The sequence below is a fragment of the Camarhynchus parvulus genome, chromosome 4 (genome assembly GCF_901933205.1).
Source record: "Camarhynchus parvulus chromosome 4, STF_HiC, whole genome shotgun sequence".
Classification (NCBI taxonomy): Eukaryota; Metazoa; Chordata; class Aves; order Passeriformes; family Thraupidae; genus Camarhynchus; species Camarhynchus parvulus.
Genome location: NC_044574.1, coordinates 63,539,764 through 63,601,238, shown reverse-complemented (window position 1 = coordinate 63,601,238; position 61,475 = coordinate 63,539,764). Strand labels below are relative to the sequence as shown.

Genomic DNA, 61,475 nt, shown 5'->3' with positions numbered 1-61,475 from the left:
CTCAGTGCAGGGAAGACGACCATCCTTGGTCTGAATTGCTCCTCCACTCAGCTTTCCCTGGCCCTTGGTTTCAGTGCTGATCACTGTCCTGCTCCTGGAATTTGCCCTTGGCTGACTGTTGTGCTTTCTTCATCCATGTCACTCGGAGAGACAAAAAAAAAGGGTATTTTGCCTTTGAGCTCTAGGAACTGGTGGACTGGACGAACTGGAAAGAAATATGATATGAAAGTAGATAAATCAAAGACGGAGGCCAAAAAGCTATTATTATTTGTAGCAAGGATCTTTCCCCTTTTCTTATTACTTGTTACTACTTGACTGTTTTTATAAGAGCTTATAGAGATGGGTATTATACAAGAAGCTTAGACTTCTTAATTTTAAGTTGCATCATTTCTCTGTAATGAATGCAATATTTTGTAAATGTAGGTTTCCTATTTCCCCCACTCCCCTAAGCAGATTTTACCCAGCTAGATAAGTACAATTTTGTGTTCTGTTCTGAATTTGTTGATAACAGTGAATTTTCCTTTGGACATTCATACCATCTTCAGAGGTTTCTCCAAAGAAAGCTTTTCTCATGTTTTTGTAGGCTGATGCATTGGCACAACTATTGAATCCCCAAGGCAAATGATTTGAATACATTTTCGTTGTTATCTTAAAGAAAGCAAACTCTGGAGATGTTTCTCCAGCGCATTAGCAAGTGCTGGCACAAGAAATAAAAAGTAAGCAGGAAGCAAAGGCAGTAAAACAAGCAGCTGCATAAAGCAGCAATATTCACTCACAGCAAGAGTAAGCAGTATTTTTCATTTCTGAAAACATCTCATGCTGCTCCTGTGCTACTGGACCGTGTTAGAGCTCAGTGTCAAGCTGCAATGGCTGCTAACCAACCTGGAAAAGGACAACTTTGTGAACATGAAAGTCACTTCCACACAGCACTACATTTTCTTATCAGAGTTTATTGTTGCACTTCAAATACCATGCCACTATCAGAATAATATCTATTTTTTATTTAAAAAAAAACTCTGAGAAAAATGTTTCCAGCAATTTTCATTCAATGTGAATGACAAGAGTATTACATCTATAAACATTGAAATATCTATTTAATTTCTTCCTGAGGAAGTTTCACATTTTTAAGCAATGAAAAAGGGTATTCTGTACAAGATAGTCTGCAAATCATCTAAACTCATTCTTTCTGCACAAGTAGAACTGGGAAAATGTCACAGTATTCTCAGGAATGTTAGCTCAAATAATTAGGTGATTTCTTATCAGGCTCTGTGTTTACACCCCCAAATGGTCAATATCTGCTCAGAACCACACATTGTTTTTTAATGGCACTGATGCCCACATAAAGCAAATTTCAGAGTCATGTTTATGAAAACGAAGATGAAACTCACAAAATCAAGCAGTTGTTGAAGAAATGGCTTGTGCAGTTACCTATGGGGGAACAGGAACCACGACTCTGTTACCAGCCACAAGGAAACATCTGACTTAGACTAGCAAACAGATTTGTTGTAACAAACCTGCTTTTTAAAGAGTATTAATACTGATGGTGTACTTCTGGAAATCAAACACTGATTGCAGGTAAGCTGTGAACAGAAGAGGTTACACTTTGACAGGTAACTGGTGTGGTGTGACCTGGTTACTCCCCTGTGCTCAGGTGCATCCCCTGACACACACCCAGCTGCTGGCTGCATGCTGTGCTCAGCCTCAGCCTCCTCCTCCACCAAGCTGGCTGCATGTTACCAGTGCTTTTTAAAGGCTCCTGTTAAATGTAAGAACACATTTCAATAGAACAGTCCTGGAATAAAACCCCCCATGGCTTCATACCATCCTTTTACAAACAGCTAATAATCCACCCAAGGCCGAGGCCATGCATGTGGAGGATTTATTGTGCCAGTAGCTCATGGTGACCACAGATGGGCTGTAAAATTCCCCAGGGGACAATGTGACCAATGTCACCACTCTGTCCTTGACTGCCCACTCATTCTCAATCTATCAGGGCCTTGCTTTCCCAGGGCAAGAAGACAGAGAGGGAATTCTTTAAAACAAATAATGAACTAGGAATGATGCTGAAGGCCATTCCTTCTGCATGTAGGAGGCACTCAGTCTGTGTTCTCACCCTGAAAACATCAGGCCCTTGACAGTGCCTAAGGTTTTTTCCCATTTTACTCTATTTTATAACACTGTTTCACTGAAGAATGTGGAGAACTGAGGCAGCAATGCACAACAGGAGCTTTGTGCAATCCCTGCATTTCTAAAACATTTGAGTGATGTTACAGCAGGTTGTCTCAAGAGTAAAATCAATCATGACAGGATGAAAACCCCAGGTATTTTCTCCAGTTATTCAACTGAACTGTAACAAATCTATGTGGATGCTTGCAGGAGGCATGAGCAGTCCGTAGCATGCAGAGCTTTTGCTTTTACAGATGTTCAGAATCCAGAGTGTTTCTTTTACCAAATAAGAAGTACTTTAAGACAAATCAGCTTTTGAGACAAATCCATATGACTGAATATTTAAAGTGAAATGAAATTCTCATTCTAATAAATAATAGAAATGTTCATCTTAAAAAATGTCTACTCTAGTAGTTCCTCATCCTTAATCATGCATATTCCCTTAGCAAAAATGTGCTGTGTAAAGAATATTGTTATATACAGCAAATCTGTCTAGGTTTTTTTCTTTACAAGCCTATCAAAACCACGTATTACATAGACAAAAATCAATAAATAATAAAGATTACCAGTTAGAGGTACAGTAAGGATCTCAACATCTGTTTTCTATTTAGGGAATAACAGACTGGTTTCCATTCCATTACCTTGAATGTTAAATTGCATGATTACATAAATGTCGTAAAACAGCACTGAGACATAGGAAGTTTTTCCACCATCTGATGCATGTTTTTAAATATTCACCCTGAAACAAATGATGAAGACATTACAGAGCTCCTGTATAAAGCCTTGCATTTAGTACTGTGGTTCTTTTTGTTTTCGCTAACTCTTCATGCCTTTAGAAACGCTCAGAGCCCAAGTTCTGTGAGGAGCATTAAGGCCACACTTAGCTGAAGTTCCCAATGATCTTTCTCAACTGCTAAGCACTATTGATTAGACTTGATCTCACATCTAAACTGACGCATTGAGAGATGTATCGTTGAGAACTGTCACAAATATCTGCCTGCAAGGGCGGATATTTGTGTTTTCCCATGATTTGAGTGTAATTTTCTACCATGATTACACATGGTAGAAAATTGGTGTTTATTTTTGACCCCTCTAAAGCTTATTCCTAATATTTAATACCAAACGTGTTTAATGTATCCGGGAACAGAACTGGTATTTTCATCTGGAAATCTGGTCATTTTTGCAGCTGATGTCATCTGAAGGTTGCAGAAAGATGCTACAATTTTTATGAGGTTGAGGGGGGAAAAGCATAGGTTAAATTTACAAATAAATTAAGGAAAAAATAGTGATGCAAATTAAGGTAATTAAAGTAAGGATCTGACACTGCTTTTTAGGAGTTTTTAATTCATTTCAGTGACTCGGAGCAATGTAAGCCCAGAGTGCAATGCTTGGATCTGGCTGCTCACAGAACCAGGGGTGAAAGCCTCTTCCTTGCACTGCTCCAGTTTGGGTCACAACAGTTTAAGTGTAATACTGCAACTTGTGTGCTTCACATTCCAATCTCATTTCTGCTCAGATAATTCACATCTCAGTCACTACAAAATCAGACATTTGAACTACAAAGGCCTTTCCCACACTGTGAGGGTTTGTTGTTACCAGATATAATCACAGGCTCTGTTTTGGCTTCTTTGTGGTTTTCTTTCTACTCCTGTGGTGGATTGCAGATGTTGCTGGGTGCATTTGTTGCCATGCACAGCTAAATGATAGGTGATAACTGTACTGCTCCCCAGTGTTTGCACACACTTTGGGCATTAGCAAGCTGATTCCAAAGGCAGAAGTACTCTGGGCATTTTGTGCTACATTTCATCATCTTATCCTATGCAACACAATAATCAAATCCTAAGAAAAACTGCCAGTGGTCCAACAAAGGGCTACAAAACCTACATGAGACACAATACTTTAAAACTGATGTATAAAAATGTGACTATTTACTGTGAAATCGGACAGGTCATGTATCTCTGACGCTTATACCAGCTGTAAATAACTCCCACATATGTGCACACTAGTCCACAAGTCCACAGGCCCAGAAATGTTTATGAGAAAGATTTGGCCCACCAGAGCTCTAAGGAACACATGTATTTTTACAATCCACATGCCAGCATATGGAAATCATTTCTATCCTTTACACTTTTTTGAAGAGGTATATCTTACAAGACCTTCTGGTAGCCACTGGAAAGTTCAGGTATGACAGCTGAAGTGTAGAAGGAGATTTCAAAAAGCTCTTTTCCAATGCTATCTCACTTTCTGTAGTTCCTGTCTCAGCCACGATGGCAGGGGTTGTCCCAGTTTGTGGAGGAGTTTTGACAGTTCCACGTTGTGATCTCTGTAGTAGCTCGACAGAAAGGCCCTGCACTGAGGGGTACAAAAGTAGAGGTTTTATTTAATAAAACACTGTACTGCAGTTGATGTGAATTTGAGGTTTCAAAGTTGGTTTGACCTGTGTGAAAACTTTACTTCCTTTAAGCAATTTATGTTGTTTTGTGCTACCTACTGCATGCAAGGAGCTGAACTCTGAAAGGTAATTTCAAGGGAAACAAAGGTTGTTCAAAATGAACATCAAAGTCAAAGCAGAATTGAATTCTACTCTTCTTAGTTTTGTACATTTGGAATCATACTGAATATGATGGAGATACTAATATTACAGTGTGATTGAAATAACAGCTACTAAAATATCTTTTTATGTAGACTTGTATCAGTTAGCAACCCCCACTTTCAGAATCATTTAGAGTTGAAAAAGACAAGAGTTTGCACAAACACAGTCTTGTCTTACCTCTGACTAAAATCCTTTTCACCCCATGGTTTTGTATTTGTACGACTCTACTGATGTGAAGTTATTTATAATTTAAGTACTGTGAGGAGAACGTCCTTGGTACATTAATTCTTACTGCTGTTCAAACTGAAGGGTTTTATTCGCATTTTAGCCAGGCTAAATGAAATGGCAGTGCAAGACAGAATCAACATGGAAGTTAGAGCTAGAACAGGAGACTGAACTGCCCTTGGGTACAGACTGCAGCATTTGATCTGACGGAAATTTCCCCATTTGAGCATTTGTCTGGGGAAGGTAATTTTAAAATTCATAGAAACAGAACCTAACCCCTCTGAAAACTGGATTATAGGAGTGCCTCCATTACCTGTCACAGTCTAACTAGGCTCATAGACAAGGGACCACACAAATACACCTATCTGATGATAGAAACTTGCACTGTGGAACTTCTGCTGCTTAAGTCCATAAGGTAAAGGGGACAGGACTTCAGGAGCAGCAGATTTAGTTTTCTAATGGGTGCCAAGTTTTACAATTTGTGGGGGGGTTTCGTTGCTGTTGTTGTTTAATGACTTCATCTTCACATTTGAAATAAAGAACTGAACGTCTGTGCAGCCCACAGCCACCTAAAACATTTTCTTTGTAGGGAAAGGTGGCCAAATAACTAACTTCTACTTTATTTTGTCTTTTCTCCCTTCTCATGATTTTGCTTGTGTCATGTCCTGTATGTGCCAACTGAATTCCTGTACAATGCCAATGACCAGCATGCTTTACCTCAGAATCCATAGGAGGGTACTTTCTGCCTTTGCTCTTTCCAAGACACTTGGTTTTTCCTTCTTCCAAGAGCTGACACCAGAATCCTTTATGAGAATCGAACCTGAAACAAACATTGTGCAGTGCAAAATTTGTGCGTAATCAAATCTAGGAGTCAGAATCCAAAGGACTGGATGTTACATTCCTGACTGATATAACTGAATCTGTTTTTCAGCTAATGCCAAAAATAAATTATTCTATTTTCTTTCTGTTTCTGCAAATCAGCATTTCATGTTCCACTTATGGAAGTAAAACTCATTTTGATCCATTGGAAAATTCATATGCAATTCTCACAAAGCAGCACTTTGTCTGTCAGAGCTCTACTTCTGTTACAGCCAAGTGGCTCAGTGAATGATGCACAGAACATTTAACCCCAAACTGTGTTCTGAACAATTCACCCTACTGACAGCTCAAGGAACTATGAAGGGCTTTGTTCTGCAGTGAGCTGACTTACAGGCTAGCTGGTATTTTAGGAATGTAGGAACAAGTGAAAATGATGAACTGATTAACTCACGTTAGGGCTTCAGAGTAATTATAATGAGGAGAGACTCCCAGAAACTTCTGTACTTCATCCATTACAGTAGATGGGTCAGTTCTCAGCTGCTGTCCATCAATAATCAGCAACTACAACAGAGAAAATAAATGGAGGTTTAAATTGAAATTCATTATTTCAGGCTTGCAACTGAAACTTCCACCTCTGTAAAACTCCATCATATGAAGGATACTGCCCCAGGGAACAATAATGGGCCCATTCTTAATTGTCATCATCATTAATGATCTGGGAGCAGGGTAAATAGCATTTTAATTAAATTTGAAATTATATTGCATTGGCAGCTGTTGTGACAACAGAGAAATAGCAGTGAAGGATCTAGAAAGATAAGAAATACTGTCAGGAAAGTCACAGAGATTGGCCCAGCCAAGAAAAAATTATATTAATGGCTACTATTTTTCCAGATAAAACATAAGGCCATCAGGGCTGATTCTTCACTATCACTGTGGGACATAAAATCTGGCAAAAATCTGCATGGCAATGCATATTATTCAATATTCATGGGTTACTTGTGGAGAAAAGCTAATGAAAACATAATGAGGAGAATTTCATTCAAGAGTCAGGATATTACAGCATCGTGCAACTCATGAAGAGATATACAAGGCTGGCTGAAAAGAGAGTATGTAGGGAATAACAGCAGCTAGATGCATCAGAGCTTCCTTGGCACACTCTGGGGAAACAGAAGGTGCAGACTCCAGCCAACTTGTCTCAGCTACAAGAGCCCTGGATAAACAGAAGGTTGGGATTGCAGCCAACCTCCCTCTAACTGTTGGGTGGGGAGCAGTGCCAGACACGCTGCCAATGTCACAAAATTCCATTCCAGAAATAAATCCCCAAGAAGATAGCAATCATGTGATAGTGTCTGCCTGGTCTGCTGTTATCACATGACACTCAGGGCTTAGGATGTGCATCTTTTGAAGCTTGACCTTACACGGGGTCAGAAGGAGGGTAATGATTTGGAGAATATCCTGGAGATCAGCAGTCTGTAGGCAAGACTTTTACAAAGGTAAACTTTAAGGACAGCATATATATATACACACATACATATACATATACATATATATATATATATACAGAGAGAGAGAGAGACAGAGACAGTGAGAGTGAGAGAGAGGATGAGGATGACAAGAGTCTTGTTCACCTGGTAAGGTGGGAAGTAAGTGAGCCATCTCTCAATGTGGGTAGCATACCATCCAGGTGCCAGGCATCTCTTCTGCAGAGCTCTGAGCTCAGAGGGGGCTCGAGGGCCAGCTGTGATCACCTGATAGAAGCTGAATTTCAGAGCTGCGGGGTCTTCGTGGGATCGCTGATGCTGTAAAAGAAGTGACATTGCTGGAACTTTACAGATCACAAAAGCTGGGGAAACAAGGCAAAACTGGCCGCTCTTACTGACAAAAATTTCTTAGCCTATCCTGTATTTTGAGCATTAACTATATAACTGCGTCTATATACTAATTTCTGTATGTGCTGATTGCATTAATTAACTAAGTAATCATTTTTACATGCTTGCATCACAGATAACTTGAAGAAGTGGTTACTGGTGTTTTAACCCTTAAAATATGACACATAACCCATGGGTGATCACAGATGCTCACTGACTATAGGGATATATCCTGAGAGGATTCAGGGTGGAAACCTGGCCTGGAGCCTGCCCATGTTCTCCCAAGTGCACACCTGGTACCAGGAGTAGGCGCGGTCCGACGGGTCAATGAGGATGGTGATGATTTTGGCCTTGGGGATGAGGGAAGCAGCTCTCTTGGGAGCTTCCTCAGAATGGAAATAGTTGGCACTCTTCTCAAAGAGGAAGTCAGTGGTGACATTAGAAGGAGTTGGAAAGAAATCCATGTACCTGGGAAAGCAACATCATCCTCAGAATTACTTAAAAATCACACAAAGGCTGATAAATCTGTTAAGCATACTTTATTCTATACTCAATTAAAATAAAAGCCTAAGTGCAAAAAAAAAGAAAGCAAACCAAAGCTTACATTGTATCTTTGACCATATTTTACTTGGTACTAGCCTCCTTCTCACTAAATGTAACTAGACATTACAGTTTTTTTTTCAACTGGATAAAAATCGTTACAGTATTTATGTATTTAAAATTCACGAGTTCTCACTTTTCAGTCAGAACAAACTGCTGAAATCTAAAGTAGGAATTGAGTTTTCCAAATTTGGCCTTTTGCTGACATCAACTGAACTGCAATACTGTAAGAAAAAGCTACTTAGTATCAATCAGATGCTTTCACTGAGAAGAGGCTGTTTATATGGGAAGGTGCACTGAAACAATCCCCCACAGCTTCATCAAGTAAAAGATTTCTGGGCAGTGACAGAATTCACTTATTTTTATGTGAGTCATATTTTGGGGGAAATTTGGGTTGTAGTTGTTTTAGGGTTTTTTGTGAGCTTTCCTCATCTGTTATGAAGCTGTAGTTAAATTCCTGCAATTGCCTTGTCATCCAAGGACTTCTCTATCCCTGGCCCTCAGATCACTTCTTGTTATTGCTGGGGAAAACAATAAATTGGAAATTTTGGCCATCTTGACTTTTCAGTTAACCTGTACGGAGAAAATAAATGTTATTTAAACAGCCTCTTCTGAAGACTATGCTTAAAGACCGAGATTTCCTCCAGTGCTTAGACTTTGCTCTGTTCATACAAATGAGCCACTTCCAATACAAATGATGGGCTCTTGTTGGCTCTGAAATTGTAACCACTGAAGTCAGTGGACTTTTATTTCCCAGAAGTGTTAGGGCTGATTTGATGAGAATGATGAAGCTGAGAAGGCTTTAGGGAAACTTGCCCAAGAAACCTGTAACAAAGCTTACATAAAGAAATGCAGGACTGTTTAGACTTCTTAGAAGTCTAGACATAGAAATTTAGACTTCTTAGAACTCCTTAGAAGTTTTTTAAGAACTTCTTAGAAGTTTAGACTTCTGCATTTCAACGACAGCAAGAAGTTGTTATCTGTCAGTTCTTATCTTACTATTCTGTCATGTCTGTTGGAAGCCTACAATTTACACCTACACAGCTTTCAAAAGGGCAATACTGAGCTTCTGAGGGCTAAAAGAATCCTCTTCTGCTTCTGTAGTTGGCCCTGCTCTAAATCCATCCTTGGACAAAGACTAGGAGGCAGCTCAGGGACAAAGCTCTATCTCCACAACCGTAAACAAAATTGAACTGATTGCTATTTGCGATTCTTGCAGGAATACCAGCCAATTAATGGACTAATGAGGAGAGCCCTTGTATCTAATTACAAAGAAGCTCATTACAAGCTATCATTGAAGCACACTATCAGACTAGGTGGTCTGAGAGATCTGCCAGGCAGTCAGAATGCAAATCTAACAATTAGGCAACTACACCAAGAGGGAGTTCTGAGGATCTGAGACTTAACTGTGGGAACCTGGCAGGGGTGGTGGGGCACAGAGGGGGTGCTGTGGTGAGAACCTGTCCAAGGGATGTGCCTGGTTTAGACAGGCTGACCACTGTGGGCTTTACACACAGAGCCAGATTAAGATGAAGGTAATCTGAACATGTATGTGGCAGCCAAATTGTACCTGCACCTTAGGGAAGCAGATAAGGCAGGAGGAAAGAGAGAAGCAGCACAGTAGTTTTCCAGCAACATGAAAACATGGATTTTGTGGAAGAACAGGCTTGCTGTACTTGGGCTGCTCCATCAGCATGGAGCTGCTCTGCCTCGCCTGCACGTCCTCCTCACTGGCTGCCAATGCCTCAGCAGCCATTTCCCAGTGCCACTCACTCATTCATTCATCCAGCACCTCTCCACTGGCACAAGAGCTGACTCAGCACCCTTCCCAGTGAGAATGTGCCACAGCAATTACACCTCTGGGAACACGAGTGGTGTGCAAACAAACTGCATCTGATGTGTCTGCACTGAGAGCACAGAACAGCCTTCACCCTGCTCATTTTATGGATGAATACAGAGTCAAAGGCAATAAAAGTATTCTCCCTTAAACTGGGGGCAAAATAAAGAAACAGGACAAGAAATCAATAATCCTTCACTGGTGCTCCCCAGCTGCTACAGCATGTCAGCAGCTTTCATGCTGCAGTGCTCTACAGTGCAGCACCTGGGGAAAACAGAGGAATCAGGAATGACCTTCAGGTGCACCTGTGCCTGGTGACTCCCAGGGAGCCACAGTGAACGAGGCAGCAGGGACACAGGCTCTGTCTCAGCACCACTTACTGACCCACACAGACACATTCTCCAATTACCTGATCTTTTTTAAAGAACATTTTGAGAGGCTTTCCCTGCCCCCATTTTTTATTATTTACATTATTGCTACTGCTATATTCTATTTAAAGAAAGAAATGCCTCTTCCTGATTGTATCTTTGTTTTTCTCTTAAGAAATAAGATTTCCAGCAGGAACATAACTTTTGTGTCCATATATCCAACTACCAACCATTACTATCCCACTTTCAAAGGCATGTGTAACAAGAAATATGTTATTTTGTTACTGCTCTGCACATATTCATATCTAGATATTTACAAGAAAGCCTCACAAAAGTTAGTGCATTTAAGATATTCTGTAGTAAGATCATTATTCACTTGCATTTATTTCTCATTTCAGAAAGACACTGAAGGTTAATTCTTATCTCACTTTATATATGCACAGTTACCATTACCAACAGTAATGTCATTTTTCTATTGTTCACAATATATAAACTTTTATATTTATACTAATAACCCATCTTACCAATCAATCCCCCTGTGGTAGTTATTTCTATTAAAGAACTGTACCTCCTCAAAGGTTTTTGGGCTGGGGGAGTTACTAATGATGGAAGGATGCATGATCAGGAACAAATACAAGGCTGTAGTACCTGCAAATAGGATAAAAGTCCAAGATTTAAAATTAAAAAACACACACGTATTTTTTGGCCTGCAGATGGGACTAAATCAGCTTTATTCCATTTCACTTCACTGAGGGGATGTCGATTTATGTCACCTAAGATCCTGCACTTTCTGAGCTTTTAGAATTAGGACATTTAAAGAACTGTAACTAGTCAATAAAGACAACTGAAGTACCAGTGTTGAAATTTATTTTTCCAAATTAAAATAGTTGTGTTTTAAAAAATAATTATTTATGTATATGAGACTGTCACAAAAATGATTTTAAAATGTTGCATTCAGTAGCTTTTGGGGATTGGTGAAGATGAAAGTAATTTTGCAATTTCCTGATTACAGAGAAGAAAAATAACCATTGAGTAACCATAGACTAGTCCAATCTTGTAATTAAAACTGCCCATTAGGAACTTCTTGACTTGAAAAAAATGCCAAGAAATAAAAATATTCTATAAACAAGACACACACAAGAACTTGCAATTCAGAATCCAACCCATTTGAAAGATGTCTCTGTCCTGTCCTTTTCCCTCTTCCACTTTGACAAGAGCTTGTCTGTCTTGTTCACCTCTTTATCAAAGTTTACTCATTTTGGCATAAATGACACACACAAAAAAACTGTCACACACCTGAACTCTGCATTTTCAATGTGTACTGACTGCTGTTCTAATTTACATGATTTAAGCTATATTTGCATGGTATCCAAAAATAAAAAAATGCTCTTGGATGATCAAGATCTCTACACAGCAGCCTGAGTCAGCAGTGGTTAATTGTTTGATGCATTTGAACTTACAGCCTATCTTGTTGTAATAAAAGAAAATCTCACCAGTTTTCTGGGGTCCCACAACCAAGAATTTTGGTAACCGGTCACAGGTTTTTTCCTTAGACCAGATATCTTTGTGCCGTTTGTCATCACAGGGGTTCTAAAACAGAGAAGAAAACTCAGAATTTCATTGGTAATCACATCTGAAAAGGTTCATATATAAATTACCTATTTTTCACCCATGTACAAATATTCTTAACAGAAATTATTATTTTTCCTTATGACTGAGAACCAATGCATTCCAGAACTATTCCAGCAATTCTGAATGCTATTTCCAATGTAACCAGGTCAGAACCTGATTTGCTTAAGAGTCTGGAATTTTTTTTAAGGAGAAACATGTTGAAGAAATATATCCTACACATATATAGTTGCCCCATTCCTGTAACAGCTACCACACTATATATGCTGCATTTTAAAACTAAAAGAGTAAGCTGACTATGATTTAAGGCTTTCTATTCACAAATACATATTCTGATCTTCCATTTCAAATCGGTACCTAATATTAATCTTTAATCTTTGCTGCTTCACAATTGAATGAGTTTAAATTTGTTCTGGAAGTGCTACTCACAAACAATTTTTGACACTGTTGTTTGGCAACACTGCACTGAGATGAAGAGAATTATCTTCATGTACCCCTCTAAGGCTTTAAGAATATATGTCTGTATTCAAAATCGCATCAATTATGGACAAAATGCACCACATACAGTACGTCTTAGTCACTGTAACTTAAAAATGTCTTTTTTATAATTACAATTCCAGGTAATTACAATTTTCCAAGTAATTTGGCTACAGGCTAATTTCCATTTTAAAAATTATTCTCAGTATTATGCAAAATCCTTGACATTTCCCCCTCTAGTTCAATGTTTTATTCAAAACCAGCATGAATTTCAAGATGCATATGTAAGTACAAATTTGCAATCTCAGACCCTAAGTTGGCAATTCAATATTCAACACTGGAAAACATTTTAGTAAGCAAGCTTAAATACATTTTTATGTTTGATTCAGTAAAGTTTGCTCCTTAGAGTATTTCCACCAAGCCACCTTAATAGGATTTTATTTGGGTTAATATTATCACTGTCAGGACTCAGGTATCTACAGCTTCTTGACAAATTTCTTCCTTGGGCAGTTCCCAACCTATTGTGAATAACTTCTGATTATCTCATCTATTTCCACTGGGCTAATTAGGGTATCTTAATGCTCTTTTCTCTTTTTGGATGCTCTCTTCTCCTTACACACTTGGAGAAAGACTCATTTCTTTAACTGCTAGAAGGTGCATATAAATCTGCCTGTCAAATGCTTTACTCGTGTTAGTTCCAAAAGGAGAAGAGAAATAACACAACATGCACTTGCCTGCCTTTCCCCACATTTTTGAAGGCAAGTAGTGTCACAAATAAAACAAATTAAAGGTAATTTTAATTGCACATCCTAATGCATATTAATTACATGGCCTTTAACAAGTGACAAGGGACCACAATCTCATCCTGAAGCTTCAGTTGCCCGTTTTATGGAACAAACTTAAAAATATACTGCTTTTCTCAACAAGAACCTGAAACAAAGAATTTTAAAAAAACCACCAAGACAATTTTTTCTGATCTCTCGCTCAGCCTTCACCTGCCAGAGAGGGTCCTTCTGCTCAGGGAATAGCTCAAAATACTTGTGAGCCAGCTGGACGGGGGGCAGGGTTTGCAGTTTCAGGTTTGTCCAGGTATGCACGAAGTTGGCCAGATTGACAAAGGTGTACAAGCCCAGGCGGTCGTTGCCGTAATTGGACAGGTGTGTCATGAAGATGCTGATCTGTGGAGACAAAATGAACAGCACACCTCGAGTCCTTGCATCGCTAGATGGCAGTGCAGCTCCAGGTAATGGAAATCTCATTTGCATTTTGCTCTTTGGGCAGCAAACCTCGGATCACACTCACACAGCCCTTAGTGCCCTGGCCCCTCCCTGAATCACATCCTTCTGCTCAGTCAACTCAATGCAAGCAGTGAGGAAATCGCTGGAACGGGTGCCATGAGCTCTGTGAGCTGCAGGATGTGCAGTGCTACCCTGGGCTTGGGCAACACTGACAGAACCTTTATGTGCACTTACTTCATAGCACACAGCAAAAACAGTGCCCACTGCTTTACTTTAAGGGGAATATAAATGCAATGTTAAAAAAATATATATTTCTGTATATACTATACTATAATATACTATACTATACCATACCATAATATAATATCTGTTTATAATATAATTTCTGTTTTCATGGAAGAGTAAAGAAGCCACAGACTAGAGAAGCAGCTGAGCTCTACTGCTGTGATTTTAATATGCAAAACAGACCAAAACAAAATCTGAAACCTGAGTACTTTCAAATAACTGCATGGAATATTCCCAAACAAAAAACACCAAAAGTTTGAAGGCTGCTGGTATGTTACTCTCGTAGTATCTTACTATGAAGGTGATACCCAGATACACCCTCCCATTGCAGCCCTTGCTCCAACTGCACTTCTGCACTCCCAATGGAAGCAGTGCTTCCATGAAGGTTTCTCACAGGAAGGGCATTTTTGGATACACCTAAACTCAGCTGGTGAACAGAGCAGGGATGCACAGACTGCAAGGATGGGCTCTCAAGGACTGAGGAAGGGCTGCAGACAGAACTGCCCATTTTCTACCGTGATCCCTTTCCAAGGAAGTTTTTCACTGATGCAACAGTCTGCTCTTACGCTGAAATCTGCAAATCCTCACCTCTCCACCAGTGATTTCTTTCTTTAAGTTCTTTTCCAAGTAGAACATCCTCAAGATGAACTTTCCAGACTAATTTCCATTTAAAAAATTAGAAACATGACTCTTTTTATAAATAAATCTGCTAATGCCATGAATGAGCAATTTCTATTTAAAGTAAAACCTGAAGTAAGCCGCTTCAAAAAAAAGAAAAAGCTTATCATGGTCATAATGCTGAAATTATTTCAGGAACTGAAGTTAATCTTTTGTAAAGGAATTCCAGTCCTCAGCTTAAAGAAAGAAAAAGAAAATAATGAAAAGCTGGTATTTACAGTAAAATCACAAGATACACAGTGCTAAATCACTAGGAGATGATCTTTCTTTGTGGGCAGGACTGAGATTGAAAACCCCTTCCCTTTAGGCACCAGATGTGTAACCTTTTCAAGTTTCCTTTTTCATCTCAGTTCTCAAAGCAGGAACAGAGCAGCCACAGGACCACGTTGTTCTCACTAAAGTCACAATCAGCAGGTTTCCATAAAAAGGTTAACCTGCTTTCCTGACAGCCCCTTTCTTTCCTACATGTGGGCTGAACTCTGACATTTTAATGTCAATTCACCTCCTGGCAACTTCTTACCTGCCAACAGCTACTTGCACTGCCATGAAAGAAAAAGCAATAGAAGTTGAAAAGATTGCTAGTTCAGGGAAAATATAATTATTCTTTCCCTGAAGAGAATATCACTGTAATTTCAAGAATGCCAGTACAGGCTCAGAAATTGACTGGATATCATCATAAATATCATCATAAATAATTTCCAGCATACAAAACTGTGTCAGTGAAAGGGAAAAATTACCTGAGACCTAAGCTCCCATTTTAGTTATATTTTTTAAGTCAAATACTTTATGGTTAATTATTTACAGCACAAAGATGATCAAATGCTGGTTGAAAACTTAAATGGCTGAATCTTGTAAAGAAATCCATACTTAGGCAAGCAGATACATGGCTTTACATTGTAGAAAAAGACTCTTCTAGATGGCATCATAAATATCACGGAGCAGCTGAGAGGGCTGGTGGATCACTCCCCACTTCCCTGTGCAGAAGGATGGGAACACACACCAATGCCCTTCCATCTGCAGGTGGTGCCATTTCACACCAGGACAAAACACAATGATTATTTTTTTCCCTTCCATACTGGGTTTATGATGCTGTAATTTGCTCTATCATACCATGTTCTGAGTCATTCAAACAAGTTCTAATTAACAAGAACCATTATTCTTTCTCTGCAACTAATAGCATGCTAAAGATTTACTCTCTTGCTTCTAAAGATGTACTCTCTTGGAACCAGCATCCTTTTAGGATTCTTTTAGGAGCTCTAAAAGGAATCCTTTGTGGCCATGTCCCAGGGCTAGACCTAGTAAATAACACTATTTATTCAAAAATCTTCCACCTCTGGGAAATGCTGTAAAATACAAACAGAACTTCATATATTTCTTTATTCCTTCTTCAATAGGGAAGCAGCTGTGAATATATTTACATTTACTCTAACAAGCATTTTAACCTCCCTTTCAGATAAAAAGAGCTGATTTGATTTTATTATTTCCAGCACTCTTCTCAAATAATTTCTTTCAGGCATCTCAGCATTTTCTTTATTTCAGTGCAGAAGGATCACCCTTTTTTAGCTGTTCCTCATAAACAAACCATCATCTTGGTTGCACTTCAATGCACACTCTCCACAGGATTTAATGTCCTTCACAAGGGAACTGAAATGGAATGCAGACAGTTTTTTAAATGATGCTATGGGACTAAATCTGGCCTCTGGGCAGCAGCTCCTTTGCTGCTCTCACACATTTTCACATCAGAGCTGCAAAGGTGCTCTCCTGTGCTCTGCCTTCTCCTTCCAGCTTCTCCTCTGGATTTTCTTCTTCCCCAGAGTGAAAGGGTCTAAGTTTCATTTGCTCTCCTTCCTGAGTCTTGATCTTATTTGGGATTCTGACTGGTACTGCAGAAATGTAGGGAAATGAGAACAAGTAGTCAGGAGAAAGAGCTTTTATCTTTTTGACCGCTCATTCCATACAGTTTATTTCCTTACTACAACATTTCCCAGTTAGAGGCAACAGCTTTTAGGTCAACAAACCGGAGCTGAGACTGAGAAGGAGCTGCTGCTATTAAATCATGTCTCAGGAAAAGATGAACCAGCATGATCTAATTTATGTATCAAGAGCAGAGAGATGCTTGATAAACAACTTACACAGAAGGAAACAACGCAACAAGTTACCCAACTTCTAGTGATGGATGTTAGCTGGCTGGGTATTTTAAAAAGTACTGATCGCTACAAAAATCAAGATTATTAGGATGCTGCACCTATTGAAAACATACAACAAGGACACTACTCAAAGCAAGCTTCTGGAGTCTTAGTAACAGCTGTTGTTTTCTGATAAAACAGAGGTGTCTGCCTCCCAAAGGAATGATATTGCCGTTCCCAAGAGTGACTAGCCCTTCCTAGGGCCCCTGGCTTCTTCAAGGAGTCTCTCTTAAGCTGCCAGGATCAGACCCCAGAGCAGAGAGAAGACTTTTTTCAGACATCAAGTGCAGCAGAAAGGCAAGTGGAGGGAAGTCTGAGACTCACAGGACATTGATGATCTCGAAGAGTTTAATTATTTTGGCATTTCAAATCTACAACTAGAAGAGCTGGTATTGAAAAAAAAAACCAGGTAATGAACACTTATTACATACTGGGCACTTATTTTTTTACTATATATAGATCTATTGCAGGCAATTCCAACTTGAATAAATTCCTACTAATAAACCAGTCATCAAGGTACGTTAGTCACAGGCACTATGTCACCCTCCCATCTGTGCAAGAACCTTACAAGGAGCATTGAGGCCTCCCAACCCAATGAAGTTATGCACAACCCTTCAAACTGAAGTTGAATTATGATTGACAATCAATTCTATGGTCTCAGCTAGGTACTCACAGCAGATGCATTACCAATTTGGAATATTGCTGCTATTTTAGCTACTGAGCACATGTTTACAGGCCACGAGAGTACAGCCAACTCTCACACCACCTATATTCCAATTAATTTGGCATTGTGCACATTGTTTGCAGTTCTGCTATTGTTTCCAAGTGACACCAAACAGTTTTGTTTCAGCTATTCAGAGTCAGTAACAGCAGGTTTTGCTCCATTAGACTGCCAAAGTGATGGAACAACAAATCAGAGCAGAGTCTACATTGAATAAGTATTTTTAATAGCTGAAAGACAGTCCTTTCAGACCTCGATGCTTGCAGAAAAGCTGTGTTCGATTCTACCACGGAGATTCCAGCTTGCAAGTCCCTTTTTAGCCCTGAGGTTGTCCTGCTGCTTTCACAGCTGCCATGGACCTGTCCACTCCATTTACACAGTGGTGTCTCCACCATAAATACAATGGAGCCAGGGAAGAGTTATGAGCTCAAAAAAAATCATGTATTTGATGTAGTTCTGAATTGTTGATCTGACAGGCAGGAACCTCAAGTTTATTTTCTGCTGCTGCTCATTGCCCTGCTGACTAATGGTACTACTGTTCAAAAGACTTGCTTCACTTTAAACCACTGGCACAAAGCTTTCCATTCAAGAATTTTAAGGATCACAGAAGAGTAAAGATTACTGATTGCCACAGTTTCAATGCATTTCCTGCCCACTGTTAGAAGGAATCAGCTCTAAAGAGACAGCTATTCTTGTCTGTTCCACAGTGCCTCCACAATGACTGTTCACTTAGGATTTTTTTGTTTTCCTTTCTTATTCCACCCACAAAATACCAGTCTCTGTCTGGCTTTTATAGGTGGGTTTTAAAGAATAGATAGGAAGGCAAAGAATACTTGTGTTCTGCAGTCAGCCAAAACGTTTGGCCAAACTGATTTCTCACCCTGCCCCAACTGATGGCAACTATTGCTGGAGTCACAGGCATGAGAGGAGGGCAGAGATGGAATTGATGCCTTTCTCACCCATGAAATGGGGTAAGCCTGTCAAACTGAACCAACTTTCCTGCTTCTCACACTCAGTACAGTTAAACATGAGGTTGTGCCAAGCAAGATAGACAGAAAGGGAAGATCTGAGTCTGAATGGCTTTGATTTTGATTTTCTTCTGTAGTGCCAGTTCAGGGTCACATTAAGACACAGCAAGTTCTGCTGATGCTCATACAAATCCTCTCATTTTCAGTGCTAAAGGAGATAATTCCTCCCTTGCTGCAAGTCAATTAGTTTAATAACAGCTCTACTCACTGCAACTGGGGAGAGGTAAAAATTAGAAGAAAATAATACTTAGAACTGAACGCACACAAAGATTACAATTATTTTAAGATCAGTCAAAGTGCCTAAAGCATTAACAGCCTTTCCTCTTCATCAGCACTGCTGTAACCACGTCAAGAGCACACAGCTGGCTACACATTAGTTTCATTGTTGGGCTGTCAACCATTTGAAGGCTTTCACCAAATTCCTCTCCACAGGGCATTTTCCCTTTCCTTTCCATCTGCAGACACACAGTACTTTGCAAGTAAGTGCACGTAAGTGCAATTACTGCATTACTGATTTGTTCGTTCTTAGGGGAAGAAAAGGTACAGAAAAATTTCATGAACTGTTGGTTACCCTTCAACATTCATCTCATCGGATAGAAAAGCTCCAGATCTGTATCCTCTGCAGTTCAAAGGATCTGAGAAGCAATGGTACAGCTGAGAGCAGTGTCTATACTGACCTCTTCATTAAACATAACTCAAAACCTAATGGCTCACTTCCTACAAGGGACAGATTTGGGAAACTGGTACAATTTTGTTCTAAGAAACACTGAACAGAAAATTGTTTTACTAATCCAAGAACTTCACGGCATATTGCAGAGAGAGATGAATCTGAAATCACTGAAGATTCTAACTAGTGTGTCAGGAAAAATACTTGCTAAAATGTTTTAAAGACAGTACAGTGGTATGAAAAGCAGTAACTATGTGAGACAATAAACTAAAGATGTGTCTGACTGGATAAAATACTCATCACTACACACTCCTACAATGCATGTTTTCTTTGCAGCTTTGCCCCAGAATTCCCTGGCTGAATCAGTGCAAGTCCCTCAACCTCCCTGTAAGTCAATTATTCAGCTGATAATGTGGCAGAAATAATGCCAGTACACCGATACTACAGGCTGCTGAAGCTTGCTTTTTCTTTTTCTGTGAAACATTTTGAGCAAGATCCTGATATAGCACAATCTTGCCCAAGGGCTGCTGCAGCCAGCAAGATCTTTAACAGGAGATAGACACAAAAGTATTACTTGAAGAGTGGGTAATAGTGTTCTCTTGGTGCTTGGGCTCTTTTTCAGCTTGGTAGCACTTCAGAATTTGGGATGGCTTACAGGAATAGTGGTCAAGATCAGGTCCCAGCCACCAGTACAGGGGTACCAATGCAAAGCACAGGAACACAACCTGCCAGCCATGAGATTTGCTACTGCACCAGTGCAACTGTTGGTTCCCAGTTCCACAAACAGCATCTGCAGAGCAGCATTTCCTGAGGCCTTCCATACCTGCAGAACGTCTGCTCCGGGAACAGGACCATCCCACTGGTTCTCATGGCAAAAACTGACAGCTGCACACACAGTCCTGTGGTTTTTGTGGTTTATCCTGCACATGGTGGTTGATCAAGCACACCATCAGGAGGCAGAGACTCTCTTACACCACTGCACAGCCAACGCACTGAGAAATTCTGGGCTTCATTCTTAGGGGTACTTACTTCAGAGTAGGGTACTCAGTTCCTGAAGTCTCAGCCTGGTAACTTACACTTCAAAAATGATATTCACTTCCAAATTAATTAGAACGAAGAAATTTGTTAAGATTAACATTTAATCCACACTCACATTTTCCAGGTTTGGAAACTAACTATTTATGTACTCATTATTGAGAACATTGTTTAGCTGACATTGTAATGATTCATGGGTGGTGTTTTCTCTTAGTTTTGTATCAGTGAAAAATAACATTTTGAAAATGCCTCATAATGGAATTTTTGCATCCTCTCAACAGCTGTGTGTTTCACATAAAGAAAACACAGCAATTTTAATGAAAACACAAGAAACCTTATGAAATCCAAAATGCTACTCCATAATCAGAGAGACTCCTAAAGCTACTTAGAGTTCATTTTAATGCCTAAATTTTTGCCCAACTTTGACTTGCAAACTATGACATAAATACACACAAAACCTAAACCCCACAAAGATACAAATCTCAGTCTTTAAACTGACTATGTGCCAGGCTAATGTTTAAAACCTCAGGAACTGTTTATAGACAGATATTTAGAAACCAGATGCATTGTCTTTTCAAAGGCATTCCTCAGAAGGAGTCTTGGGTAGATTTTAGCATAATATTAATTTACAGTTATATTTAGAAAACACTGCATTTATCTTCTGTTCTTTTAGCCTGTATTGTATTTGGGATATCATAATTTTCAGAAGTAAGTGATCACACAGTCTACATAGCAATGCATGAATCAAAGACCTAATTGTAATGTGTAAAAAGACATTACTGTACTCACATGCCAGGATGTCAGGCAGACACGATCAAGCCTCCATGATGAATACCAAAAGTCAGGGACGTTCCACTGCTTGTCTTTCCTTCCATTCTCTTCAGTCTTTTTATTTAAAAGGCTTATGCCTCAAGCACTCATATTAAATTTTTTCTATTTCCCTACATTGTAAAATAGTTTTTGGCTGTTGTGGCTGTATTTCAAGGTGGAATATATTTCGTCCTGACTCAAAATATCGTTCTGTGCCTTCCTCTAATTTGCTCACAGAGTAACTTCCAGTCAAACCCCACATATTGCCAAAGGATTGCTATGGTGCCAATACCCTCCTCACCCAGTGAATTTTCCAGGTCTCAGCTCTATTAACCTGGGGTTGGAAGCAGATGGTCTTGAAGGTCCCTTCCACCCTACACCATTCTATGACTGATTCTATGCTGTGCCTGGAATGACACACATCATCAAAGCCAGGACTGCAACACTGCCACCCTCCAGAAGGGAAACTACACATGTGCTAAGGAAGTCAAGTTTTTATTTCCCAATTCTGCTATGTGAACATGAAAAAGGGGAACAAAACACAGTAACTGTTCTCAAAGACCCAAAACTATAGCCTGAAAGAATCTGGGGCTTGCAAAATACACCTGCATATAAATTGCTGAAATAGCTTTCAGAAATGGTTTTCCTTTGGACTGCATTACATTGCAGAAGATTAAAAAAGGACACAAAATATTTAGGTTTATTCCAAAAAATATTTAGGTTATTCCAAAAGATTTGAGTAGAAATATGTTTTGTTCCCTTTGGCGTTCCCAGTGACTACATCTCCATAAAAAAGCAGAATTTTATTTATATGTTCGATTTGGATCCCAAATGAAAACCTCATCTAAAAGCTTGTCTAAGAGGTCAGTTTTGAGGCAGCTGATCTAATCCCACACCATTTTGAAGTATCACACTGCTCTCTTCTGTCAGTGCTCTGTAGTTTCAGCACCTCACTTCTTGTTTATCTTCCATTAAAGAGAAATCAAAGGTTAAGCATATATGGTTCATTTACTCAGATCTTTTCTTTCAACTGTGTGGTTCTTTTACTTGGATCTCTTCTTTGAAGCTGCTATGAGAGAGCAACTGAAATTTCTCAAAACTGATTGGAGCCCAAGCATTCCTTGCTTGCAGCCTTCTCACGTCAATAAGTGCTCCCAACACTTGGCATCGTGACTTTGGCACAGCAGAGAAATGAACTTTACCTGAGATACTCATAGCAGTTCTTCATACTTGAATTCTTTGAAATATTAAATCTCAGGGGTCTTATTTCATGCAAAAAGTAAAGAACAGGACAGGCTGGCACTGCTGCATTACTAACAAAACAGATGTCAAAAAAAGGTAGAGACTGCTTTGTACAATTAACAGAACATACATCTTAATTTAAATAATTGGAAAAGCAAAAGAACTCACTGTCAATAACCATTACTGCTGATCAGCCCTGGAACATTCAAAGACTTTTTCTTCAATTATTTTTTTCAAAAACATTTAAAAATTCCACTGTACTTACTGGATTGAGAACCACTGTGAAGAACAACTCTCCTCCTTGAATACTTTTGTCTAATTCCTTTGGACCTCCAGGATACTCTTTATAGAAAATGGTGTGGGTGAATAAGCCACAAGTTTGCCTAGGAAGCACCTGAATTTATGAAAAACACATGAAAAATTCAAGAGCTTATACTTTTAATGAGATTATAAAAGTCAGAGAAGTAACATAGATAATTGCTGGGTATATTTGGCCTCTCAACTTTGCTGGAAATCAAAACTGATATAGATGAATTATTATCACTAAAATCGTAGCATCCAAAAATTCATCATATTTTGTTTGAAATTGGAGACTGATCTCTATCACCAAATTACAATTCCAGAGCCTCATCCAACTCATTCTGTCCATAACACCTCATCCTAAATCCAAGTATTTGAAGTCTAGAGTTTTAAAATAATGTGAAAGATAATCTAAAATATTATCAGTCTATATCGTATCAATCAGTTCCACTTTTATCTGAATGATGGCTTTGTTGTAAATTCAAACTGTAATTGGAAAGGCAAATTGGGTTTACTTTGGCTTCAGAGAAAGAATCACCACCAATAATTCTACTCTGACACATGGGAAATTTGCCAGTAATGCTCACCTTAAGAGAAAGATTTACTTCTCATTCAACTGTGCTAGTTTTTAAGACCAGTTGAAATATGTAGTACAAGTAAAATTATTTTTAAAAACATTCCAAGAACCAATCTTTTGAATATGAAGAACTACTAAATGCAGTTATGTTTTTCATCAGAAACTCAAAATATTTTCTCCTGAATTCAGAAAACAATTTACTGGAGAGTATTTCAATTATATCTATTCCTTATGGAAATCAACAGCTGAGTATGGATGTTCATGTATAATGCTTAACTGGGATTGTTATGATAGATTAACTTTTTAAGCATACAAATGCCTTTTTTAACATTGGCTGTGGTTTTGTAGATACTCTTTATTTGTTGCAGTTCCATTTCTGAACATGTTTTTTCTTGTGACGTAGAGAATACTGTGATCATGAATTGTAAATTGTGTAGTCAGAAAAAGTATGGATTTTGTACATCTGCTATAGACTTGCCTAAGTTTTTAACAAACCTTTGGATTTCATAGAGGAAATATGAGAACAATTTTTCACAGAGGCAGGGAATGAAGCTGTACTGGATGGGAGGTGCCCTGACAAATCTTACACAACAATGCTCCTACTGAGTGTGTTCATTACTATTAGCCTGCAGATGTAAAATATTGATGCATTTGCCCTGGAGAACTGAGAGCTTGAGAGTCCTTGAACAGGTGGTTTTATATGACTGGTTTTGGAAATAGATTTTTGGCTGCAGTGTCCTTGTGTTAAATCTCATTATGTGTCTTCAAATGACGTGTTTTTACAAATATTTATGGAAGGGATTTTTGGAGATTCTGAGTCAATCTGTCTTCTCCAAATGCTTTCTGCTCCCTAAGCACATCCACAAACCCATTATTTCACACACAGTGATTGCTTTGAGGAGTACAAACTGTAGCTCAACCCTATACTGGTGTCAGTTTTGTTCCTAGATTTCTGGAGATCATTTTCATTTGCTTCACCCAAAAATAGATCAAAATGTTCAAATACTACTGCTTAGCTTAGGAAAGTGGTATCCATGGCAACCCAAGAACAAAACCAGAATTCTCTTCTAAGTGCTGTGCCAAGGCTCTCGACCTCCCCAAAGTGCCTGTTGCAGCCAGAGGTACAACAGGACCCCATTCACTGCTCTCCCACACACTCCAAAAGAAACTTACTTGGGAAGATGCCACCAAGTATTTTGGAAAGCTGTTTTGAAACACTTCTGAGGTAATACTGACGAGATGTGAACCCAAAATAGCCTCCATCCCAGTACCTGGATGGCTACAGCACAACCCTTCCATGTCAGTTTGGTACAAGCCCTTCCTTTGGCAAACGTGGCTGGCAGTGACAGTGCTGGGAGTTAGGAAATTCAGCAAAACAGTGGGATTTGAGAGCATTTTGGTAGCCTGGAGGTGGTGTGGGGGGTGTCTTCCTTCCCCACAGCTCCTGAGGCTCTGGGTTAAACCAGGCTGCAAAGCCCAGTCCGTATTTGTGTATGGCAGGAAGCCAAACAAGGACAACCACGCGCAGTTCACAGGGAAGACAAAAGTATGTACCCAGCCACATCCAGATTCTGAGGTGGCATAATCTGGCAATACTCTTTTGCAGTTAATGGTACCATGCAAATTTAAAACCTGATAGAAATATAACCCAGCATATTGTGTTAAATGATGCAAAACTGACTTTTTGCTTGAGCTCTCTGAACCAGCATTAACCACAGGACTAGAACAGTTAACAGCCTGTTAACTGCTGTCAGCAGGGTGCCACCTTCATCAGCAGAAACATCACCAGCAACAGACTGATTTTAATTAACAAGACACTGTGAAATATACCTTGCTACTTATGCATAGCAATGTGTGCTTCTTGCAGTGTGAACTCTCAGGATACCCTGCTTTTCCACTTAAAAGGAAATGGTTCATGAAACGGCAGAGTACAAAATGAACATCAGCAACACAACTCACCATGATGTTTTTGTGGATGAAGCCTCGTCTATATCTCGCAGGTTTCAGATGTGGGTATTCTTCTGTACTGGTTACTCTGATGTTCCAGACCTTTTTCCAGGCATCATAAAGTTGAACATGTACTGGATAGACTCCTGAGTGGTGTGGAGCCACTGCATAGCCCAAGTCAGTTGGAATACCATGTTCCTAAAACATTACAGAACAATGGCTGCACTCCAAAAATTTAAGCAACTTGATCTTCTGGCATTTCTCAAATGCCTGGTTTGTGAAAGACCAAGAACAGGTCTGAAATTCAAATAACAGTAATATCAAAATATGATGATCTGGAAGGAGATGGAGGGCAGCATGGTGAAGATGAAACACAGGATTTAAAGACAAAACCTTTTTAGAAAATATTTTTGTGAGTAGGCAGGGAAGAAGGATATAAATGCATTTTACATTGGTTTATTCAGTCTCCATGAAACAGAAAGCTGCACACTTTCAAGTTCTTGCAAGTAATTTGCTCACAAACTCTGATTTCAGAGAGATAATCACTGGCACATACTCAACACAACAACATAGCATTTGGCAGCTACAACTACAAAACCACAATTTCCACTACACGTCCCTTCACAATTACTTGGATGAGGAGGTGAACTTCAGAGTCACTGCATTTCCCCTCTAGTCTATTCAAAAGACAAATCCATTTTCAAAAACCAGCTTAACTATTTCAGCCTCATGTTAAAAATGGAAGACAGATAACCACTTGTAACAATCTACAGGCAGAGGCTGTACAGTAAACCCTTCTGTAGCACACTGCCTATTTTTGAAGACTGCTGGCATTTATTGTGTGTACATACCTTGCTGCCATTACATTCTCCTCACACCCAATGCATTTTCCTTCAGGTGACTTTTCAAAGGAACAGTATATAGCAGATATTCCTTGTAGTCTGATCAGAGGAATGCACAGTCCAGAAGATATCATTTTGCCATGATTTAGGAAGACTGCCCTTGTACTGCCTTTGAATTCTTAGAGTTTTTAATATGGCTTGAATTGATACAGTCATCTTCACCATATTTCCTAATCATACTGTGTGTGCAAAGCATTGGCTGATACCTGGACCTCTTCCTTTGAATAAACTAGGTACTAAGGAACATGAAAATCTCTAGAGAAATGGGTGCGTGATGTTAGTAAAACCATTTATTGTGCGTAACAGACACACCTGGCTCAATCACAGTGGAGAACCCTGAGTTCTCTATGTTTAAAGAATGCTTAAATTCTTGTTTGCCTTTAAGAGTTTATGGCACACATAAAGGGCACCATGTGTAATCTGCCAAGCAGAAATGAGTAACATCTGCCCTCCTGGTTGTACTGCACGAGAAGATAAAGAGTAGATACTCCATCAGCTACGCCGCTTTACACTATTTAATTCCATCACAGATAATCCAATTCTTCTTCCTTTTATCTTTCTTACTGCCCTTAAGCATGCATAAACATCAGAAAGGAAAATATTCACAGATCATGTTAGAAATTGCGTTCTCTAACATCCCACTGCATCTCCTTCATTTATCTATAAACAAAAGTCTGATTTTTAAGGCTTCTCCCCTCGAGTTTCACAATAGGCAGTAATAAGAACATAATCCAAATCTTTCACTCTAATAAGGGGCCTATCATCTTCAATGAATTAGTGTCTCCATTATTCCTCACTGACTGTTATTCCCCAGTTGAACATCTCCCACACAATACACACACTGAGTGAGTAATGCACCAGGCATCAGCAATTTTGGCCTCTTTCAAAAAAGGCTACTTCTCTCTGCTATTAATTTAAGTGCTCTGAGCAAATGAAACATAGTGAGCAGCTTCATGTCTGTATGTCTAAACATGAAAAAAAAAATTAACAGAAAATATCTGTAAGCATTAAGAGCATTGAAAGTAGGGAAGAAAATGGCAACTGCTGAAATTACATAAACCAGGGTTGAAAATGCATTATCCTTATAAAACTCTAACAATTACATCCTGCCCATTAATCCCAGAGGATGTCTTAGGTCATACAGAACTACAAGGACCCATTTGATTTCCAGTGGAGCTTGCACCAGTACACAGAATCACATTAAAAGGGCAATTCTGGACACATGATTTTTAAATTTTCAGGAATCTAACACCTACTGCAACACTTTCTTGGAAGGAAACATTAAAGCAGAGCTGTCCTGTACTCAGTACAACTACAATTTACAGCAAACTAGGTGAAGTCTTTCTTTGAAAGAAAGCATGTGTCTCACTTAAAAGCCAAGATTTCAAATACAAACTTTAATTGGCTGATAGTCAGGTCTATCCTTTTCTCCTACACTCACTGACGCACGACCATTAAATGCACTCTTTGTTGTTCTACTACTTCAAATCCCCCTGCTCCTTCCAGGAACAAAGCCACCACCTGCCAGCTAAAGAGCAACCAGTGGATTTCGAAAAGGAAGAAGTAAAATTAGGCTGTTGTAAGAGCAAAAGCAGTTCAGTAAACAAGTTATGTCCGCTGAGATACTTTGATACAATTAGGTCTTAACACCAGACCCCCTCTTCAGACAAATAACATGTTTTATGTATGGCAATTTTTGTTTATTGTATGAATTTAACTGTGATCTGTTTCTCCAATATCCTCAGACCTAAAATCTGTTTTGATTTTTTCTTATATTCTCACTGAAACATTTTGATTCAGAGCTTTGCTGTGAATAAATAATTAGTAAAGGCAATGCTTTTCAAAACAAGTTTACATAAAGTTGATGCAAAGGGAATATATAAGATGTCATTGGGTATCACTGCAGAATTGCATCTTTGAAAATGTGGTACACTTACCCAACCCTAACACCCAGTGGTTTCACAAAGTCATTTGATACCTTTCAAGGGAGCATTTATTCTTTTAGAAACTTGGGGGTTTTTTCCTAGTCTAAACAGAATAATGGTTTCTGAGTACCTAAATTAAATAAAAATGCAAAAATATAACTCACTAAGGCAAATTTTTTGTTGAGGATCATCTGCTCCACCAGTGAGGACTCATTGTGGAAGAGGTGTGGCTGCATGTGACTCCACATGTGAGGAAACCACCAGAACTCATCCACAGATCTCAGCAGCAGGTCATCACCCTCATCCTCCTCCTCAGTCCCTGCAGAGGGAATTAAAAAAAACAAAAAAAAAATCCCAACATTTCTGAAGTAAACTTTCTACTTTTATTATATTTTTACAAATGTTGGAAACAGTAAGAATGATGTTAACATAATAAACTGCAACCAGTTAAAATACTTCCTGCTGAGGCACAGCTGACAAAAGGGGACAGTCAGGACCACTTGGCTGGCCCACATACTATTTAATATTCTTTCTTTTATCTATCCTATTATCTATATAGTTTTAAAACAAAATTATTTTAAGGGATAATATATACTGATATATTTCTACAGTAGACATGAAACAATCACAAGGATGAACTGTGGTAGCCCAACAGATCCCTCAGTGAAATCAATCCAAAATTTTAAGTGATTGGTGGAATTTACCACTCAAAAGCAGACTGAAAGGAGCTAAATTTTAATAAAAGAGGGAGAAGCATTTAATCTGTTCCACATCAGCAACTAATGCAGGTGTGTTCTCTATGCTGTGACTCTATAATTCCTACTTGTCCTCACACTACACAGAACACCATCAAAATCAAAGTAATTTTAGTGTTTGATTCTTACCTGTGTGATAAAATTTTCCTGAAAATCCCAGGTTGAAAGTAAAATTTGTAATCTGGGCTCTCAAAAGATTCTGAGTATCAAGCAGGGCCTGAAAAAGAAGCAAACCAGCATATAAACATACCTGTAGAGAACACAACCTGGCACACAAACTTAATATAACAATATAAATATTTTTACAGTTGTGTGCCTTTTCAATTTGTTTTGCTATTTCAAAACAGCTCTTTATGCATGACAGAGAAGTACAGGTATTTTTATTAGCACATAAAGATTAAAGACCGCATGAAAACTCCATCATTTTCCTCATGAAGATAACCAGCTACTAAATGCTGGGTTACTCCCTGAATCATGAGAGAGGGAAACAAAGGCACACAGAGAGAAAAGACCTTCCAGCAGTCACTCAGTAAACCTGGGCCCGAGCCAGGAATTCATTTCAGATCTCTTGTGCCCCCAGCACTGCTCCATTCACAAGAGTGAAGAGCAACGGTCAGAGTTACAATTCTCTGCCTCAGCTCAAGTACATCCACAGCATTTCAGTCATGTTTCAAAATCATGGGCAAGGCAAAAAGAAAAATCTAGAGGGACAGCAAGAAGCTAAATCAACCCCATTCCACATCAAAAAACTGGATTGCAGATTCCCCCAAATTCTGACTCATTTCTCAGACAGTGAGCGTACTGACTGTCAGCATCTGTGTGCTTGCACTAAAGCAGTACAAACAGAAAAACAGCATGTAGGAAGAAGGTGGAAGCATTATTCATCAGGTACACCTTCACTCATTGGTTTCAATATGCTCTTCTTGATTTGTTACTCCTAAAATTCACATATCACATTCAGGAGTTCACTCCCAGACTCTTACACCCTGCTGTTCTCTCCTTCAGTCTTCCAGGTGGAACACAGAAACCCAGCTTTCCAAACTTTGCAAAGCAAAAACAAAACGGACGAGCAAAGGTCACAGAAAAGTTTTCCAAGTCAACATACAGTATAGGACAATGATTTTAATAAAGTGGTTAAAAACATTACTATTGTCAGAGAAGCATGATTGTGCTATGAATGGGGAATGTATTTAACTGCACAAAAAATATTAAAATGACTGGAGATTTTCAAAGGTTGAAAGGTCTAGTAGGCACTCTACTCTTGAAATGCAAAGACAACTTAGTGCCTGAAAAAAATATGATCCAGTAATTTTAATTATTTTCCCTGGACATTTTCATTATTTAAGTGATTAGCCTACAATTATATGCCAATGACAAAAAAAAATAGTAGAAAGTCCAATCCAGTAGAGGTATTAAGCATAGTACACTCAACTTACAATTCCTGAAAATATGACCCATTTTACAGATTGAGGCAATATCCACCTTACTAGAGCACACAAGCTCTTCTTCAGGTCTTTCCCAGGGCTCACCTGGGAAAGATCATCATCTTTCACTGCAAAGCCTGAAAACTGTCCTGTGAACAAGAGACATTCTAAAGGAATGAGCAAAATGAAGCACAGAATAGAGATAATTGAAATCAAGCTCCAGACTTATGAAGCAGAATATTAAGTGACAAATCTTGCAGTGCTGTAACAAGGGCTTTTGCACAGGCTGAGAGTGCAAAGATCTCCAAGGAGGCTTCTTATTCTAATGAAAGGCAGCACATCTGCATAGGACTTAGATGAAAACCAACCCTGGGCTGCTCAGAATCTATTCAATGAAATAACCTTATCTCTGCGTGGTTAAAAAGGTAGGAGGCAAGTAATGCAGCTATTCCCTTCCTGTGCTAAGGGCACACATTGTTGAGGGAAGGGATGCTGAGCACAGCCTGACAGCGAGGTGGCACGAAGGGCTGCTGACTTCTCTCCATCCACATTAAGAGCTGTGAGCATTTTTTGGAGCTGAAGGTTTTATGCTGTACCTTGGTAACACCTTCCCAGCTTGCCACCCTCAATCTGGTCTCCATCCAGCAGCATGGAAAAACCAGAATGACCAACAGGCTTTTAAAAGGGAGGAGGGAGAAAGGTGGCAGAAGGCCCAAGACATTTCTGCAATAATGCAACACAGAACTCACTTCTTCCCTGGGAATTAATTTTGCCAGTGTGGTTCCCACCTTCTTGCCTTGTGTTGGGAATGTATCAGCTAATTCCAAGGGTGTACCTGCTCTGCCTGCAAAGAGGGAGGCCACAGACAAGCTGTGAACCACTCTGAGTACAGACAAGCTGAGCTAACATTTGAATTGTCGTGCCTATGATTATTTTCTGGGCAACTTGACATTTTACTCATCTTTCAGATTCTAAAAACAAAATGTTAAAACTCATGAAAAATATATAGTAGCAGATGGCAGGGTGTATTACTGTGAGTTTCCATCAGAAAGACAGAAAGAGAGAAATGCAGAGGGACTAAAAGCCTGAAATTTCCTTTTTACATGCTGCTTTATAAGCTGAAGGTAAACTGCTGGTATTTTCTGGATATTTTATAAGTATTTATGAACAGCACCTCTAGGTATCTGTATGAGATGTTACATAAATACACCAGTACTGAAGATTGTATTTTAAAACTGTCTAGTCAAGTCTTCATATGTTTATAAATAATTATTTAGTACATGTTATATTTCTGCTGGTACTATAAGGAAAATAAAACATTGGCCGCATAATCCCTTTCATGTACACAGCTCCAATGGAGTACTTTCTTTTGAACTTTTCCTAAGCCCACAGACTAGTGCCAGAAATCAAATGTAAATGTTCAATACATGATCAAAGACCCCTTTCTTCACTAACAGTAAAAATCAACATCTCAGAAAAAGGCCCTGTTACAATTCAAGAGATAGATACAAGTTATCCTGACAGCAAAACATCAGACTTTCTCATCTCTCAAACAGGACAGAGGCATGGACAGATGACATGGGCTGTCAAAAGTTTTAATTCAAGTAAATCAGCTGAAAAGCCAAAGATAAAACTTCTATCTGCAAACCTGCTTCCCACTTGCATAGCCAGGATGCCATCCGGCCTCCTGCCCCCAAATACATCAATGTGATTTCACTTCAGAGTCTGCCACAGAAAAGCTGCAAGTGTCAGCCTGTCTTCAGCAAACAGACAGTTGTAATTTCTTCAGCATCAACACAAATATTCAGACTTAAATGCCTTGACTGATCAAAGGAATAAATCAAGATTGCCTTGTTGAACTCTGGCTCACCAAAGAGGAACGATGCCTTCTTTGTGCAGTCACACCAATATATTTATGACTATTTTCCTGCTGAAAAGCTGCTAAAGAACTCAGGCACTTGAAAAGAGAAAGAGTTCAATATGCTGGTAATTCTACTCGTAATCACGTACATTTCAACTAAATTGGCAAGCAGACAGGGAGAGCCTCACAGTGCTGCAGCATTAACATCTTACACTTCACATCAGTACAGGCTTTTATGTCAGCAACAAATGCAAGGGCAGCTTCATCATTTTCCAGAAAGCCTTTTTCCTCCTCCTTTTTTTGGGAAACGGATCTCATCTCTCAACGCTTGCTTGCTTAACTGTTTTACTGTCTGAAAATACTATCAAAGGAGCCATTAAATTAGGAACTATTTTGCATTTGAGTAAAATTTCTAATGTTGTGTTGGCTCTTCAATAAAGGCAAGGACCTTCTGAAAAGGAAGGACAAATTAATAGGAAGTGTAATGTGAAAGCACCTGAGTTAAGCAGAGCAAGCCCCTCTAGGGGAGCTCTTATTCAGAAGTAGCTTTAATTTTTCCATATTGAATTTCTTTTGTAACCCCTGCAAGAGAGGGAAGAACCTGAAATACAGCCATTTTCTGAGCGGAGCTCTTGGTGTAGAGAAGTTTAATGAGGTGTATGTAACTGATGCGATGTCCTTTTACTCTGCACTTTTTGGGACATCACTTTGCCTTTTCCTGCAGCTCTGGGAGTGCTGCAGCAGAAGCTGCTGCTCAGGTACTGGCACAGCACCTGCCTCCCTCAACCTCCCCCTCCTGCAGAACTTGGGCTGCTGGGAAGCAGCACGACAAGCAGCAACAGAAGACAGCCCCAGTGACGGTCCAGCCCAAGTGTCTGGGAATCAGGATTTTATTGGTCTGTTTTGCTTCCGAGGAAAAACGATTCCTTCATGATAAATTATGTATTTTGGCACATCATTAAAATGCAATGACTACTCTTTCTGGATTTCCAAGATTAGCAATTTGACACCCATTACCATAAACATTTAATCTATGTGGAAGAAAGAATAATTGCTTTGGGTATAGGGATGTACCTGAAAAAAACATTTTATCTATCCTTCAGACAAAAGGACAAGAAAGCTTCATTTGTCTTTGTGCACTCTCTTAGCAGAGCTGACACTACAGAAAGAGCAAGAGAAAAAACAAAACCTTTGGCTTTTTCTGCAAAGTGTTTTGCTGGCAGAGAACAGGCATCGCAATTTTCCCTCTAAGTGTCAATAAAGTATCAGCCTGCAGCCCAATTATGTGCCCCCTAAGGTACATCAGCATTGGTTTTTACTGTCCAATAGAAGAAAAAAATTAAGGAGCCACTACTTCACCTTAGGGTCCAAACTTATGTGTCCAGCGAAGGATCCTTAAAATATAAAGAGTCACTTTGGAAAATGTTGCTCAAATGCGTTCAATAAAAAGTTTTCTCATCAGGATACACTGTTTTAAATGTCACCAGGCCTTCCTTTAGAGTTGTTTTTTTTATCCCACACAATAATGATCTTGATGATAGTGCAATTATGTATTTTCAAGTAATTAGTCTCTTTCATCTACGAAAATCATTTGAACGACCAAGAGATTTAAGAAACATTTCTAACTTCCTTCACCAACTTCTCACTTCTTGGAGGCTGAGGTACCAGCTAATGAGAATTGAGCTAATTACTGCAAGGTAACTTGAAGGTTATAAATACTTGGCACCAATAGCATTTAATAAAGCCACTTAATTAGCATGCTGTTTTCAGGGTTCGGTCTGAACTTTGGCTTTATTAGCAGTTAATTACACTGTACTTAGATGAAAGAGGTTACCGTTACTAAACAGCTAAACGATCTCGTTATTTTGCAGTTAGTAGAAATAAAATCCTGCATTTCTTTTAATTAAAGGTCAAAAAAAAAACCCCAGCTGAGTTGAAACAGAACTAATAAAACATCCTACAGCTACCTATTTTCCTGCGGATTTTGGTCAGATAGTTTTCAATAGAAACCTTGCTAGCTGCATTTTTACCTAATACTTGACCTGCTTATGTAACACCAAGTATTAAGAGGCAAGTTCTCAGAGTATAAAAGAACTAAGAACAAAACCCAAGTGTCTCTAAAATGCATTTAGAATCTCTTGGTATTTTTAAGTTCTAGTGATGCAGCGATGGTCAGTACAGAGGCAATGTGAGGTCTGTGAGCCCCAGTGGAAGCACTCTGGTAGCTGAGCTGCAGTCACACACAGCCCCAGAGCTGCCTCAGCCCCGAGCACGACAGACCATCCCTCAGATGCTGTTCCAGGTCACTTCTGGGCCACTCTGCTCTGCCTGCTTAGTCTGCCTTGTCTCCATTGCACCCCACCGGCAGCAGATAAATTCTAAGGGTTGTTCATTGATTTGTGTTGACATTTGTCTGGCTCCCAGGAAATGTAAGGCATTACACCTCTGCACCCCTCATTAGCCAACCCACGCTTCTGCAGCTTCACATCCTGTCTGCAAGGGTGCACAGTGTTCTGTCACAGATAAAACACTGCCACGGCTGTTTCCGTCCAACTGGGCATGTATTTTATAGTCACCCAGCTCAGAAAGGACAGAGGTTGTGATCTGAGCTCCCAGCTCTACATTCATTATCAACAGCACATTTGCTCCTTATTTAATGCTCCCTCACAGGCCAGCTCCAGCTGTAGCTCCTGCTGCAGGCAGCAGGCCCAGCAGGCAGATCTGGCTGCAGGACAAGGAGGGCTGCAGCACATCCCAATCCCTGAGTGGGCCCTCTCACCCTGCCACTGGCAGTGAGTAGCTGGAAACACCTGCAAGGCTCAGCTCTGGAAGAAGATCAAGGCGTAATCTCTGAGCAGCAGAGAGCTCGGGGCTCAGCTGATGCACAAGCAGCTGCAGCTGGGGCACTGCACCAGCTCTGCTCTGACAAGTCTGTCAGTGGCCACCTCACTCTGCCCAAAGCGCCGACATCTTAGAGGTGCAGTTTCAGGCCTACCTACACACCATGGCTGGTGTACAAAAGGTGATGTTCTGTAAAATACAGTTTATCACAAATTTGATTCCAAAACTGCTATTCCCAAGGTGCAATAGCCTGCAGCTCCTTTCATGCTGCTGCCTAGGACCTGCTCTCCACGTCAGGTCTCCAAAGCACCCCTTTCCCTTTCCCTTCCCATCCTATCCAGATAAGAAAGGAACAGTAACCTCACTCCAACCCCCTGCCAAGGGCAGGGACACCTTCCACCATCCCAGGTTGCTCTAAGCCCCATCCAACCTGGCCTTGGACACTTAAGGGGTGGGGACACCACAGCTTCTCTTGACAACCTGTGCCAAGGCCTCACCACCCTCACTGTAAAAATCTCTCCTTCCTGATGTCTGATATAAATCTACTCTCTTTCAATTTAATTCCTGGACTAACAGAGGCAGACTGCGAAATAAAAAAAAACAAAATTCATTTCTTTAGGTAATGAAAGTAAAAATGTAGCGTCAGTGTTACATATATCAAATCCAAGAGAGTATGAATATGGCCTTCTGGAAAAACCTCAGCCTTACTTTTATCTTCAGTGCCAATATTCTCTGGACCTCAAAGCCTGAGCCTGGACAAACTAGGACTCACTTATCCCAAAAGGCCTACAGGCTGTGCTTCCTGCTCAGCACAGTATTACATAAAAAAGATTGCAAAGTCTGGTCTATATCATTATGTAAACAATCAGAGCTCAAGAGTGAGTGAAATTTACCTATTTTTCCAATGCACATAGAATTCAAAGCATCTAAATTTTGACACTTTTTTCCCACAGAGTAACAATGGCCACACTTAAAATATAAACCTGTCATATGACTACAGAAGAAGTCAACTCCACAAACCAAGGTACAACAAGCTGCTATTTAGGTACCTTGGAAGAAGTATTGGAGACTGCAAGCTATGTCTAAAATGCTGACACCAAGCAAAGAGAAACACCGTGGGGTTTGTTCACCTCTCAGCTGATACTTTCTCCCCCAGGTAAGACTAAAACACAGCATTTGTGTTAATGCTGAGTTCTACATACTAGAGAACAAAGAGTGTAAATCAATGAAAACTCAAACCCTGTAATCTAGAGAAAAACCAAAATAAACTGGTGGCTCTCCTTGCTTAGCAAAGCACAACAAAATTACCACATTACTGGCATATTAAATAAAGATCATTCCACGTGCTGGGCAATGCATTGATGTCACAGTTCATTCACAAATGCTTCTTAGATGTTCTTTTTTTCCTAACAGAGCCAAAAAGATTCCTCTGCTTCTAATACTCTTTCTGAATAAAAATAGCTATCTACCTCTGTCCCTATGTTTCAGGTGAGCTAAGAAAAACCAAAAGCTCTTTTTCTATGTTTCATCTTTACTGACAGAAAAAACCAATCTTTAACAAAAAAATTTTCATTTTCTCACTCTGTCTGAAGCGCCAGGTAAGATACAGATGGGAATTCAATGTTCAGCTTGCTCACCAGCCAAGGGTCACAATTTATAGTTTTCTCCTTCTCTTTATGAGTAGTTCTAAAGCTGTTGAATGAAATTCCCCAGCTACATCAGCATTGGTATCAAAGAAATTACAAAAAAAAAAAACCCAAGAGAAAGTTTCCACAAAGTAACAAATACATCTCTTTTCTCAAGCCATACTTTCACGATTATATGCAGCCAACAAAGAAATAACATAAAAACTTATTTCAAGTTAATAAGAACTTTGACAATTTCATTGGCTCCCACATAGTACCAAGTCTAAAGCATGTAACTGCAGAAAATCCCAAGACGTCTGTGAAAAAGGGGGCGATGATTTTGTTAGAAGTGTTAATGCACACCTTACCTGTTTTCATGAGTGCTCATTCCTAAAAGACAAGATTACAAAAGCTAGATGTGCCTAGATAAACATCCCAGCTGGCAAAGTCTACACTTGCAGCCTCAAACCAACACACAGGAATCCAGCTGAGCTCTGCATTTGATTTACTGCATGAGACTGAGAACATATCTTAATACAAATCCCCTGCCAATATTATATTCCTTGCAATAGCATATTTCATACTCTTTTGCCAAATCTAATTTTTCAAGACTTACATAATCATTCAACTTTCTTTTGGATATTAGCCTCTATTCTGCTGCTTTTATTGGCTATTCAGCCTACACTTAAATATCTCTGTACCTTACATTAAATATTTTTACCCATCCTCACTGTTTATATCCCTGCAGACATCTGCAGCCTATTGCTTTCTGCTTTGGTCATCGTTACTTACTGCATTCTTTAGCCTTTATTTTTTCATTTTTTTGCTCAGATGTTTCCTGACTATTCTGGTCTCTAAGCACTCTCCAAATATTTCTAATCCAGTAGTGAAGAACTGAGCACAATCTTGCTAGAAATCTCAGTCAGTAAGATGAAGTACTTCACTAACGTAAAATATTTTTCATAGTCTGTTTGAATTTAAATTCAGCTTACATTACAAACTTAGATATATTTTAGTATTCATCTCGTTTTAGGAGAGTCTCAGGATTACCATTTTCAACATTTCTATTACCTTTAACAATGGCAGTGGGAAAGGACAAGGGATAAGAGGAACATCTTGCAGCATAAAATAACATTTTTTACAGAAATGCAAGATCGATTTTCAGCCTCCTTTTGAGTGCCATTAGCACTCTATTGAAGACAACTCTGAGGTATGTTTAGTCCAAGTCCACTTTAAAATGGACAAGAGACACTTGGCTTATTCCTAGGATTGCTAACACTAAAAGGCAAGTAAATGGGAGCTTGAGGAAGAGTTGTGGCTTATCAGTCCCACAAAAATGCAACCAGTGTTTCTAAACAAATCAAACCTGTCTCCTCTGGAGAGCCTTTGTCATGGGGATTTACTGACCTGTGTTGGAATGCATTTGGGGAGTATTCTTCTGCACAGTCACAGGCTTTTTTTATTTGTCCTCACCACTGTTTCTATTTTCAAATGGACTGCAGTATAATTTTGGCAATATAAAGGGGTTTTAAATTTAATTTATTACTTATCTCAGATATGAAGCTACACTTTAAGGAGCAACAGTAATTCATCTCCAGGACTGCAAAGTGAAAGAAGGAATCTCCTAAAGAGTAACTACTTCTAAAAATTGGTCATAAAGTTTTTATGGTCTGTGCACAGAAAATAAACTGGAATTGCAAATAGATAGGGAATTGCTATTCCATGAGGAGCTACACATAAACTGGCAAGCAACTGCTTTTCCTTCACATGGTTTTGTAAGCATGGTCACCTAGAATCAGTCATGTCACTGCACTGACCTTCCAGGCTGAACAGGAGAAGCAAGGCCACTTCCCATACTGCTGTACTGTGAAGGAAACAAATGAATTAGGAGTCCCACTGGATTAGGACTTCCACTCTTGTTTTTGTCTTCTCGCCAGACTGTGCCCCCTGATGTGACTGAAGAGCAGCATGGAGGAAGGCTCACTTTTGCTATCATGTTTTACACTTAATGGCTTTGATTTCTAGATCTGTCTGCAGTTTGGTTTTTATTTGTTGGCTGTGCAAGTTTTATTCTGTTCTGTTAGCAGCAGGAAGTGGATGGCTAACTTGTCACTGAAAAAGCCCAGAATAAATCTTGCAGCAGCCACTCGTACACTGCTGTTGAATCAGTGCAGCTCTGCAGGAAGCTGTAATGCATTATTATTGTTTGTATTATTGAGGTGCTTGCTGAACAAAAAGAGCCTCTGCCCAACAGAGCTCGCAATCCAAGGAAAGAGAGGGACTGACAGGACAGCAGCTCATGTTTCCATGGCCAGATGGATCGACTCAACCACTGCAGAGTTTAGGTTATGCTGACAACACTCAAAGAATGTTGAGTGTTCTGCAATTGCTGAACTCAGTTGCACTCCATTCTGCAAAAAATGCAGAATCACATGCATTTTATATCATGCCCATGAAAATGAAAATACTCACCTGCATTCCTAAAGCGTGTATTTTTAAATAGACAGAGGAAGACAGACCTTGTTAACCATGTGGCTGTGAGCCAAGAATTACCTCAGTGCAGGCTGGCACACTGGGTGGACAAAAGCATTTGTTATGGATTTCTTTGCATAGGAAGCCCTACGCTCAAGAGTAAATATATCTCTACATAATAAGTCAAGGGAAAAACCAGAAACAGCATTACCAAGTATTCAGAGTTAGATCACTTGATCTCAGGTGAGTGTCATTCCTTAAGTTTCATTTAAAAGAGCTCTTGAATCTGAAAACTCCATTGAGAACAGGAAGACACCATTGTCACATTAAGCCTAAGAATAGCAAAGTGTTCACCACCACAGAGAAAATATGAGGAATTTAGAAATGAAAACAAATTACTCTGATTTTCTGGAACGATGCAAATGACTGAACCCACACTGCACAACATCTTACTTGGGAAAGCCCCAGCAGATCCACAGAAGCCATGACTTCCTTACTTTGGTTCTACCCTGAAGAAACCAAGGAGTGTATAACCAATACTCAGATCAGGTGCTGGGGTACAAGAGCTTGAAGCAAATCAACCTCTTTGCCCTCAAAGACCTCATGGGATTTACCATGCCAAGAAACAGTTTCTGCAGTCTCTCTGACAATAAAAAACTGCAACTCAAATGCATTTTTCTTCTCTTAGCTACCTGACACTGAATTTATAACAGCAGAACATGGTGCAATCCTTGACGTATCGCTGTCTCAAGACTCAGGTCTGCATTAAACATTTTTAGGTTTTCGTGTACAGTGTCAGAGCATTACAATTAAAATCCGAACCAAACAAAAAACTCCATCAGATTCAGTTACTCCAGTACTGCAAAACTAAACAGAGGGGAAAAAATACAGAAATTCATTTTTCAAAGAAAACCAAACACAAAATACCTGATGAAACAAACAAGAATTTCACCAAAAGCAGAACTAATGGAAACCACTGAATTTACAGGAATGAAGGCTGCAATACCAAAACTGCATGCACGGTTTTTATCATCATCCACCATGGATAAACTGCTAAATTAAAATCAGGACCAAGCTTATTCCATGGATTTGGAGGTGTCGAGCTCACACAGGTGCAGAACAGGAGAAAGAGGCCCACAAGAAATTACCAGCATTGCTCTGGCAGCCCCAGATGTATCATACTCAATGCAGAACCAGCTCACCTGCATCCCTGTGGCCCCTCTGCAGTCCTCTTGCTCTGGGATAGGATTTTTATCATGCTTTTAACTTCAAACATCAGTATGATTTTAACAAAAAGAGCTGGGGCTCTATTGAGCAGCAGCTGTATCCATCTTACTAGATTAAAATTCTCAGAGGCTGGCACATAAACCAAACTGCTTTTAGAAGTTAGATGTTATGGTGACTGACTGGTAGAATGTGCTATATGCAGGTAGCAGCCCATAAAATATGTAAGACAATTTTTGTAACTTTTTTTAAAGTTGTATTTAAATTCTGGTATCTAAGTCTCTACTGTCTCACAGTGTGCAACATTCCACACTACTACAGCTGACACAATATGCTCAAGTAAACCAGTCTTGCTAGGGCATCAGACAGCTACAGCAACACCCCAGTCAGTAATTTTCCTTCTCCTCGACACTTCTGAAAAACTGAATGCATTTTTTACCTGCTATTTCCAACAAGTGAGTAAGAAATAGCTTAGCAGCTTCAGGTCAAATTAAGGAAGAATGTATGTAAACACACAGCAGACACATTCCACAATGGTATACAGGTATTACAGCTAACCAACTGGGAATGCAGAATGATTTAGCACAACAAAAGTTCATCATCATTAATTTCTTATGAAATTTAAAGATGTGATTAAAAAGATTTTTTGAACATCCCCAAAGGAAAGATTTATGGCTCAGTGGTTCTGCAGCTGACACATTTGATGACACATCTGTCATTTCTCTTCTGATAACCTTCTACGTGATCCTACAGATAAAGAAGCAATTAACTTAGAGCATTAGACTTCCTCCTGTGACAGGGACCATCCTTTGTCTTGACAATTCAGGCTTTCTGCCTGAACCTTTTAGCCCTTCTGCCTTAACACAATATATAGAAAATTCTGTTTCAACGCAAATATTTAGGTCATTCCTGTGCATGAAAAACTGAAGAGCACATGAATAGATTTTTAGAATTTATAGCCAAGTGGTCTGCTTTGCCTTGGGAAGTTCTGGTTCCTTTCCATGTATACTGCAGAGGGTGAAAAGATGCTTAATGGGTTTTAAATAACTGCAATAATTTAAGTGGTGCTGAGTAATGTGGATGAATTTAATACAGGGAATATACAATTAGCTCTTAGTGGGGAAATCTGTTATTAAACAGAACTATATTAAACAAAAGGTTAGGCCACCAATGTGACTAAGAAAGCAATAAAGAAGTGACAGCACTGGCTATGGAAAATGGAAGAGGACTGATCCGACCCAATACAAATGTTTATATTTGATGCCAGTCACTCTGGAAACAATTTATGAACAAAGCCACATACTTTTAAGGTGCAATTCACTTAACCAGAGCCTCCCTGAAGATGAGCTGTTTTTCTGTGTTTATGTCTACTCTGGGAATTTACAGGAGTAGCTCCATTAGAGGTGTCTGCCTTATGAACCTTAACATCCAGGCAAGATGAGAGACTGTATGGAGACTGAAGGGCTAGGAATTGATTCCTTTTGGCTGAACCCTCTCCATTACCAGAACAATGTTTATCACAGCTCTTTTCTCCAGTTCTCCAGTGTTAATGCTGGGGGACTGCAGCCTGAGTCTTGTATTGCCCACTGCCATACACATATACACTAACAGATGAACTGCCCAAGCACTCCCAAACCAGAATGATACATAAGGATCTACCATCCCATTCCAATAATGGATATGGCTATTATGAAGATTTTTCCTTGGCAATTATAAAGAATAACTACAGGTATAGAAAAAGGTTAGGCTTACCTGAAGAAATCCCCATCCTGACTTCAATTCAGTCTCTTTTGAAAAGCACACAAAGGACCAGGCAGTCAAGAGGAGCTCAAACAGCTAATTATTAGGACAAAATAATTTGGCAGTGTTCTAATTTCTCATTTGAAAAATCTGATTAACTCTCAAGGAACTCCAGCAAGTGCATATGTTGGGGAAATGAAGGGAAAGGTGGATGGCCTAGACCACCAGCACGGAACAAACTGTCATCAAGAAAAAACCCCACATTTAATTTCCCCTCTTTTATCATCTGCTTCTCCCTTGAAAAATCTCAATGCTTTATAGTAATAAAAATTTCACCAAGAGTAACTCTAACAAAAGAAGATATTAAATTAGTAGACTATCAGCCAGGACAATCACAGTCTATTAAGATAAACTTACTCTGTCGATATCTAGATAGATTTTTCTCTGTATGTCCATTTAAATGAATTATTTGCACTGCACAGGCTCTTAAGTCTTTCTAAAAGAAACAAGGAAAATAAAATATAACATTGTCACAGCCTAATGGTCCCTCCTGCCTGACAGACAATAGGAGAGAAAAAACCACTGAAAAATGAATGTTGAGTTGATTATTACCAAGCTCATTTTCAAAGTGGGAGGCAATTAGACCATGGAAACACTCTCTTCCATTATTTCTATTTTACCAGAGGAAGATAAAGTACAGAAATATAAGGATGGATGGTTATTGTTGATGTACAGTGACAGCTACTCCTTATCTTACATCGAAGAAATGTGTTCCATCAGCCTGGATGTTACACACAGACTGGCAAGTCTCTAACAGGTACTTATTCAAAGAATCTGAGCCACTGTTTCAAGTTGTTGGGGTTCTTTTTGTTTTGTTTGTAAATGAAGAAGCTGTGGTGAAACTAGAATAAACTTAATCTGCTGTTTAACAAAACAAAGCATCTACAACAGAATTTAGGTTGATAAACTATGTTTGTAAAACATTTTCAGAAGGGCTCTTTACACTTGTGTTCCTGACACTATAGGTACTCGAGCTGAAGTAGCACCACTTTGCCTCCTCTTTAGAGGTACAGAAGACACTCATTTTGGAAGGCCTGCTTTTAATCTGACCTCAATATATAACACTGATAAAGTATTACCACTAAACCTTATAATAGTAATTTTTCCATGTACTTAATTCCAGTTCACATACTTTAAAGGAGAGGGAAGTTAAGCTTTAATGGGTTAAGCACCCACATATTAATTATTCTGGCCACTTTGGAAATCTATTTTAGATATCTAAAGAAGAAACTCCTTTGAAACCATGATCTTACATGCAGTCAGGATCTCTCTCCTTGGAGAGACTGTCTCCTTGGAGACACTCAAAAGGCACCTGGCCATGACCCAGCTTGAGCAGGGGGTTGAGAGCAGATGACCACCTGAGTTTTGATACTGGTTCTGCATTAACCGTCCAGTTTCTGAACTCTGTCCAATCCACAAAGCAGCCAGAACCAACCCTAGAGATCTTGCGGCTCTTGGGAGATTGCTTAAGTTTCAGATTGACTAGCATTAATAGAATACTGGTAGAAACCCTCACCTTACTCTCCTCCAGCTCCCAGCCCTAGCAGCTGTGAGTATACCCAGAAAATATTATCAAGGAGATATGTCAAACAAAATTAAATCACAAAAGAGCATCCGCCTTAATTCTACATTGCCAGTAGTTAAAATGTAAGCTTGGTGGAAATGAGCTAATCTTGAGTACTGAAATGATACAAAGTCTACATTTAGAACCTCTTTTCACACTAGTAGCACCCAATTCTCCGTCACAGTCACTGCAGCAGAACTCAGTAAAACCCTTGTTTAATGAGATGTCATCTATCTGCAAATACACTTTACAATAACGTATTTCCAACTACTGCAAATTGATTTTGTTTCATTCCTTCCACATGTCATTGTGCCACCAAGGATAACTCCTTTGACATTAATAGTAATGAAGATGCATTGCATCTGACAGCCCTAACAACATGTTTGATACAATATTTTAACTACAAGTAGATGAAGAATTAGAAGGGAACAGTTTTTTTAGGTTCCATTGTTTCGGAACACAGTCCTGTATAAAAGAAATTATCCTGCTTAAAAGTTATTTCCACTTTGATATTACTTCTATTTAATTTGACAGTTTTATTTTGGGAAGATTACTTTCTGACATACTGCAAATTATTTTCCCCAAACAATATGGTTTATCCTTCTGTATCTGCTGTAATCAAATTTGTCTCAATAGTCTCCTGTTTCTGGTATGTAACTCTGGCAATTAAATATCCTAACTTATTTTAAAATGACAATCCTAAGGTGTCACTTACAAAGAGAAACAATACAAAACATGCTGTCTCCAACTGCTGTTGCACAACTCAGTGATGGATTTATTCAGGCTTATTTCACTCACTTTGTTACCAGAAAGTGTTGCTGCTGGAGAACAACACACATTCTGCCATTGAAGTTTGTCAGATCTGACTCTTTTCCTGCCATCTGAGTTTGCATTTAGGAGACTCTCCAAGCATGCTCCCTCACCTAATTCAAACATTGCCATCGTGCTCTCCACCGGAAAACAATTTAGGAAGCTTACGCTTGATTTCTGTTCTCTCCCACCTGATTTGTTTGCCTAAGGAAAACACCCACTTAACAAGGATGCAAATCTCATTTCCAATTGCATCTACAGAGGATGTTTTGGAAAAGAGTGTATGCTGCAATTTTAAAGCAAATTAAAAGTTTAACTGCAGGGTCAAGCCTTTTGTTTAAGGAAGCACTGTATGCAGAGCTGCTGTAGCTTGACAAATATATTAACACTGAAAAAACCCAAAAACATGGTTAAAAATGAAACAAAAATAACCCATTGCACATGGTGCTGTCCTAGTCTTTCCTTCTTGCAGTTCCTCATCCTATTAACCAAGTTCTAAGAAAACATTCTCCCTTATTTTTAGCACAAATAGGGCAACAATCAGTATGATACAGATTATTAGCTTCTAGACCAAGGTGAGAAAGGTGACCTACTACTACCTGCTTTGGGACTCCTCACAAAAAGCACAGAAGAAATACTTACAGGAAGAAATAACGTTAAGATGTTAGTGCTACTGACCAACAACTATCACCTCACTTGAACAGCATAACAGAATGGAAAAGGACCTTCAGGAATGTACAACTCTAAACATAACAATGGAAACTGTCAAGTCATTTAGTGACAGAATGAGCTTTTAAGACCATGAATAACACAAACCCTCCTTGCAAGCAAGCACCATTAAACAGAGATGAGAGAGGTGAAATGCTGCAAGCAACCCCTGACATCCCAACCTATTTCAAACAGTCAGTAACCCTGTCCACTCTTCAAAGTTTATTCTGACATTTATTGTTGCTCACTGCATTTACCGCCTGCTTGTAAGACTCTCAACATGTGCATTAAATATGAACAGCTCCAGGGTGGAGCCCTGAAGTTCCAAGTATGAACAACTATCCACTTTCAGATTAAAAAAATCACGTTGCTGTAATGACCATTAGTTTGTGCACATACTTTACCTGTACATCGTTGGTGTTCATCCTTGTTCCATCCTTGCCAACGAAGATATCATCTATGTCAACCAGAATGTACCTATCCAAGGATAGTGTGAGCTTCTTTTCAGAGAGGAAAGAGATGGCATCTATAAAAATCAGCTTGTGCAGCCAAAAATTCAAGTTATTGCCGAAAAGGACTCGTTGAATCCCATCGTGGAGCCCCAAGTCATGAATTACCGTGGCATAGAGAGCACTTATAGCAGCAGGTGGAGAAAGGTTTTCTGGTGTCTTTACTTTTGCAAATATCACTGGTTGATAAGTTGTGTGATTAATCTGGAAAACGGCCCAGTCATTTCCAAGCAAGGGCCCTTTCTCAAGCTTAGAAGGTTTAGTCACATGGAGCACTGGGGAATGAGGGTTAATGCAACAGTCCTTAATACCCAGATTGCTGTGGACATGGAAAGGAAAACCCTTCCACTGAAAGCTCTGCAAGCTGTTCTCATTGCCTTTGTGAAATCCAATCACACCCACACCATATTCTATACAGTACTTATCTAGAAGGCCTCTGTTCCAAGAGTCCATGTTCACGTACTTAAGAATATTTTCATATACTATGAGAGCGTATTTGCCTTTGTTTTTGTCTATAAGCACTGGGAGGTCGCCTTTCCCAGATGCAATCTCAATGTGAAACTGAAACCTGCTAGATTCCAGAATGGTTACGATATCCTGGCCTAATGCTGAGTACTGGCTTTCCACAAACACCAGCACTACAAGGTCTGTCCTCAGGGGATCAACAGGCTTCGTGGTCTTCATCTCCATCAGCTTGTATGGCAACAGTTGAGGATCACCACATTCCGCTTCTGAAGAGGTTTCAGGAAGTTCATTTTCCTGTTTGTAGCCATTATACAAGTAGTAGGCAGAAATAACTATGCTCACCATACAAAAAGTGGCCAGCAAAATTACTGTTCTTTGAAAATGTCTGTGAAGTTTCAGGATAAAACTCATGGTGTTTACTTGCCTTAGACAGCTCTCAACAGCAGCATGAAAAACAAACACAGATTCTCAACAACTTGTTCCAGTCCTCTGAAATATTTATGTCACCATTGCAGCACACACATCTATCTTCCAGAGAGCTTTACTGAAGGTACAGTCTAGAAGAAAAGAAAATCAGATTTAAATGAGACACCACCTTGTGAAGAATCATCTGCTTAAACTAATGGGGAGCAAAGAAATCACTGCCAGCCAGAGGTTTGGAGACCAACAGCTCAACATTTTGCAATAATACATTTTTTTCTGCTCCCACTACTTGCCATGTGCATTTGAAGGTCTCTAAATCTCACAGGTTCCTCAACTCAGAGGATCAAATAAAGCAGGCAGAGGCACTGAAAAGCAAGACATAAAAGGAAAGTATTTGCAGTGTTTTAGAAATTCTTTTTACCTGAAGATAAAAGTTAACTCCAAGTAGAGAATTGCTAACAACCAAAGTATTGAAGAAAATTTATAACCTGTAAAAAGCTGGGGCAACATGGTTAAACAAATTCTATCTTGTATTAGTTTTTCAAAGAACCAAGAACATGCACATCTTAACTCTTGTACAAACATATACTGATACACTCTATGTTATATCTATTAGAGGAATTTTTTTAAGCAAAACTTGCTTCCTGCAACATTAGAGGAAAACAAAGCATTTTTCTGGACTGTGGAGTTTTGTAAGCTGTTAGAAGCATTTCTTTGCATTAAAAAAACCCATAGAACAATCAAGCTCTTAAATTTGAGAAGAGAAAGTAATAAATCAAAAGTTAAACCTAACATGTAGATCACCTAAGGATATACTTATGTTCTATCTTGTACTTAAGGAAAGAGTAATTTTTCAAGCCAGCAGTACAACTGCTGTCAAAACTCCCTAGTAAAACAACTGGCTGGTGTGACAAGCATAAAAAAATGATCATAAGGCATAAACAAAGGTTCAAAGCAGATTTTGAAAAATATTAAGTGTGTCAAGATCTAGAACATGCCACTGTAACTTCAGTGTAGTTTGCACCCAGGCCTATTTGGAAATGGGATTACAGTAGGGTGTGGCATTAACATGGTCATTTCCCAACTGAGAGGTTAATCCTTCCATTCCTGGTTGGGCTTTTTTTTTTGTCCTACATTGTAAGCAAATTGGTCTTTCACTCCAGATTTTCAAAAGGGCTAAAAAAAGTTATGTACTTAACAATACCTATATAATGTCCAGAAATTTAATTAAACCCTGAAGACTGATCTTCCTAGTGCCACGATGAGCATAAAGTAATAATAAATGAGAAAAATCATATGAAGAGAAAAAGAAACTCCAAGTCATTCTATTCATCAAAACTGCAAAATTCAGCATGAACAGCAAGTGTACGTGAGCTGTCTCATTCATAGTTAAGATTCATAGCAAGATTCCTTCTGTCTGGATAGATTCTGCTTTGGATAGATTTTAGTCTCCTCACCTTCTACTCACAGATAACTGTTTATCAACCCCTCCTCTTCTGGGAAGCCTTAAATTCAGCCTTGAACCCTACCTGCAGCTGCACAAAGTCCTGCTCAAAGCTTTTGGGCAGGAGACCTGCCTTTCACCCAGGCTCACTAATTAGTGTTAGATTAAAATAACATAACTCCAGCTTCCTGGGTTTTATCTTATGTATAAAGACCAAGCAACAGTATGAAGGTACCTTCAGAAGAACTCAACATTCTTAGTAACTGAAATGTCCAATCCTTGACACACTAGCTTCAAGAATATCAGTCTGGATGGCATAACAGAGCTATTTAACATGGTAACAAGTCAGGTGACAAAGAGAAGTTCCATCCTGAATGAGTTAACACCAGAGAGAGATTTCCAGACAGATGATTTTTCATTACACACACGAAGGGTTCTCTTCATTTTGCATTTCCAATTCAGCTGCCTGAATGCCAAGAAACACATAATTTTAGTGCCTAAATTTAACACTGACTGCATTCTGTAGAAAAGCTGTACACACACCCATTTCTCTTTGATAACCACAGATCTGGCTGGTCTATATACAAAAAAAATGAGAATTGACACTGACCTAAGCTCACAGCAAGGAAGGGCTGATGAGACAGAGCTGTTTGAACAGGATATTTCACAAGGGTTGCAACCCAAGAAACATTTGCAGCAAGGACACGGTTCCTAATGCCATTCCTTAGAGAGGAAAATCTGGAGCCAGCCCAGACACCCGTGTTTTCTTCAAGAAAAGCCCTGCCATTGTATCCTCGGCTCCTAATTGCAGGTACCCCCTGGGGCTACAGAGTGCAGCTGTAAGGAGGAGTGGCTGGAACTGCCAAGACAGATGTGAGGTTCGACTGGGAGGAATGAGGAATTCTCCGAGGCAGCAGGACACAGCCAGACTTGGCACACTTCCTGCTGAAGGCAGTCAGGAAGTGGGATGGAACAGAGCAAGGCACAAGGCTTAAATGCACACTCTCCTGGATCAGCTTGAGGCTTAGGTCATTTTCACTTGCTTAAGGATTGGCAGGAGTTCCAAAGAATATAGAAAGAAGAAAACAAAAATGTCAAAGAGAACATGCATTTTACAATATCAACAGTCTCAAAGCCTTGACAAGGTACAGCTGCTTTCCTCGAGGGACAGCAGCATTTTCCCCTGAGCAATAGTCCTTGCCAGATATTCTAGTGCTGTATTGCAGCAGCATGCTAAAACAACTCACAATGCACCCCCTCGACAGTGACATCCTTGGGATGCACCACACCACACACTGAGGGACCTATGGAGATCGTGACAGTGACCTTTATCACATCTCTAGACATGGCTTCAGGGAAGATGCTCCCTGCTTGCTATCATTTCCTACAGTAAAACCAGACAAAAAGCGTAATCCTCAATATACCTACAGCGAGTAAGCTGTGAGAAGCAGCATTTCAGAAGAGGATAGTACTTGAGGAGTCTTACTTTCATGACCAAAGAATGCAATACTTTACCAAAGAAAGGAGAAGTCATGATAGTTTCAACATCAATAAAAAATATCCAAGTATAAGAAAAAGGCTTAAAGGAAAAACCCAGAAAGAGTCTAGAAAGTCTTCACAAGAGTTCAAGCTTGTTAGCATTGTTTTGGTGAAAAAACATGAAAAAGACCCACAGATAATATCAGCAGTGTCAGCTCTTTTTGATTTCTACAGTCATGTGGAATTCGGTGACAGAGGAATATGGTCACACCTGTACCTCAAAGCACTTGAAAACATGAGTCAGATATTATATGAATCCAAAGCTCAGTAATGCTGATGTTGCAATAAATTTTACCTATAAAATAATTTATATGGTATTTTTTCATGGTCTGAAGCAACAAAACTTGCCTGTTTTTTTTTTTGTCTAGAACTTTATTGCTTTAAAAGAACCTGCATTTGATCTCCTATTTTGCATTTTCATGCCACTGTGTTAAAATTCAGACCAGGACCTTTTACCTCTATTGCTCAAAGTAGGAAGTATTAAAATGCTCCCTTAAGGTGAAAATTAGCATCTTTGAATATTCAGAATTTGGTTTTTAACTTACAGACTCACTATGGAGAAGATCTTGCTGAGAAAGCTGAGTCATGGAAGCAAGTTTTGCATTTTGTTATGAACACAGACAGCAAGGCTCAATGCTCTTGTAATCTACTGCATCTACTGGTTTCTGCAGCCCAGAACGAGCTCATGTGAAAATCTTGCTGGTACAGGAAAGAAATATCACCTCATTTTAAGCAGAAGATTTACTATTCTGAACATACTGCTGGGCAGTCACAATTACAGGCATCTGCAGGCAGCCAGAATGAAACAGATGCATTTGAATAGAGATCTTCAATTTGGATTGATTTGGGGGCTTTATAACTTGTTCTGCTTGTTCTGTTTCAGGTTTTTTTAATTCACTAACAAAGTAGCACTGATGACAGAAGAAATACTGTGAGGAACCCCAAAGACCCAAAGGACACCATCAGTGAGTTCCTACCACTTGCAGCTTCCTTTAGTTTGTTGTTTTACTGCTGAGCATAAAAACAAATTCTTGGCTTCTGTAAATCATTTCCCCCTGATAACCCTCATGGAAACTCTTCCACAAGACAATACAAGCTGGGAATGCAGCTTAGTAAATTCTTCACAGAGGTTCTCAATCCAGAAACTGCACAGGCACATAGAACTGAAAAGAATTTTAAAAGATGTCTGGTAAAGTTGAATCATGAGTATCAACGTCATTTTTAAAATGACAAGAAACTTTTTTTTGCTGTCCTAATATCAAGATTAAAGCAATGGGCTCAACTAAAATATCCATAAATAAGTGAGAAATTGTTCTCAGATCAACTTTATCAAAGCCCAGTAAGAAAACTCTGGTTTAGCTTTACCTCAGGCCTATGCTAGGGTAACTTTTTACTGCACCCCTTGATTAGAAACAATAAAGTTGGGTCATACTTAAAGGTAAAAAACATACTCTTAAAGGGTAACAAAAATCCTTTTCATCAAGAACTACTAAAAAGTTCTGGACTGAGTAGTCATCAATATTATTGAGGTATACTACATTTATCTGGGGACATATTTTTAATAACTTTCTTCTAATAATCCCCATCACTATATTCTCATTCTGCTCTTTACCAGCTTGGACACTACCACAGTGCTGGTGACATACTGGGGATGTATTACACTAAGGATGAGTTTTAAATGCTTTAAACGAAGAGCAGAAAAAAGCAGGCATATTGTTTAGCATATTACTACAGACATTCAAATCTCTACTGACTAGAATGCTGCTTAACTGCTTCGAACATAAAGGTCTGCTCTGGCCACTCACTATGAAATACAACTTCACAGGAAGTATTCTGAAGATATACAAAGGATATGGTAGGAAGCAGCAAAGTACAACCGAACACAACCAAATCTGGGGCGAACAGCAGGGCTCGGATTTTTAAATTAGTTATGAAAATACCAAAGTAACCTCTGAGTACCCCTACGTACAACATTACTGACTAAAATATTCAAGCATTAACAGCTCAAATGAGTAAATCCAGGCTGAGAATGAGACCTTACAACTGCATATTAAAAAGACATTTCCAACTTGTAGAAAGGTGATATGAGACATGAGCTGTCAAGGGAAGTCTTTGAGACCCTTTAGTATCACATAACAAACCCTGGAATGTGTGATTAATGAAAGGTTTACATTCCCTTACAGCTGTCAGAAAAAAAAGGGAATGGTTCAGACAGCACAGCAATTCTGATGGATAGAAATTCTTTTTCAAGTCCTTCAGGTAAGCAGTTTGTAGTTTCTACTGCACCTGTGGTATCCTAAGCTCCATGCTGCATTGCTTAATGCGGTACTAGAGACCCTTATAGGATAGGGATTCAAGCATTACAGTTTGTCAAGGAAAAATATTTATAAAGATTAAATATACAACGTTTAAAAATAGTTTAAAAGAAGGTTGTAAAGACTTCAACAGAGCACAGAAGTTTAGTTTAGTCTTCAAATTACTCTTTACCTTCATACAACACTCTGTACAGAAATATCTTTAAACTCTTGACATTGCACAATTTTTCTGAGATAAACCCTGTTATTTTTCAGCAATTGCAAAAACATTACTATCTAAAGAGTAAATGATTTGCTCAAGGTCTCTGAGATAAATGTCCAGCACACTATCTGGTCCATGCCCATACCATTACTTCCCCTCTCTTTTCTCCCACAACTGCCAAGTGTAAAGAGTTAATAAGGCAGAGGTCAGAACCATTTCTTCCAACACACCTGACTGGGGATGCTGACAGTGAGAGAAACCCTCTTTCTTCCACTTACCATTCTATTAGGAAGAGAAAACCCCACTGCACCAAAACCTGAAGCAATTATCCAGCATATCACGCACTGAATTGAATAATGTAAGTTTTCTGCCATTTCCCGAGGGTTGCACATGACAGCTGAATGGAGCAGCAGCACACATCAATTTTTGACAGGATTTGGGGAATCCAAGCAGCTATAACCACCTGAAGTTATGAATAATTACAGCACTAGGCTGACTAATTTTGTGCCCCAACAGAGCCATAACCAATTCCCGCAAACACTAGAGGGCAACAGCATCCCGCTGAACAGCTCCGCGAGGAGAGAGAACGGGAAAAGCCCAGCCACTGAAGGGCTGCTGCGGGGACCGCGCCAGGCAGATGCTCAGTGCGCCGGGAAACAAGAAAAACAAACCCAAACCCCAAGAAACCCCACAGAACAACCCCGCAAACGCTGCCTCCGCAGCGGGAGCCTCAGTGCCGGGCAGCCGCCCCGTCCCGCCGCGCTCCCGGCCCGGGCGGTGCCCGCGTTGGAGCGGGAGCCTGCGGGCGGCTCGGGCACAACTTTGCCGGGGGCACGGAGCCGGCGGGCGCGGAGCTGAGCGGCTCTGCCGCGCCGGGCCCGCGGGCGCCGCCCGCCCCGCTCGTTACCTCCGGGCGCGCTCCGCCGGCATGTCCCCGCGAGGTGCCTCAGATCCCGCCGCCGTCTGTGCTCTCCGCAGAGCCTGCTCCGGGAGAGGCGCCGGGGCGCGGAGCCGCCCGGGGCACGGACGTGCGGCCGGGCTGCCGCCGGGGGTGCAGCACCGCCCGGCAGCCTCACCGCGCCCTCCCGGAGGAGGAGCCGCGCTCGCCGGCGAGGGGCGGGCGGGGGCTCCCGCCGCACCGCCTCCCACATCGCCCGCCCTCCTCCGAGGCTCGGCCGGGCCGGGGGCAGCTGCGGCCCCGGGCCCTCCGGCTGCGCACGCCCTCAGCGGCCCGCGGGGCCCGCCCCTCACGGCACCGGCGGCGCCCCCCTCCCACACGGGGGCTGCCGCCGCCTTACTTGTGGGATTCTTAGTCCCTGTCTTAAATAAAGTATGATTTTTTTTTTTTAATTTAAATTTTTTTTTCGCTCCTCCAAAACCAATTTAGGAAGCCCCTGCTGCAGTCGCGCTGAGGCGAAGTTTAACTCACGGCCTCCCGCCAAATCTCTCGCTGTAGGTGCAGCTTTAGGTATGGCCGATTTCTGAGCTGGTCTAAAGGTAGCACACAAGGGCGGAAATTCCGTGAGATCAATTACATTTTGTCAAGACAATGCAGGGTTAAAATCTTGAGAGAATGCCAGTTAATGTGTTTGCAGTCTCGCTGCTTTTCTTTATTGAATTTTCTAACCCTATGTTAAACACAGTTAGTCCCACTGTATTTTTCACTGACACCCTGCATCCCTCGCGCTCTGGAGATGGAGCTGCTCCATTACTGCAGGAGAGGGAGTTACGATTCCCTGTGTGAACTGCATTAGCTTTCACAAATGGGAAATAAAATGAATAAATTTTACAAGTGCCCTCTTGATCTAGCTAATTTACCTCGCAATTGCCCAGTGATTGTTAGCTCACCTAATGGCTGACAGTTCAATACATCGGATTAACTCCATCACTGACGCTTGTCTGTCCAAACCTTCCTTTCTGTACGAACTCAAGGCAAAAACTTAAAGGAGAAAAGCTACAGTCACCTGAATGTTGCTTTTCCAAATATCAGGAGAATTTACAGCTCTTAATTCAGGAATATTGTTATTTACTGTCTTCTCTTTTTCTCCCTTTTATTCTCATGACACACTAAGTACCCCAAATTTTACTGCCTTCTAGGCTACCAAACAGTGCAAGGTCCATAAGCTAGACTTGAAGTAGAAAAGAGAACTTGTCACAAGGGCTTACTATGTGTGAGGTTATTAATCCCTGGAATAGAGAGTCCATCTGAAATCCTGTTGCCCTCTCAGTATTCTACAGAAAGGGATTTTCTTCCAGATTAAGCTTCTCGACTGGGTGAATATCCTGACACAGTCTTGTTTTGGGGACTCTATTATGATGGATTTTTCCTACAATAGGCTAAGAAGCACGGGGTGGAAGTCAGCCACAAGTGACTGAAATTCTCAGCTGTGAGTTCAAAGTCACGTTTTCCCTCCTACCCTTCTCTCTGAGCAGCCTCACTGGCCAGCCTGGTCAGAAATGTGTTGGAGAGCGCCTGTCCTCAGAAGCACTTGGTTGCTCACAGAGATGTGCCAGACACCTCACAGCTGAGGGCTGCAGCACTGCACGTCAGCAGCTGCAGCACTGAGCGCTTCTGGCAGGAATATTAACAACTTTCATCTTTGTTGGTGCTACTTTTCAGGTTTTTTGCTCTTGAGCTGTCAGTGCAGCCTGAACTGGGAGTGATGTTTTAGCCATTCTTTGAGCAATACATCTTAAGGCACCGCTGACTGCACTTCTGGCCAAGATTTCTGCCTGGCACACAGTACTTCACAAAAAAATAGGAAAATGAGTAGTAAATCCAGACAAGAAATTAGGGAAGAGGAAAATCGACTGAACTGCAGGCAAACAGAGACACATCTAGACAACTGCTACTCTCCACCATGAGCTAAGGACTCAGCTTTCTACCTTTCTTATTGCTGGCCTCTACACATGAATGCTCCCTTTCCCATTCATGTTTTTCTTCCAACTCAAGTCTTCACCTGAACGATGTCCTTCTGCATCATCAGCAACCTCTCTTCCTCAAATGAACTGAATCCCACCTTGTCTCAGGGTCTCACCAATTTCAGGCAATTACTGCAAGAAACAGTTCTAACCATTGCATGGTTCTACATCTGCAAATGAGCTCTTGGTCCCACTCAAACCTGTGCAAAATTTGGTTATTTTTGGTATGGTGATCATTACTACAACTCCCAGCACAAATTGTTCATACAGTGGACAGATTGATTATACTGCACATTAGAAAGCATTTGGAGCGTTACTTGTAACAGCAACACTTTTCCATTAATAAAGAAATACTTTATCAAGTCTTGCCATTTCCAAGTTTAGAGATGTTTTTTAACCAAACCCCCTTTTTTATTTGTATTATTTTTGTTGGAATTTTCTTGCAGGAAGCCATTAAATGGAGATAGGTATTTGAAAGCAAGGAGCATCAAGGCAATTGCCTGTTATTAGTAATTTCATGATTACTTTTTTAAAGCTATTACAAATGCTCCTAGACAAAAGGCAAACACTGTAGATTTAAAATGCTCTTTGGATTAATCAGAAACTTGTTAAACTGGGAAAGGTTTTCTTTACGTGATTCATCAATGTAATGAGGAGAAAAATGTGGCCTAAGATGTAAGAAATGGTTTGGTCAAAAATGTAATCAGCTAAGAGGCTATCTCAGAGAAGAAAAAAACCCCAACACTCTTCAAGTTTATAACTGAATGACATTTTCCCAGTATTTTTATTACAATACCCTTCACTTGTGAAGTATGTAAGGACTATTCTGTAGCAAACAATACAGGAAGCCAGCCACACTTATGGATTTTTCCCCTATAAAGCCACTATCTTTCAGATGGAAAACCCACTTATTGTTTCTTTTCACAACTTTCTATTTAATTATCAATACCTTAGCCTAAAGAATCCCACTATCTGCATACATTGCAGTAATACCTTTCAAACCAGTAGAAGGAAGTTGCTAATTACATGCCGTGGGCGCTGACTGCTTGGCAGCAGCAAGGCGCTTTTATCTCCAGGCTTAGAATAAACTATTGTTATAAATATGTTTTGTTCCATGTTAATCAGGGTATCGAGACAATTGTCATCTTGTACAATGATCGAATGGGCAGCTCAGGAATTCATTAGGTGTGTCTGTCGTAAGCTGCAAACCCACACATTACTGCCCAAGTCATGCCATGTGAAGTGTAAGACGGAACCATTAATGAGGAGAACTGAGCATTTTCTGTTGCAATTTACCAGCAAATTTGCTTATGAAAAGAGAGAACAGACTCTTCCTTCCCATTATATTAAGTTCAGAGGTTCCAAGTTAATAAATATACAAAAAAAAAAAAGCAGCAGTGATTCAGAATGTATTAATTTTAGTGAGTTGTTTTGAATGTATGTCAATTTGAGTGAAAGCTCCTTAGCAATATTGAAATTTGTTACAGGAAAAGGATAATGGGGATGGAAGAAAATTAAAAAGAAACCAAGTCTCTATAAGCACAGTCAACAGTCTGAGGCATCTTTGCCGTTTTAAAGAAAGTAATATGCAATTAAAACTTCTGTTAAAAATTGATTTTAGAATATATAATAAAATAGGGCTAAGAAGAATTTGTATTATTACCCTAAAATCAATTCATTTTCCACATGAATAACAAAGGAAAAGTTCTAAAATAGTCTTGTTATTTGCAGAGAGGGAAAACATTAAACTGCTATACCCAGCTCTTCAGTTGAGCAATAATCCAAACACTTCCCAAAGCAGAATGCCATTCACAGTCAGCTGGAAAAATCATCATAGTTCATCTTTCCTTCCCTTAGCAGAAGTAACTCTGGAGAAAATGGGTAATTTAGCTGACTTTTTTTTTGCAAAAAGCAGCATGCTTTAGCACTGCCTTCAACTTCCTCATATCCTTTCCTTTCCTCTATATAAAAAAAATCCCTCCTGCCCTCTGTGCTCCTGAACACCCAAAGCACAGCCCCGCTTCCCTGTGGCAACAAACAAAGAGCAATAACCAGAGGAGTTTGCACAGGAGTGGGAAGTTACTCAGCATGCAAGGTAACGCTGCAGGATCAATGACATGACTGTCTGCTCCAGACTGAGAGCTCATCAGCTGGGAACCACTGAGGTGAGAAAGGACGTGGGGACCAGTCAAAGTTAGGGAGTGTCTGTCAGCTGCCAAAGTGATGTGTCTGGAAAACACTGCAGGCAGTGCTCAGAGAGGAAAAGGAGAGGTGGATATACAGAAGTGTTGATGCTACTTCCTATGGCTGAGGTACACCCTCCCTTGGAAGGCTGGTTAAAGTTCAGGGAAAGTGATTCCAAGTGGAAGAGGTGGAGAGAAGAGCTGTTCCCATGATCAGGTGAATACACAGCCTGTCCCACGATTGTTGAGGTGAAGGTTGAGAGGTGATATAGCTGCAGCACTCGAGGGGGAGACATCAATATGCAGTGGTAGCTCACAGGTATTTAAGGAAAAGAGATTTTTGGCATAATAATGATTGGGTAAAACTGGTGCAGAAAGTTAGGATGGAAATTAGAAGAAGCTCTTAAATCACCAGAGTGAAGCAGACCTGTTCTGACTAGTGAGGGCAAAAAGAGTGGTTAACTTTGAGATGGAGCTTGAGTGACAATCAGACATTGTTCATCACAGTGCTAGACTGGCCTTGATGGCTTAAGAACATCTATCAATCAGTGACCCCAGAGTTTTTATAGTGCTGGGAGATCAAACTCAGCAAGAACACAAATAAATCCTCATCACTGATGTTGAAGTTGCTATCAGCTGTTTCAGCTGTGCTGGTTTGGTTGTCACACTGGTTGTTTCAGGCTGTCTGTAGGCACTAGAGAAGATGAGCACCTGCACCCTGTTCACATGAATACGAACATCTCCTCACAAGTCATCATTTTTTAATGAAAGCCTGTATTCTGGAACATAAGATGTTAGCCTCCAGGGAAACATATCAGCTTGTCATCTGTCCCACAAGTCAACAGGTAAAGAAAAAAAGGCGATATTGTTTTCTTTCCTGCTAGAATTCATTTGAATACCAGATCTTTCTGCTTATTAATATTTCAGTTCTCCCCAAACATGAAATGGACTGCAATATCAGATAAGATGGTAGAACTTTTATGTTCGTCATATATTATTTTGATTTAATCAGAAGAAATTACGTCAATAGGTTGCCCCTATATAATCATGCACCACGCGCAGAGATCTTAATTACCCTGTTGATCAATATTCATGATAGCCCATATTATCCAGGGTATTATCCTATATTGCTATATATGATGCCACATGAATACCATATGGGAGAGGGATTTAAAAAAGGTTACAGGCTAATAAGTGTATTTTATTCCATTCAGAAAACTCAAGAGAAACAGTTCTTTTCAAAGATCCAGAGACTGTAATTACATGCAAAATGTTAAGTCACCTTAAAGGCAAATGCTAACCCAGATGGACTAAAGATTAAAATTAAAAGCTAAAACTTCCTATTGTTATTAGTGCCCCACTGCACTAGATATTGTGCAAATATATGAAAAAGGTGATTCTCATCATAATTCTACCTTTCAGCTTGGTTGTTCTACAGCAGAAATTGTAGTAGGTTTAAGCTAGCAGCTGGTGGTCATATAATAGCAGTGAATTATAATGATTTATAATGCCAGAAATTTTGTATGTAATTCCCTGTGAAGTTTCCTAGGAGCTGTGCCTACAAAATACTGCTTTGGCATGTCAGCCTTACCATTTAATTTGATTTACCCGTTGTGTGCCACAGCCATTGCACATTGTGCCTACTCCTGGGCCACAAACTCGACAGGGCACAGAGGCAGCTGGACAACTCAGGGGACTCACACGAAATCTGGATGCAGCTCCCTGCCCACTACCTGCTTCTCAAGTGTCACTGACCTCTGTGATTATATGGATGTGTGAACAGGAGGGGTGCTCCTGCCATCCTTCAGTGCAGCAGGGGGAGCACAGCCGATATCTCTGGCACACCAGCACGACTGCAATGCTGTAACAACTCCCTGTGCCTTACAACATGATTCATAACTATCTCAATAGTGTTTGAAATCTTGATTCTGCAAACAACTCAAGCGCCACTGTACACACAGGAGATCAGAGGGCTGGACCCAGGAGGCTCTGGGAAGGGAGGCCCAAGTTCGTCATGAGTGAGCACCACAGCCAGCAAAGGACTGAGGAGTTGGGATTTCTGCTGAGGAGCTCCTCCCTCAGTCCACTTTTGAGGCTGGTGTTTTTCACTGAGGGGCACTATCAGAACTTCTCAATTCATACAGAACATTGTTAGTTAATTCTTTTCTAGAATTAGTATCTTGCTCTTCCAAACACTATTTGCTGTTTGAAGCAGACTGCAGACTGATGGAGGTGCATGTTTTGCCTGTAGCAAAGCAGCATTCTCCTTCTTTATCTTAACACTGCAATGTTTCTCCTCTTTGACATAAACAGTGTCCAAAGCACTCTAATCCCATCCATGCCCAGTACAAACAGAGCAAACAAGGAATGATTTATGCATGCTTGACTGTGCTCTCTATCTTATTAGATGAAGATGAATTACTGTGCTGGACAGCGACACATTCTCCTGAAAAATCCATCTTTGTAGATTCTGGTGCTCAATCTCATGCCTTGTGCAAATGTATTTTAGTATGCTCTTGCCATTTTCTACTTGCTGATGCTACACACAGCAGAGTGGCCCGGGCAAAGCACTGACGGAGGTTCCCTTGCTAGCAGACTGCCATAGCTGCAAGATACAGCTCCAGCTCCACTTCCAAATGATTCTGCTCTTGTGTTTCAGGGCAGGTGTCATTTCCCAACTTCTGCCACATGCTGATAACGTTATTTAAGCAAAAGACCAAATCCTCTCCCTCTTTCCTTCCATCATCCCATCGTATGCACTGCAGTTTCTGCCTTTGTAGCCACTTCTGAGACAAGTCTGTCCATTTATACATAGAGCAAGAATTGAACTTGGTTGATACTGGACAGAAAGCCAAGGGCTGCATCTTGTGAAAAGTTTTATGCATGGCTATGGTATGGAATTGATGCTTCCTTCTAGGGAAAAATATGTTTTAAAACCCATGAATTGTTGATACAGGTTCAGCTGCTATCAGAAAAACCCCAATACAGTTTGTCCTTAAGTAACTGGACAGGTACATTAGCCATTGCTCAAACAAAGCAGTAAATTAACAACAAATAAGCTAATTTTTCCCATTCTCCTTCCATTTTCTCTAGGTTTCAGTATGAACTGATCGAACTCAAATTTCATTTGTCTCCTCCCACAGTATCTTACTGTCTAGCCATAAACACTGAATAAAATCCATGTTCAAGCTCCTTCTTCTGAAGGTAACACAGTGACAGCACTCATGTGAGACAAACTGCATTGCAGTTTTTAATAAATCAGTCTTTACAAAAGCACTTCTAGAACTCCTCTTCTAGAACTGGCAGCATAATGAAGAATGTCCCTACCTCTTAGTCTCAGACTGGAATATTAAAATACTTTTCAACAGTTTAATTTCTCTCTCAATTTTTTTAATTACGGTCTCTGTTCTTATTTTACTCAGTATACCTTCGCTTACAAGAGGCAATATCCTGTGATTTCAGGGCCACAGCTACCAGGTACCTGCTCAGTTCCTGTATCCCAGCTAAGATACCAGACAAACCCCCTGTGGTGCTACCGGGTGCTTTCCTTGCTGCAGGCATCCACTGGGCTCTCAGCTGAGAACTCTCACTTCACAAAAGCCACTGAACAGCAATCAGGAGAGGTTCGTTATGAATAACCCCTGCATACAAAGCTACCACTGACCTGAGAGAATTTGTTTGCATTACAGGACCAGGACTCAGACAGTGGTGATTTCCAGCTGGTGTGGACATGAGCCAGCTTCAAACATCAGCTCTAGAAGCAAAAAGCTCTATCAGGGTAATGATGCCCTTAAGACACACAGTTGTATAGGTTTTTCCTTTAAAAACAATCAATCACATCCCTTTTCCCGGCCTTCAAATAAAAAGAACAATACTTTTCTATATAATTGTAAGGCTGCACTCCCAACATGATCTAACAAGAGTGATGCCAACTCCTGTATGCTCTGAAGAACTATTGCACAGAAAATGTCCCCCTGTTCTGCAGTAGACATTCCCTAGTACAATGTTTCTTCTTTCAGCCTTAATTGAATTTTGTAGCATTTGCTTGTACATGCTGTTGTTACCCACATAAGCTTTTCATTTCTCGCTCTCTCTCTCTTATTTTTTTTAATTAGAGGTGCCATTTTCAATTCACCTTCTACCAGGTCAAAGAATATAACAGAAATCCAACTTTACATAACAACTGGCAATTCAAATTGTTAAATCAAGCCAAGAGTCACTATAATGCAATGTTAATTTTCATAGGGTAGATAGAATATGAAATAT

General features: G+C 39.9%; 1 protein-coding gene across 2 annotated transcripts; it reads right to left on the bottom strand.

The window, feature by feature from the left end:
* Positions 1 to 933: 933 nt before the first annotated feature.
* Positions 934 to 53,204, bottom strand: LOC115902922 (bifunctional heparan sulfate N-deacetylase/N-sulfotransferase 3). Of its 2 annotated transcripts, XM_030946878.1 has the most exons (14): positions 53,012 to 53,204; positions 45,612 to 46,738; positions 29,008 to 29,095; positions 28,288 to 28,442; positions 25,309 to 25,494; positions 22,738 to 22,866; positions 13,578 to 13,760; positions 11,970 to 12,066; positions 11,001 to 11,124; positions 7,965 to 8,139; positions 7,432 to 7,602; positions 6,255 to 6,364; positions 5,702 to 5,804; positions 934 to 4,518 (listed from the first exon to the last, which is right to left on the bottom strand). In XM_030946878.1, the coding sequence occupies exons 2-14, from the start codon at positions 46,590 to 46,592 to the stop codon at positions 4,399 to 4,401; spliced, it is 2,622 nt and encodes an 873-aa protein (XP_030802738.1). In that variant the 5' UTR covers positions 46,593 to 46,738; positions 53,012 to 53,204; the 3' UTR covers positions 934 to 4,398. The 2 variants fall into 2 exon arrangements, with proteins under 2 accessions (XP_030802738.1, XP_030802739.1); XM_030946879.1 differs by lacking the exons at positions 934 to 4,518; positions 5,702 to 5,804 and having other exon boundaries at positions 7,481 to 7,602.
* Between the last annotated feature and the right edge of the window lie 8,271 nt (positions 53,205 to 61,475).

Coding starts and splice junctions, on each gene's coding strand:
- LOC115902922 (XM_030946878.1), bottom strand. CDS start 46,592: ATGAGTTTTATCCTGAAACTTCACAGACATTTTCAAAGAACAGTAATT. Junction 22,867..25,308: donor TCATCCACAAAAACATCATG/GTGAGTTGTGTT, acceptor TCATAAATTCAG/GTGCTTCCTAGGCAAACTTG. Junction 7,603..7,964: donor GCGCCTACTCCTGGTACCAG/GTGTGCACTTGG, acceptor CTTCTTTTACAG/CATCAGCGATCCCACGAAGA.